At 33.5% G+C, this 71707-nt stretch overlaps 5 protein-coding genes and 1 non-coding gene across 13 annotated transcripts; 5 read left to right on the forward strand and 1 right to left on the reverse strand.

The window, feature by feature from the left end:
- The first annotated feature begins 10460 nt into the window (after nt 1-10460).
- LOC105123017 (F-box protein At1g67340-like) lies at nt 10461-12367 on the forward strand. Its single transcript, XM_011022454.1, has 3 exons — nt 10461-10888; nt 11069-11231; nt 11335-12367. The coding sequence occupies exons 1-3, from the start codon at nt 10605-10607 to the stop codon at nt 12097-12099; spliced, it is 1212 nt and encodes a 403-aa protein (XP_011020756.1). The 5' UTR covers nt 10461-10604; the 3' UTR covers nt 12100-12367.
- Nucleotides 12368-23781: 11414 nt separating this feature from the next.
- LOC105123018 (F-box only protein 6-like) lies at nt 23782-33587 on the forward strand. 3 transcript variants are annotated; one of them, XM_011022457.1, is made up of 3 exons: nt 23782-24056; nt 28869-28963; nt 32102-33587. In XM_011022457.1, the coding sequence occupies exons 1-3, from the start codon at nt 24012-24014 to the stop codon at nt 33345-33347; spliced, it is 1386 nt and encodes a 461-aa protein (XP_011020759.1). In that variant the 5' UTR covers nt 23782-24011; the 3' UTR covers nt 33348-33587. The 3 variants fall into 3 exon arrangements, with proteins under 3 accessions (XP_011020759.1, XP_011020757.1, XP_011020758.1); XM_011022455.1 differs by lacking the exons at nt 28869-28963; nt 32102-33587 and adding exons at nt 26727-26732; nt 27286-28775 and having other exon boundaries at nt 23782-24150; XM_011022456.1 differs by lacking the exons at nt 28869-28963; nt 32102-33587 and adding an exon at nt 27290-28775 and having other exon boundaries at nt 23783-24151.
- Nucleotides 33588-34423: 836 nt separating this feature from the next.
- On the reverse strand, nt 34424-43456 carry LOC105123019 (uncharacterized). 5 transcript variants are annotated; one of them, XM_011022460.1, is made up of 4 exons: nt 38655-38873; nt 36099-38466; nt 35458-35613; nt 34424-34860 (listed from the first exon to the last, which is right to left on the reverse strand). In XM_011022460.1, the coding sequence occupies exon 2, from the start codon at nt 38427-38429 to the stop codon at nt 36138-36140; it is 2292 nt and encodes a 763-aa protein (XP_011020762.1). In that variant the 5' UTR covers nt 38430-38466; nt 38655-38873; the 3' UTR covers nt 34424-34860; nt 35458-35613; nt 36099-36137. The 5 variants fall into 5 exon arrangements, 3 of the variants coding, with proteins under 3 accessions (XP_011020762.1, XP_011020761.1, XP_011020760.1); XM_011022459.1 differs by having other exon boundaries at nt 34424-34857; nt 36099-38532; nt 38655-38864; XM_011022458.1 differs by having other exon boundaries at nt 36099-38532; nt 38655-38864.
- Nucleotides 43457-59411: 15955 nt separating this feature from the next.
- LOC105123021 (histidine kinase 3-like) lies at nt 59412-66755 on the forward strand. Of its 2 annotated transcripts, XM_011022462.1 has the most exons (12): nt 59416-59834; nt 60536-60985; nt 61384-61665; nt 61925-62094; nt 62419-62631; nt 62954-63140; nt 63228-63279; nt 63369-63598; nt 63710-63808; nt 64279-65417; nt 65675-65963; nt 66071-66755. In XM_011022462.1, exons 2-11 carry the CDS (start codon nt 60554-60556, stop codon nt 65877-65879), a joined length of 3009 nt encoding a protein of 1002 aa, XP_011020764.1. In that variant the 5' UTR covers nt 59416-59834; nt 60536-60553; the 3' UTR covers nt 65880-65963; nt 66071-66755. The 2 variants fall into 2 exon arrangements, with proteins under 2 accessions (XP_011020763.1, XP_011020764.1); XM_011022461.1 differs by having other exon boundaries at nt 59412-60985.
- A 448-nt stretch (nt 66756-67203) lies between these two features.
- Nucleotides 67204-67285, forward strand: TRNAS-UGA (transfer RNA serine (anticodon UGA)). Its single transcript has one exon. It is a non-coding gene; the product is annotated as a tRNA-Ser (tRNA).
- Nucleotides 67286-69582: 2297 nt separating this feature from the next.
- On the forward strand, nt 69583-71481 carry LOC105123022 (nuclear transport factor 2-like). The gene is made up of 2 exons (XM_011022463.1): nt 69583-69985; nt 71087-71481. The coding sequence occupies exons 1-2, from the start codon at nt 69689-69691 to the stop codon at nt 71159-71161; spliced, it is 372 nt and encodes a 123-aa protein (XP_011020765.1). The 5' UTR covers nt 69583-69688; the 3' UTR covers nt 71162-71481.
- The last annotated feature ends 226 nt before the right edge of the window (nt 71482-71707 follow it).

Here is a 71707-nt window from a genome sequence, read left to right on the forward strand (position 1 = left end):
CTCCTGTGGTTTGAACTTTGAAGTTTAGTTTGGAGCCAACCTTATCTTTCGCCTCTCTCAAAAAGCATCTCAGCCGTCGGATTTGGATTCTTTTTATGTGTTTTTGTCCTTGTCTTGAGTTCTTGATTTTATAGCAAGTACTCTCATGATAAAAGACAATACACGAAAAAAAATAAACTAGCGAGGACGGTAATTCATTGCATTCCTGCTGTAAAAAAATTGCCGTCGGACCCCATCTCCACCATGAACAGCAGGTGGGGTTTTTTTCTCTTTATTTTTTCTCTAGTTTTTTTATTTAATTTTTTAAAAAATTTATTTTTTAGTATATATATTTAAATTCAATTTTATTCTCCAATACATATTTAATTTTATTTCTAAATTTATTAAAGTTCCAGCAAATATTGTAATATATTGTTTATTTTTAATTTTAGAACCGTTTATTTTTTTATAGTATAATTATCAAGTAAAAATTATATTTTTAAATAAAATTTTTAAATATAATAAAGTTTATCATCCAAATCATAAATTTAACAAATTAAATTTATAAAATATGAGTTGATCTAGCATTCGACATTTTAATATTAAAAAAATAAAATTTTAATTTTTTAAATTAAACTATATTTTTTATTGGTTATCTAAATTATCGCCATAAGTTGAATTAACTTTCATAATATTTAATTTTAAATTTAAGTTAAATAATAAATTAATTTAGGATATTTTTAAATCATATTTAATAATAATATTAAATAGTTTTTTATATATATCTTTTTTTACTTTCATTTTGTTATATTTAAATTGCCGGGTAGCACAACCATGTAGACTAGTTATTACTATATCAAGTGCATTTCCATGTAGCTCGTAGAATACAGCACGCGTTGAGTGAAATTGAAGCAATTTTATAAGAAAAAATGAAATTGTGTAAAACAGTAAAGTTCAGTGTTTATCCACCTTAGCGTGAGCTTTAACCGTGACAGTGACAAACGATACTTGGCACAGCTCATGGCGAGAATGTGATGTTCATTGTACTGAAAATCTGTGAAAAAGATGGTAAAACTATAGAAAAAATCATAAAGTCTGAAATCATGAATCACTGATAACCGGTGGCTGAACACTATAAAACGCGATAAATAATATGCTTTAGTTGATAAGAGATAACAAGAAATAAAAATCAACATAAACCTAGAAATAAATATAAAAGGTAAAAAATAAGGGATTTTTAGATATTTGAAAATGGTTTAATGATGAAAAAACCTTAAGAAGCAGGTATTTGATGTAGATTTTGATCTAAAAAAACACTAACCGTTAAAAATTAATATAAATTATATATTAAAATATTATCTAAAATTTTAAATTGTCGCATGAGATTATAAATATAATTTGTTAAATATATTATTTCAAGAAAAAGTTATTTAAATTTGATATTTTAAAAAAATCATATTATCTAGCACCATTAATTAATTTTAATTAAAAAATAATAAAAACGATGACATTAAAATTCATGATTGTTTGTTTATTAATTATAATATTTTTTTTAAAGAATCATATTGCAATTGAGTTCCAACTTAAATCCAATAATAATAATAATAAAACAAAATCAAGTTTTGTTCATTTTTTTAAAAAAATTCCCCTTCAAGTTCTAATATTTGAATCCATGTTCCCCTTTCAAGATATATATATTGATTTCATTTCAGATCCATGCTGTCCGGGTGCACAAGGACGCTTGTCCATTCATAGAGATCAGCACTGTTCGGTGAAATTAGAGCTTGCCAATGCTAAGCACCTGTAAAGTGGTTGATACATATAATGTGCCACGTGGGTGAACAATTGAAATGTACTCCAACAACCATGCAAGAGTGAAAATGAATTAACCACCAAAAACGCCATCAAGGGACTGACAAGAGTGAAAGGGCGAGTAAGGGTTTTGCGTGGCACGTGTAGCGTGCATTGAGAGTTTGTTTAGTTGTCTGGTTCTCTTTGTTTTTACATTCAGATAACGTTCTTGAAAATTTTTAAAATTTTAGTTTTGTTTTATATTATTTTTTAATTATTTTAATGATTGGACATTGAAAATAAATTTAAAAAAATAAAAATATTTTAATATATTTAAAAATAAGAAAACACTTTAAAAATTTACCATTGTTATAATGACAGACTTCCTCTGTCCTCCTCCCCATCTCCTAGTCATTTTATTTAAGAGACAGCTATCACATGTACCCGGCGTGGAGGCCTCTTATTTCCTTTGCCTTTTGCATGCGATCTTGTACCTCCTTAACGTATTAAAATAAACATTTAAAATTGTGGTGATATATGTTTTTTTAAATTTTTTTATTTAAAAAAATTTATTTTTAACATAACATATTAAAAAAATATAAAAAATTAAAATTAAAAAAAATTAATTAAAAAAAATTAAAATACAGAAATAAACTAGTTGATAATCTCTCTCTTCCTAGATTGTTTGTCAAACCTTCACAGCTCAAAAAAAGAAATTCTTGGCTTGATGTTTAGCAACGTTACGTTTTCCTTGATTCTTGGGATTCAAATTTAAAAATAATTTTTTAAAGTATTTTTTATTTAAAAATTATTAGAAAATATATTTTTTATTTTTTAAAAAATATTTCTAATATTAATATATCAAAATAATTTGAAAACACTAAAAATAAATAAAAATAAAAAATATAATTTTTTTTAAAAAAAATTAAAACATAAAAATAAATAGAAATCATTCGGATGCATTTATTAATGAATAATATATTCATTGTAACTCATTTCAAATTTTAAATTTTGAGTTTGGACAGTTATCTCATATAGTATTAAAATTATCACAAGTTTGAAAAGGACGGTGAATAATGTAAAATTATTAATTGAGTTACAACTAATAAATTAAACTTTCAAGTTCAGCAATGCCAGAAAAATATTTTTAAAAAAATATCAGTTACGATTGACCATTACTAGCAAAAATTAATATCAAGGCATCAAACAGAGAATAACAACTAGATATCTAAAGAGGAAAAAATATACAGAAAGTGTTTGAGGGTAAACAATAAATAAATTTAAAAAGAGAGGCAGCCTTCTGTAAATGTGCGAAAAGAGATGGCACATTCACTCTTCAATGTTATCCTGACCGGGCACCACCAGACATGCATAGCTCCCCGCCCATTCACATGCATATGTTTAGGGTAGTATAACATAACTTAACTTAAATTTATTTATAATACTGATGAACTAATGAAGATGTATATTACATATACGGAATATATATGGAAAACAGAAAAATTCAAAAATATTTTTTTTTTGTGTCCATAAACCTTTTTTTATATGTAATAGTTTTAGTTGTATTGAAGAAATTATTGAATTATATTTTATACAGAGAAGAGGTTGAAGAACCATTTTGTATATGTAATAGTTTTAGTTGTATTGAAATCAAAATAATAAATATTGTATCATTATAAAATATAAAAGAACTTACATAAAGATCCTAAAAAATTACAGAGAGAATATAGGCTAAATACAATGCTCGGGAGTTATAATTGTTGTATCTAAACAACACATAGACCTATTGTTTTTGGATCATCGTGGTTTTTAACCCTTTAAATTAGGGTTCATTAACTAATTTTTTTTTTATCTGTACTATCAATTAAAATTATAACATAATCCGAGATATCTCTTTCTTAGAGAATTAAAATTAACAGATAGAAGAAACGCGGCAGGATAGTTGTATCCCATCTTTAACTGGTTTTAGAAATTCTCATAATTTAAAGAGAGGCTCTCAATTCCCATCCTTTCAAGTTAAGGAACCAACAACCCTCTTGCTGCGCGAAAATCTACAAAAAAAAAAAAAAAAACTGTCACCGTCAACCTCGTAAAAATCATCAGCACAAATCAATGCATGGTTGAAATGTATAAAAGATGTCAAATCATTTTTTTATCGCCGGCCGAAATTGACTATGGACAGCTTATAATAAAAAAAAAAGACTCGTCGTTTGCTTTTTTATTTAATATTTGAAACAAAGGTTCTTTCAATTTTTAGGTATTCTGAATTATTAGCACGAATCATATGCATTTCGATTGAGCAAATTTCGTTGAAGGGGAGATGAACCACCAACAGATCATGCCTGTTAGCTAGTCGACGAGCTTCTACCTTCTTTCTATTTTGCTATTGCAAACATCCTATGATTAAACAGGCCATCAAATTCGCATCAAGGCCAGGGTGGCTGTGACGTGTAGCGTATAATAAAACTATTTATAAATTATACAGACAAGATCAAAGTATTCATGGAATATACAGATAGGATCAAAGTTGAAAATATATCAGCAAAGAAGTTAGACCCATTATATACATGAAGCCCGATGAAAACTATGATTAAAAAAATAAAAATTCAATTATTAGATTAGGTTAAAATTTGATTAGGTGATGCTAGAGTGCTGAGTTGAGACCCACTTGATTAGTCTTCGGACTTTTGAGCTTCTTGAAATTAGACATAAAAATTGCTATAGTTAAATCGGTTTCAAGACTTCTATATAAAACTGGTTTGAGTATTTATTATTATTATTATTTATACTAATATTCAGATATTTTATAAAACACGAGAAATCTTCTTTACAATGTTAAGGTTACAATCCTGGAACTCTTTGCTACACGCAGTGATTATTTAAAGACAGACTCGTGGATATTTATCTTGACAACCGCTAAAAAAACAGTAAAAAGAGCGTGTCATTCGAGGATCAAGGATTTTTCTAACACGAAACACAGAAAATGAAAACGGTCTTTTCACTCTGGTCATCAAGGAAAGCACATTCAGGCTTGCCACCTTCACAAGTAATCTTGGCATCAAGACCCTTACATCCCAAAAATCGGCTACGTTGATTGCGGGGGCCTGCCAATGCCCTCCGTGGCTTTTGGCAGATTGGCAACAAGAGCACGGTCCCGCGGCCCAGTCGCTGCTTTCGTAGGTGGAAAAAGAAAAAAAGTGTCCCATCTGCCTTCACATTAACCAAGCCGAAGGATCTAAGATTTTGTTGAGAAGGGGCTGTTTGGAGGGAGGGAGGGAGTGGTAGGTCCCTACTTTCTTGACATCACTCCTTGAGATCCACGTCATTCTCAACTTATCCACTCCCTGAGCTAGCTTTAGCTTTGCCCACCCTCGCTCCCAATCTATGAATACCTTCACCCCTCATCAAAGTCACCTCCAATTCTTTCAAATCAATCCTCGTGTCTCGTTGAAGAGTCGCCACATAGGAAAGTACTCACGCGCCACTCACGATCGTGTGGAAGAGTGAGAGACAACTATCGAACTGGAGCTAGCCTCTTACTTCTTCAATAATAAATAACTAAAAAGAGAGAAAAAGGAAATAGCATTGATTACTGGTGTTTTGGTAGAGTGATGTAAATGTTATTTTTAAATTTTATTATTATAAATATGTTATACTAATGTATTTTTTATTTTTAAAAATTATTTTTGATATCAATATATCAAAATAATCTGAAAAAATATATAAAAATTAAATTTTTAAAAAAATTCTTAAAATATAAAAAAACACATGACTTAATCCAGAGTGGAACCAAAAAAAAAAAAACTCTTGAGGAGTAACTTGAAAAAAAAAAAATCTCTTAAGGTGGAGACACCTTGGTTGAGACGTTGAGCCAGACTGCCAGTTATTTCCACAGTAGTATGTATCACAATACGAAACTCCTTGATACCGTGTTTTTAACACTGGACGCCTTTGACATTCAAGAAAAAGAAATGAGTTAATTTCAAAACAATTGGATACCCACTCCGGAAGAAATCCACCGTACTTTACGTGGTGGTTAATTTTTAATTAGTATTAATTAGGATACATACCAAACTCCTTCGCATTGTGTTTTTTTTATTTTTTCTAATTATTTTTTTATTTTATTTTTAGATATTACATTAATTAAAAATTTAGTTGTATAATTTATTTTATTTTATTTTTTATGACATTATCGTAATCTAGAAAAATTTATTTGTAATTTTATAATTATTTATTTTTATTTTTATATAATTAAAAATATATTATAATTTCATGAAAGTTCATAAATCAATTCATGTATTTTGATACTGGCACATTAAAACATTATTAAAAAATATTTTTTTAGCCTAAATTTTTTTTAAAATCACAAGTTATGTGAAACAGTAAACAATTATTCAATTGAAAATAAAAAAAATTTCAAAATCGGAGAAAAAATAAATATTTTTTTCTGGGATTGCAAGGACAGACGGAGGGAGGAGAAGTAACGGAACGGAAGAAAAATCTAACAAAATCCATTTAAAAATCTGAGTGAGGATATTTTTTTGGAGTGCTTGTGACATATTTCAAGTTCACAGGTGCGTTACTCGAGCGACATTTCTTTGCAAACATCGTCGAATTTCTTCATTTCCCCGGAGCAGGAAGGAATGGAAGAGGCCGGAAAAGCTGGGGTCACAGTACTGCTTATATCACCCACGTCAATGTTTTTTATGTGACTGAAATTTTACGGCGACGTGATACGAAGCCGCCGTTCTTGCGTTCCTAACGCGACAACAGGTCCACACAACTAGAAGCATAGCCTCTTTCCGATCTCTGGTTGGATTTTTATAGGATTATATATATACATAATTTCACTAAACACGTCTATAGAAGTTGTGGTCATCAAATTGTCAAGTTACATGTGTATTGATTTTATGTTTTTGAAAAAATATTTTTTTATATTTTTAAATTGTTTTGATAATATAATATTAACAATAAAAAAAATATTTTTTAATATATTTTAAATAAAAAATATTTTAAAAAATAACACAATCATTTACATTACCAAAACAGGTAATGAAGTGCAGCTCATGGAATGCAGGATATAAAAAGTGCTAGCTTGAGTTCTGAGTTGCCGAATGACCACTCCTGAATTGGATCCGTGCAGCTCTGGTTCATCTCGTGGTGGGATATTACTAGTAAATCACTAACGTGTAACAATTTTTTTTAAGAAAGCTGAGTCATTTTATGATGATGAGCTACATCTTCATTCACATTGCTATATTGAAATCTTTTCTATTAGCTTTCTTTAAAATTTGGTCGTAATATAATATGAATTTTTGTTTCTTTTTAATCATTAAGGAATTTTACGGTGACATGTTAAATTCATTTTATGATCTTCACATGTCATTTTTAGTTATTTTGTGATTCTTTAATATTACATGCGTTTAAATTACTGCTATATTTATTAAAATTATTTTTACTACTCCTTGTTTAAATTTAGATGTAAGGTGAAAATCCAAGGGGAAGATTAAATTATCGCCCAAGTTAGAGACTCCCTTCGCATAAACGAAAAAGCATAGATGGAGACTTGTTAGATAGAGACTAGTCCCAGGCATCCAAGAATTTTATTTTATTTTATTTTAAGCTTCATTTCCATGAAGTTTTACACTCATACTTCTCAATAATCAATACCATCCTGTTGCCACAGTAAAGTTGAAATTTTATTTTTTATTATATAGATGGAGTCTTCAAGTGATTTTTATTATTAAATTCACCAGCCATCCTCTAAAAAAAAATCAACAGATTATTATCAAGTTTTTGGCGTGATTCATTCATGGTAAGTTATTTTACATTGAAATGATATAAATTTATATATATAAAAAAAATCTAAAACAGTGAAAAAAACAAATAAAATAAATTTTATTGAAAAAAAATTTTAAAACAGAAAAACAAACTTTATATCAGGGTATCTAGTAATTAAGTAATGAACCCTTCTGACAGCAGCAATTTTGCAGGGAGACCGTCATCCATTGAACCTAAAAAATGGGTTAAATTATCACTTTCATCAAACCCTTGATGTGAATTCGCGTCTGCAATAGTTTCGTGACGCCAAGATTGTCGTTCAATTCGTATGTGATTACAAAAAAATGTTACGTCCTGCTTGAAAGAAAAGGTGTAAACATGTATTAACCATTGAAAACCTAATCAAATGATTGTAAGATGGTAAAGGTGTTAACATCCGGGCCCTGCTGTCCAGCAGAAGATTTTGCGAACAATTTGTTTTTTACAGCCACAACGGTACATTTAGATCCCAAGTTGATTACAATATGGTAAATCTGACGTCTATGAGACCCCGTCGTCATTCATCCTTTTTTCTTTTAATGTAAAGACACCATGCATTTTGGAATATGTTACAAGATCGGTTTCTTCTTAGTTGTTGTATAATCGAGGATATTTTGGATTATCATCAATTCATCAGCCTATGTATTTCATGTTCTGCGCTGTCACACCTAATAATTTTGATTTGAAAATTTTTATTTTTAATATATTTTAAAAAAATATTTTAAACTACCATCACTTTCATGATTTTAAATATACCCATTCAGTTCTTAGAGATATCACTAATTTACCTTTTATCACGAACTAAGTGTTTTTTTTGAAAAAATCGCATTGAAATTTTACCTGAGTTGATTTTCAAATTAAGTTTAATAATTTGTATATTTTATATACAGGCTGAGTAGTTCATCAGCCTGCCAGTAGCTAAGATTATGCCTTTCACTGTTATAACCAAAGAATATTACGTTCATCGACCTTTATTATGAAACATTGAATTAGAAGTAAATCTTTTAATGTCGATGGCTTAAAAAGGGAAAAAAAGCACCCGTAATGATTCGTACTTTTCCAGTGTGAGAATATACTAGATTAAAAATTGAATTAAAAAAATACATGGTATAATCATTTTCCTAAACCTAGTATTCATGTGTGCTATAATGTTCATATCCATGATGTTCTTGATCCCGTGCTCCCAGAATACATGGTCGAATACTACATAGGGATTTTCCGAGGAAAACATAAAAAATACAGAGGTGTCCTGTCAGATGCTTCGGTTCATTTCACTATTAAAAAAACAAAATGGCGTGGGGTTTGTATGCATTTCAATCTCACCATACCAAACCTGTCTTGAGGTGCCTGCGTTTCATCTTTATGCTGTCTCTCGTCCTTTCTCTTTTCCACACTGTATGTGTTTTTTTTAATTATTATTATTATTTTTAATGACGATGAAATATGAAAAAAACATGTGGTTTTTTTTTATTTGTTGGAAAGGGCTGTCTGTGACTAGATTGAAGAGGTTGGTTCAGGAGTTGTTTAATATTTTTTTAAAATATTAATATAAAATAAAAAAAATAAAAAAATTAATTTTTTTATAATATTTTTGAAAAGAAGAAATACAAGTGTGTTGGGAGTATAATTACTCTTAGTTTTTAAAAAACATTTATTAGAAAATATATTAAAATAATATTTTTTTTTATTTTTAAAAAATTGTTGTTGATATTAACACATTCAAATAATTTATAAATATTAAAAAAATATTAATTTCAAATAAAAAATATTTTTTAAAAAATATTTTTTAAAAACAAAAACAAACTGCTTGACATTTAAATCTAGTCTAAAGATAGCATACACGCACACATATATGAAATCTCATGTGTTTAGATTTGTTTTGCACATTTATTTTTTTCTAATTTTTAATGGGGTTTTGAAATTTTATTCTTAAATAAAGAATAATACATCAATTTTATTTTATTTTTCTTGATAAACCTTGTTTTTTTTTGTGGATGAATCAAAATAAACTAGAAAAACCCCTAGCAAATAAACCATCAATTGTTATGGTATGATTTGAAAAATTGATTTGAACACATTAATTACCAGTGTGCATGTTGCGTTTTGTTTTATTTCATAACTGGTGAAATATTTCCCTCGTCATTTTGTCTTCCCTTTTTTACTATTGCATACTATTTCTAAATTGTCAGTATTTTTTATTTTAGGGTTTAAGACGTTGTGGGGAGTTTCAATTACAATGACCAAACACACTTGATTAATGGTTTAGAATTAAAAAAAAATACAGAGCATATAAAAAAATATATGGTTCAATGAATAAAAATAAAAAGCAAAAATATTAGATGTAAATGCTCTTTATTTTAAACATCTCAGTTTCTCTTTTTGTCGAGAAAATAAAAACGACATCTAAAATACCAGTCAAGTGCATTTCTAAACTTAAAAAAAAAAGAAATGTCAATATAATCAAAACTACCCCGTCGTATATAGTACATTCCAGCGAAGAAGGGCACAGGGATGATCTTGCGGTGCCAAAATTTTGGTAAGTCTATTATTAGAGAGCACAAAGTCAAGTAAAACAATCTTCCAGATTCATGTTTAAAAAGTGGAACACAATTACCATCTTGTGCGGCCATCCAACCACACTCACAGTCGATACGATGGTAAATTTTGGAAATAGCACGAGTTTACTGTGGAACTCTTTTTCACTATCTTCCCACACATTTTGCCATCCTTCCAGATGCATGGACCGTGGTCAACGATGTTTGACCGAGAAAACGACAACAATAGGGATAATGTTGTAATTAACTCACAACCCTGCACAAACTCTCTGTTTAATTAAGTAAAATAATTAATCATTATTTATTCAAACCAAATCGGTTTCTGTCGTTATTGTTGTTGTTGTTGCTCCCTTTGCTTCTGGTTCGCTTCCTTCCCTCTTTTTATATATAAGCTCTCATTTGGCCTCTCATCCGCCTCTTTATCTCTCAGAACCACAGAGACAAGAAAACTGAAGAGAAATGAGAACACGGAGAGGGCTTTCTTATCCCAGAGGAGCAGCAGTAAACGCTTGTGATACAGCAGCAGGGAAGAGGACGGCAACAACAAGTTATAAGAGAGGAAAGCCTGATTTCGCCGCCGGAGATTACCTGGTTCGCAGGAAAAAGAATCGATTAATCTCAAATCAAAAAACCGGAGAGACCGACTTGTTTGATTCTTTACCCGATGATCTTGTCATTTCTATTCTCTGCAAGCTTAGCTCTTCTGCCTCTTGCCCCTCCGATTTCATCAACGTTTTACTTACGTGCGTCTCTTGTCTTCTCTCTTTCTCTATCAGTTTTCTTTTCCTATTTTTGGATATTTGTGTTTTTCTGGCTGTTACACTTGAGATTTGGCCGGGAACAATAACGGTATTGTTATTGAATTTTGCGGGAGCGAAGAAAGGCGTTATTGCTTAATCATGTTGGTTAATTTTAAACTGCAGGTGCAAGAGACTAAATGGGTTGGGCCTTCATTCTCAAGTACTATCCAAAGCTTCGCCGAAAACATTTGCAGTCAAGGCCAAAAATTGGTCTGATTCTGCTCACCGTTTCCTCAAACTCTTCGCCGACGCTGGAAATGTTGAAGCTTGTTACACTCTTGGCATGGTAACTAATTGCCATTAAATTGCTGACAATACGAGTCTCAAAACGCATATGCAGCTATTATTTATTATTTTAAAAGACAGTAAATGAAGTTTTTGCTTGGCAGATTCGGTTTTACTGTTTACAAAACCGAGGGAGTGGAGCTTCTCTGATGGCAAAGGCAGCGATTAGCTCATACGCGCCTGCACTGTATTCCCTTGCTGTTATACAATTCAATGGAAGCGGTGGCTCTAAAAGCGACAAAGACCTTCGTGCCGGCGTTGCGCTGTGTGCACGCGCTGCCTTTCTTGGCCACATCGACGCCCTACGCGAGCTCGGTCACTGCCTGCAAGACGGTTATGGTGTCCGTCAAAACGTAACAGAAGGACGGCGTTTCCTCGTCCAAGCAAACGCGCGTGAACTCGCCGCTGTTTTATCAAGACCTCGTTCTGGGCTCCCAACACGCACTTGGTTCTCGTGGAACCCACACGCGCATCCTAACCACCGTCACCCTACTGGGAATGGACACAGTGGGTGCCCTTTATTGAGTGACTTTGGGTGTAATGTTCCAGCTCCTGAGAGTCATCCGGCCAGTCGTTTTATGACGGAATGGTTTGCTATTCGGGGCGGGTCTTCGGGGTCGGGTCTCCGTTTGTGCTCTCATACGGGTTGCGGGCGTTCCGAGACGAGAAAGCATGAGTTTAGACGGTGTTCTGTTTGTGGAGCTGTTAACTATTGTTCACGCGCCTGTCAAGCACTTGACTGGAAGCTGAGGCATAAAGAGGAGTGCGCCCCTGTTGAGCGGTGGGTCGATGAGGATGGTGAGGGTGGTGCAGACGGGGATGACGGTGGCGTGGATGGTGACGGCGACGATGTCATGATTGAGAGCTAAAATTAAATCTAAAAATGGTTTAACAGTGGGGAATGGTTAGAGACTGACGGAAACGGCGGAAACTGTGCGTTGTAGCGGCCACAAAGAAAAGGAGGATAATGATTAATGAGGGTGCTTTAATCCTTACTCTATTTTAATTTTAAAGGCTAACCTAACTTTGGTTATGGCCGGTTGATAGCGCACAAGAATTTTGTTTCCTCCTTGGTTTCTTGTATATAGAGAGGGTATATCGGAGAAATCGAGGGCTACTTTTTCTTTTTTCTTTTTTGTACCAAGGAGGTCTTTTTTCCTTTTTTTTTCTCTGCTACTACCCCCGCGCCCCCTTTTTTTGTACTATACTTTAAATTCGGCGTCAGTAATTTAAAAATTCAAAATCCCGAAAGTTTTACCTGTCTGGATTATCGATGCCCAAACTTTAGCAATCGTTTAGAAGAATTGCAAATTATCGCTACAAATGTCACCCCATAGTGTTGGATAATTGTTTTAAAAGTACAAAAAAAGAGAAAAGAATGAGAATATATTTTAATGCGTTTCAATGAAAAATATCTTAAAAAAATCATGTAAAAAAATAAAAAAGCTGACGTGTTAACTCTGGTACATGTGTTTAGATGTGGCGTTTTGTCCACAGTATTATCCTCTGCTAAAATAGGCAACTCAGAAATAATTCCCGCAGCCTGAAAAGGCTGGCCAGTGCCAAGAACCGTACGCGTAACATGTAGGGGGTATGAAGGAGACATCCTTTTCCTTCTTGAAAGATCGATGAGAACAAAATTAGGTACAGGGATGGGATGAGTAACCACTCTACCATATGTTTGTATTAAATCTATGTGCCTGGGAGTTAGGAATTCTCAAATAGCTTCAATGTTAGAGAGAGTGAAATTTAAACTTCAGATTAACCATAGACGGAGGAGTATTTTGTTATAGCTGAGAGCATCACCAGCAAGTTGTGTGAGGTGGAGTGGATGATGGGCAAAGCCAATAGCATAGAGAAGGATTGGAGGTGATTGATTATTGCATTTTCTTTTTCTACTAACACTTTTTTTCCTAGTATTTTTGGGGGCCGAAAAGGTTAAGCAACATCAAGACATTGACCAGGAAAGAATTATTATTATTTTTTTTTTAAAAAAAAGAGGATAGAAAAGGAGAGGAATTGGAGTGGTGGGAGGTACGCATTTTGCAAGTGGAGGAAGTGGTTTGTATCCAAAGCGTTATATGCTCTAGTCACATACAAGAAAGAGAAATATAACAAATATATTCAAAGAGAGGGCATCTCGTTGTGGGGGAGCACTCTTTCTTTTCTTTTTTTATCACCCATTAACTGGATACTTGTTCAAGTGTGGTCCAGGCCCAGCCCATTTAATGCAATGAGGTGGGATCTCCAGCTGTGGCCGTAAAGCTGTTTCCTATTCATAAGCAGGTGCTGCGGTGCGATGAGACAGATCCTGAGCGCAAGCAGTGAAGATTTCATAGTGGGTTGACTCTCTCTCTCTCTATCTCTCTCTCTCTCTCTCTCTCTCTACACATACTGTGTAGTGTAGTATATTCTACTAGTTAATGTACTGGGCAATGGGTGTAGAGTGGGGCGGGTGGCCGATCCAAGCTCCGTACTGACCAGTAATGGGAGATGGAGGATTTAATTTTGGGATGTTTTTAATACTGTTATCACACAAATATAAATTGCAAGTCACCTAACCTCGTTTGCATTAGGTGATGTCAAGCGGTCAAAACCAAATGCCGAATTAGCCTTGTGATGCGATGGGATTTTCCCCAGCCCAAGTGCTTTCTTGAATCTTCTGGCATCTCACCATCACAGCTCCCAAGCCCTTCCTTGAATCCTCTGGCATTTCACCATCACAGCTCCCAAGCCCACCTGCAATTGCCTTGCGCACCAGTAAATGGCTGCCTTTTTCTTTATATATATATATACACGCACTTTATTTTTCTACTCCTAATTATAGCAGATGTATCGCTTGCATATGCACCACCTAATATCCTTGAGTTTTTGAGTCTTGTCGTTGTGAGATAAGAGTGGGGTATCAGAACCTCTTTCTTTACCTGTATTTGACTAAATTCTTATTATTAGGGGAATTCAATAATGTTTTGACTTTTGAAATTATAATACATGCTAATATCTTTTTTTTATTTTTTGCTATAAAATTTAATTACGGGAGTTCCCTCGTCTGAGGATTCGAATCATTAAAGAGAATACGAAGTATATGTTCTTATCATTCTCAAAAAAACAGAAAAGGTCTTTATCGTCAAGTCGAGAGGAACATGCAAGTTTTTATGTCTTTTTAACATGTCTGCTCATATAAAAGTTTATTGGTTTGATGTATGAAATAAAACGAGCCGTCCCTTTACTACACAGTGAAATTAATTAATTTGTGATGTCCAAATTAAATTTTTAACTCATTTGATACAGCTAAAGGAACTGTTCAATATCAAAGTTTAGGTCCTCACACCGGCGTGGCAGGATATGGAAATTAATTTAACTCGAAAATTGATGGATACCAACCTATCTAAATAAATAGGATTTTTTTGCTATTGATAGATAATGAATAAGGTACAGGTATTATCAAATCCTACTTAAAATCCGTCCAAACCTAACATGAAATATATATTTATATAATATGAATATATTTGTATAATATTTATTTTTTTAATATAATATGATATATACATATCTTATGAATAATAAGTACCATATAAATATCAAGAAATTTGACCCATAAATATTTATTATCATCCCTAAATATATTATTGGTAAATAATAGGTCATTATTATTATTTTTTATTAAAAAAATTGATTAATTTATTGTTATTGATGTTTTTATATATCATTAAATGAAATAATTTTATTGGAACTAGTAGGTTCGGAACTCAAATCAGGATTTTTTTTTATCTTATTCGAAACATGCGACTAGTGCTAGAACATTCTTTTTTTTAATCTAATAAAAAAGTCAGCTTGGGCCACGGCAAAAAAACGAGTCACCTGTCTAATTTAACTATTATCCGCTGTTTTCAATCATGTAGAATTTTCGATTATCAAGCGCAGGCCTCGGTAGGACGTTTAAATCATGCTTAAAAGCCCAAAGTCAAATCCATTTTACTTTGGTGGACTTTTAAGGGTTTCACCGTAAGTCAAGTTGGGCTCCAAATAGTTCAGCGGGTGGGAGCATCATTCAACATGAATCTCCGCTCAGCTATGCAATACACAGGCCTTCTTGATCTACCCATGTGGCCTCTGGGACTTCATCCCGGGCCTTGGTGTGTAATTTTTTTAGATTAACGTGGGTGTCCGAGCCAGCTTACGTGCACCACGACTAATTCCACGGGCTCTGAAGTTAACGACCATATAAGCCTCCAGTAGCTATTATATGAGTAATCAAGGATTCGAACCTGAGATCATAGAGGGAGCAAACCCCTTAATCCCAAATCCTTACCACTTGACCACCACCTAGATGGTTTCTTGATGTGTAATTTAATCACTAATGTAATGCAATTATGCAATGAAATTAAATTTTTTATTAATTTCTTTTTTTTGAGTTCTTAAAATTGAATCTGCTAAAATCAAATTCAAACTTGTTACTCGTATTACTAAACTTTTTTAAATAACTAATACACACACACACTCGGAATTGCTTTAGGAACTGGGTTTGATCTCTACGTTATATTTTCAGGCCCGTTGAAGAAGAATCCTTAATGTTTCCCGGAGCAGTCGTGGGAGCCGAAAGGCACTGTGCAAGTCATTTCATGGGCGTGGTGGCGATCTCTTTCTTTAATCAAACTCTCGGTTACAATGGCAGTAATGAAGCTTGCAAACAAACATGAATACCTAACAACAATGTCAAGCAATCAGAACATCATGGCCTATCCCACGCGGAGAACCCCTTTTAACAATCAGGCAAATGCCCCATTTCATATATAAAAGAAAAATCAAAGCAATTATAATGGTTTTTTGGGTTACTCTCAAGGATAGCAAATATGAAGCCTCTCTGAAGTCTGAGACTTCAAAAAAAAAAAAAAAGGATCAGACACGGCAAAAAGCGGATTGCACACGTAAAAGAAGGGAGTCCATGATGATGATCATGATGAGCCATGATGCATACACCCACCAATAAAAAATCAAAGAGCTTCTCTTCCCTGGTCGTTGAGAAGACTACCCGCGCATCCCTTCCTCTTGGTTTTGACAGAACCTCATTGCTGCAGATCAGAACCTTCCCCCGATGTAGGAAGTTTTTGTTTTTGCGTTTAAAAATTATTTTTAATTATTTTTATTTTTTTATTTTTTAAAAATAGTTTTTATATATAATTTTAAATTATTTTGATATTTATATGAGCTTGATTACTTTAGGGATTTCCTATCCCAGATTTATATGCCAATAAAAACAATATAGGAGAGCTGTCTTTATAGTTTGCAAATAAATAAAAATGAAAAAAATATTTACCACACATCCAAGAGAAATATTTCATCTTAAGTGTTTATAAATATATGTTCTTGTTATAGAGTAAATTAAGCAAAAGTCATAGTAAATAGGTTTTTCTATTGGACTTTCTAATACTATTATATGGATATTTATAATATCAAAATATGATATTTAATATGTTAGTGAGATTAATTCTATTTTTAAATTAATTTCTTTAATTTTTATAATTAATTTTAATATTTTTTACTTTTGAGATAAAATTAAATAATAACTATTCAATTTAATTTAAAATATAATAGTTTCATTAATAATCATATAATTTTATTAACAATTATAATATTAAAAGACATGATTTTTTATTATAATGTCTTGTAAAACTTGTTACTATATATTATAATGTCTTCAGGCCTTGTAAAACTTGTTACTATACTAAAAACAAATATACATAATGAAAAGAAATAATCACTATCATAATTCTAAACACTGTCATAGTAAATTGTTTTCTAACCTCTTTTTTTTTTTAAAAAAAAAAGCTTATTAATTCGTTACAAGATTGTCAAGGACACGCTGATTTTTTTCAAATTTTTAGTACAATAAAATCACATCTTCACTCTCAAGGTCAACAAATTTTAGAGTTGTTCACGGAGAGTACCTTTTTTTACTTTTCATAAACTTTTAAACAATAATAATATTTCCTTACCCCTATGATTAAAAAAAAAATTGGGTTATTAGCCAAAAAGCCAAGATTTTTTTTGGTTTTTCCCTTTTTTGTATAAAATTAAAATACACTATTGACCATAGAAGAGACTAAAACAATAAGGTTTGCTTTTATACTTCCACACGGGTTTTATTTTTTATATTTAGTAAAGTTATGGGAGGTGTTTTGGTATTTTTTGTGTTGATTTTTTTTATTCAAGAAAAATGTTATTACATGCTTATTACACACTGATAAGTAAGTGATGTCTATGATATTTGGATGACGCGTGCAACATAACATAATGTTCAAAAATAATTTTTTATTGTGCCTTTTAAAACTTCATTGTATCCTTCTTTTTATGATATGACACGTAATAATGTATGATGGTTAAATTATTATTAATAATTTTCTTTTTTTTTCTTTTCTGTCATATAAAGGGCACCATTATCTCTCAAGAATGATATTAAATATATAGGATAAAAGGACATTATCTCTCAAGAATGATATTAAATATATAGGATAAAAGGACCTTCATTAGAGCACTAAACACAATTTACCATTGATTGCTACAATAAAATTATACTTTTATCCTCTGGTGGAAAAAAAAAGCCTTGAAGATGGGGTGTTTTGATTTTTTTTTTACAGACTTATTAAATTGTTGGAAGATTATCAAGGATATATTGGTTTTTGTTAGATTTTTGTGACAAAAAAAATCATATCTTTATCCTCAATATCAACAAAATTTAGAGTTGTTGACGAAGGAGTTTTTTTTTATACCTTTTATAGAATTTTAAATAACAATAATATTGCCTTACTACTATAGTAAAAAAAAATATAAGGTTGTTGGCCAATAATTTTTTTTTCTCTTTTCATGTAAAATTAAAATACATTATTGACCTTATGACCTTATAAAAGACTAAAAATCCAAGGTTTGCTTTTAGAGGTACTTTTTGTTTGTCTTCCTGTTAAAGGTTATATTGTTTTATTTTTTACAATTTAACTTCTATTTTTTTAATTTGTTTTTCTTTTTTGACAATATTATTTTTCAATTCAATTTAACCTTTTGATAGGAAATTTTTGTTTGCCCTCTATTTTTCTTTTATTTTCATCCTTGTTTTTTAATTATATTTTTTTTAGATCATTTTGTATAATTGATTTTTTTTCATGGTTTTGTTTTTTAATATTTAATTTGTTAAATATTTGACTTTGTATTTTTTATATTTGTAGTACTTCCAATCCAATGACTCGATTTACAGATTTAAAAAGTTATTATTATCCAACATCTTCTTTTTTTTCTCATTTTTTTTACAATCTTATTGTTCTGTGTTATTTTTTTTTCTGTACTAGTTTTGTGATTATGTTTGACTTCTTTTCCACGAGTTTATTTCAATCTCACGACCTTATTTTTGCTAAAGAGTTTTGTACTTTTTTAGATAGAAGTTTTTTAAAAATTTGTTTTGTTTATGTTTGAGTTTTGAATATATTATTTTAATTTATCTATATATTTTTTTGTTTTATAAAAATGAACTTTAATTTTTAAAATAAAAATATTCATTTTTAAATAATGTTTTTTATATATTCTACTATCCATAATATTTTTTTTTAGGATGTGAGTTTATTCAAACAATTTCATTTATGTTTCTATATTTTATTGTCTTTTGTTGATTTAAATAAACAAATTCAATAAATATAATTAGATAAATATTTTATTTTGTATGATTAAATATTTTGACCAACATTCATTTTCAATCTCTCTAATTTTTTTCTTTTAGTTATTGTTAACATTTGTATTTATTTATTTAAATAAATGATTATCAATTTATTTAATTAAATACTCGAATATACCTCTTGATTTATATTTTGAATTTTTTTCATATAAAAAAATTGTTGGAGATAGATTTTATATTTGATACAATTTGTTAAAAAAAATTACAAGCCGTGATTGAACGAGGGGTTGAATGGCTAATGTGCATACGTTTGTGGGTGTGTGAACTATTTACATACACCATGACTAAATAATATTTATCCTCATTTTTCATTTGGATAAGAATACAAAATGTCTACAACAAAGTTAAAAGTCCATATCGCTGCCAAAAGGCAGCAGTATCTGAGTGTTGAGATGGAGACCAGTGATTCACCAACCGACCGGTCTTGCAAAAATTTCTTTTATTCAACGGTAATCTGGCCTTTTTTTTACCAAAACTCAGAAAAATCCATGCTTTTGATACATCTACGAAATTCTTTTTTTTCCCCCAATAAAATTGCAATATCTGACAGTCCACTTTACGAATAATTAATAGTTCTGACTAATTATCTTGATCATGGAAAACTTGCACCGAGAGGATTTTTCATGTGGTTATGTCTACATCAAAGCAAGACTTCATTTTAATCTTTAAAAATCAATTATGAATCCTTGAGTTGCTAAGGTACCCCCACCAAGTTTTTCATCCATGATGAGGTTCGCATGAATTCAGAATGCTTGAGTGCTAAGTTTTTAATTTTGCTGACCTGAACCGTTTTTTCTAGTCAAAGTCGCTCATGAATAATATTTGATATTTTATAAATTTAGAAATTTTTTAATTTTTAAATAATTATTATTTAAAAAACAATACAACCATACTAACAATAAATGTAAAATAAGAAGTGAATTTTTTTTTTTTACCTTTGAAGAGGTACCATAGTTCTTTTTTTATAGCCTATCAGGCTATATTTTTTTTTTTAAAAAAATACAAAATAAAAGTAATATATTTTTAATTCATCATAATAAAATATCTTTAACTAATTAAAGAATAAATTATTCTTGATTAATCATAATAAAAAATATTTAACTTATTAAAACTATCATGAAGCTAAAAAAATTTCAGAGTTAAAAAAATTATAAATTTAATGTTTAACTGAACTTGAAGATGATGAGATTGATAGTTTATTATATCCACATATATATTTGAGCTTAAAGCTTAGTTGAATTCGAAGATATTGAGTTATTATCTTATTGTATGATATTTTTTTAGAAGAAGAGAATTCAAGTGAAAAAATAAAATATCTCTAACTTATTAGAGTAATTATGAAGCTAAAGATTTCTTCAAAGTTTAAAAAATTATAAGTTTGGTGTTTGACTAAACCTAAAAATAATAAAATTAATAACTTATTAGACCCATATACCTTCAAATTTAATGGCTGATTAAAGCAGAAAATCATGAGTTATTATCTTATCTCATTGATATGTTTTTAGAAGAAGAAGATCCAGGTAAAGAACGAAAAAAAAAAACTTATCCGTCAATCCACGGCGCCATAAGTTGAAGAATCAACATGATTATTTAAATAATATCAAATAAAAGAAAATTAGGGAGGAAAATACAGATTGAGACCGAGCAATATAATTATCCTGATTCTTTTAATTGAATCACTTTCAAATGCATGTCCTGGGCACATTCTGATCCTGACTAGTCTATTTTCTTTCAATAACTTGAACCCAATTTCATCTATAATTCTTTCTTGCATCTTACTGAGTTTTCAATTCATAATCATGAGAGGAAAATTAGAGATGAAGAGATTAACCTAGCAGGAGAAAAGGGATGCATTGTTGGAGTTTTATACGTTGAAGCAACAATAATTTAATGCCGTCTGGGCTGTGACCATACGTTAGGCTGTCGATGCATCGTTTGCCACTTACATGACTTCGAAGTTGAGATTTATTCCCGATATCTGTGACATCTTACCTGTGAACGGCCACCATTAGGTCACAGGCTAGCACTTGGTTGGAAGTCTCAAACTTTAAAATAAAAAGAGAGTCATATAAAAAGATTTTGTGAAAATATAAAATAAACATGTTTTTTATTTTCATTATTTCTTTCTGTTTTATTTTAAAATAATAACCAAATAACATGACTCAAATACAATAAAGGAGTAATTAAATCTGAAATCTAGGATAAATTAATTTAAATATTTTAAAAAAATCATTGAAATATTCTAAATACCATGTGTTATCGTGATCTAAACTGTTTTTTAAAGGTATTTATATATATATATATTGATATTAATATATTAAAATCATAAAAAATATGAATTTAATATTTTTAAAAAACAAAAATTACTATATTTTCAAATAGTTATAGTAATTATTAAATAATAAGATATTCAATAGTGTGATAATAATTATTTTTAAAATATTTATTTTTAATATCAATATGTATTAGAATTCATTCAAATATTCCATAAAAAATGACGGGTGTTGACAAGAAATAAAAAGAGAGAGGAAATAATGGGTGGGAGAGAGTGGTGATGATTACTCACAGGATACATCATTATCTCGTGCGTATATATATATTTTTATTATCAAAGCAGGTACTTTCGTAATTCTAACAAAGTCATCATAAAACGGGAAAAAAGTGGAGGGACAATCATGCTGAGTGCGTGGACAGGAGAAAGGGAAGGAGAATTAAAGAAAATGCCTCGAGGAGACATGTGACCTCAGCCGTTGATTTTCTTTTTACCAATAATAAAAAAAAAGCTTCATAAAGGTTTTTGGGTTCGGTCTTCTTGTCGAATCACCATAATAGTCCCCGTGTTCACACTTGCCGCACGTGGAAGACTGGCGCAAGTGAGTATCCTATATGGATGCTCTTATATAAATTTGAGTTTTTTATTAAAAAATATTTTTTATTTTAATATGTTATTATTAAAAATAATTTTTTAAAAATCAAATATATTATTTAATAATTAAAAATAACCACTATTATAATCTCAAACTGAAGATATCATACAATAAAAAAACCAATGATTTATCCTTTCACAGTGATGCCCTTAATTGATTTGTTGAGGAATAAAGTGTTCGGTATTGTCCGGTGAGACTGGAAATACTTAAAACGTTCTTTCTATAGCATCATTCTCCCTCCCGGACCTGGCCAAATTTTGAGGAATATTGAGTGCATATGAAAATGGTGAAATAATAAAATTTACCAAAAAATAAAATAAAAAAATTATAAGTAGAAAGTCCAAATATTTTCATAAAATAAAAATAAAAATAAAAATAATAGATTATGTTCATGCACTTTGCGCATTAGTATTGTGGTTATGTGTTTGTTATGTAATGTATAATATTTTTTATTTTAAATATATTAAAATAATTTTTTTATTTTTTTATTTTCTACGTTAAAACTATCTAATAATATCTAAAAAATGTAAGTTGGATATTTTTTAAATAAAAATCAATTTAAAAAATACTTTAATGAGCAGCAGCCCAATGCAATGTCAAATTAAGTATACGTGTTCCTTTCTTAGCCGGATCATGTCCCACTGAATAAAATCTTCATCGATTTCAAATGTAGTAAATGACTTATTTTTGACTAGAGTCTTCAAGTAAGCTCTTATTTAGTTCAGGTCCTTTTAGTTTGAGAATCTATCACTTATTCCTCTATTTTATTTTATTTTTTTAACTCAATCCCTTTATAAGTTTCTCATGGTAATCTAATTGCTTGACCCCTAGGATTGTACCCCATTTCTTGACAAATTTTCAAATATCAACCATTCAACACAAGTCTTTAGACGTTTAAGAAATTAGCAGTCAATTCTAGTCACGTGACTAACCTTTGATTTTCAAAAATTGGCCTAACATGCAAAATGTTAAAAAAACATGGCGACTGAATTATATGTCGAGCTCATCACGTTTCACTTCTACCCTTTATAATCTACCGATGTTATCCTCTTCCCTTTCACAAATGTCCAATCTTACCCCTATAACCCCATCAATACTCCACTTCTATCCCTGTAGTTTGAGTCTACTAATTTTATCCCTAGTTTTCAAGAAGTACCAATTTTACCCCTAAAAGTTAAGTAATTTACTTTTGAATATGATGTTTTAGACCTTTCTACTTTCCAACATTTTTTGTGAGAAATTGTTGCATTAATGAGATCTAAGAGGAAGATGAGAGAGAAGTAAAATAAACTACGAACAAAATGAGCTTTTTGTGCGTTATTTTCTTGTAAAGGGGGTAGAATTGAAAGCTTTTAAAAAATACAGCACGAAGTTAGGAAATTTTAAAATAATAGGGTAGCATTATTAGAACATCAATCAATCTATAAAGATAAGAATATAGTTTACACAAATTATTATCGGCAAAGCCGATAAAAAACAAAGAAAACAATAATTTCAACAAAAAAAACAAAATCCCAAATCCGGAAGCACAAGCAACCAAACCCAGGTGCCAATTACCAAATAACCAAGAGATAAAGAGACGAGGGCTAAAAAGGAAAGTACGAAAAAAGAAGGTTAAAGATAATCCGTACAAAAGGAGACACAGAAAATTAGAGGTTGAAATTGTGGAAGAAATTATATTTTATTTAGAAATATATTAAAATAATATTTTTTATTTTAAAAAACTTATTTTAATATTATCATATTAAAATGTTTTAAAAAATAATTTAAACTAAAGAATATTTTTTAAAAAAATCACGGTCGAATAAAAAAAAAACTCTGCCAAAGAGCGTTGTGTTTCCTGCAAGCGACCGTTTTTGTTTTGATAATTGCGTGCGGGTTAGAAATAATTACTTTACAATAACCACAAGAGAGAGGAAAAAAAAACAACAATCGATTATAAAACGGGCCAGTTCTGTTTCTGACGCCTACTGGCCAACCCAGAGGAAGGAAAGAGCATTCGTAAACACTATAGAGAAGAGAGTGAGGAAAAGAGAGGAAGACAAAAGGGGGTGGTGCGTGTGCGGTGGTATTGGTGTGGGTAGGGGCGGTGTTGGTGGTGGCGGCCGTCGTGAGTGGCGGAATACGCCGTAGCATGGAAGAAGAGCTGGCCATGCTTAGGCAATTCATTGGTCAGCTTGTAGACCTTTTCAATCTCTACGGCTCTCCTCTCCCTCCCTTTGATTCTCTTCAACTCCTTCACTTTCACAACCAACAACAAAACAACAACAACAGGTCTCTCTGTAGATCTCTTTCATTTCTTGATTTTTATTTCTTCCTCTCTGTCTGCTCCACTACGACCTATCATTTCTTCCTTTTTCTTAAATTTCACTTCATTTGCTACTTAGGTATTCTGCTTTTTCCCCCCTTGGCTTTAAGGTTACTTTAATAATAATAATAATTTTACTCTTAACATTGTTTCGTCTTGGCTTTTAGAACTTGTTGTTATGTTTCCGTCAAATATCTCTCTTAGTCTGTCCAATTGTTTGGTTTTGGTACGGACAGTCTCAAGCTCTTAGCAGTTATGTTTCTTTTTTGGTTCATTTCACTGTTCAACGTCCTCCCCTGTTTCAGGAAAGCTTTTAAATCTGTTCTTTGAGAAAACAGAAATGATTCATTCTTATGTGATTTTTATAGTACTTGTTAAGTTGTGGTAAATTACGAACATAGGATTTCAGGTATTGGATCCTTCACTAGATTCTTAATGGGTCTTGAAATCATGCATAAATTCTGTGTTTTTTTTTTTTCCTGTTTTGTGGTGGCATCGGTTTAAGAATTTAAATTTAGCCTGATCACCCCTCATGTTCTCATGTTCATGGTTCTCCCGAGAATGATAAGAGTGAAAGAATAAATCACGGGGAATCGAATGAATTATAGAGAGTTGCATACTGTCCAATTTGCTTCTCGAGAATCAAATTATCGTGTATGAAAAATCACCAAGGGCGTTGTTGATTTTGTTTCCTGTGTTTTTTCTTTTCAAATATATTTGCGAACATGCTTGCAATCGAGGTCCTCTTATAGCTAAAAGTCACAAAAAACTGTAACACCTTTTGCTGCTAAGATTTTTCTTTTTATCTCTCAGTTTGCATGTGAAGAGATGCTTGGATTTTCCATATTTACTTTTGGGATTGGATTAAAAATGTCATTAAACTTACGTGTTTGGATTTGAGATATTGGCGCTTGCCCCAGGAGACTTGCATCCCCTGCATCAATTGATTTAAGAGTGCTTTTGTCATTCTGTCGCATCTTAAGATTTTCACTGAACATGCCCATATAGGTCACGTGGAAGTGATTCTTGGGAGTTGAGGCTCATTTCTTGCGATGAGCTCTGTTATTATTTATAAGTTAGGATTGGCGTTAGCAACTTTCCTGGTGCTATGGAAACAGTGTTGGACTTGCAACCACCTTGGGGAATCAGAGTCTAAAGAGCAGTCAATTCATACTAAAATTGTGATATAGGTGATTGTCACTAAATTTCCCTTACAAGATCCTAATCTGGCAGGAGTTAGAAACACAGTTGAGCGACCTCCTTTTCTTTTCCAGCCTGTTGTGAATGGCATGGAATTTTTGGACAGTGATGCTTTCCCCTAGGAATTCCTGATTAATTTGCGTTCTTCTGTGCGAAAAAATATAAAACTAACAATATTGCTTTGTACTATCATGTTAATAAATGTTAGCCATATCTCTGTCAATATTCTGACTGCCTGGGTTGATATTGTTATCGACAAGGGAAGCCTCTATGATGTTGTTTATATTCTTGCTGGGATATGCCACAACCATGGTTGAAGGCCAGGAGAGGAGCTGAATGTAAAATAGGGCTGAAGGTAGGGGAAATGATTTAATATAAACCTAGGATCTTGCAGATGATAGCTGGCATAGGTTACTAGTCTCAACTCATTTTAAGCTTCTTTGTACGCCTCAGGCTTGGAACTTTTGGGATGTCAGAGTAGGTACTGAAGAAATCTTCAAACAGGTTGTTTGGAAGATTTAGTTTCTAGTTTCTAGCACTAATTCGTTCTTGTATGCTTGAACCTGGTTTATTTTGGGACATTTTGTTGAGTAGGTCACCAGAACTACATAGAAGTCCATTTTGATAATTGTGATTTGTTTTTTTGTTTTATTTTTTGGAAATTTTGTGATCACTCCATTTTTTTCCCTTTAGCCAGTCAAGAATTTATCAAAATGAACTCACATTAGGATCTTACTAGTAAGAATCATGGGATATGCTAGATTTTCATGCAAGAATCTTGTATCTATTGGCTCTGCTAGTTGATCCTCACTCCATCTGTGTGATATTTCTCGTCTTTTATTGCTTATTATTTCTAATCATTGGTTCTCTAAAATTTCTTTTTTCTGTGTTTTCTCCCTTGTATGTTTCCTGCATAACTTTCAATTTGATTAGCATACTGCGCCTAAGAATTCCTCCTTAAAAATAACAGTGGCACGAATGTCCCTACCTTGCATTGTCACATGGAATGAACTTCCTGTCTCTCACAATAGCTTCCTTCTGTATATTTTTGGTTCCATCACCACCAATACTTGTACTCTTGAATCTTGCTATTTTATGCTGCTTGTGGATCTGCGGACAAAGACAGAAATATCTACAGCATGCATGCATATCTATAGGAGAGCCCACTTCTCATGTGAAATGACGAAGCACTGTGAAAAGATGGCGAGCTCAACCACAGACCAGAAAATGCCATACATTGTCTAGATGGAATATATTCATGCAATGCCATTCCTTGCTATTAAAAATTAAAAATTAAATGTGGCAAAGAAGTTCTTGAAAAAAATGAGAATATGTATATAAACAACAGGAAAAACTGAGTTCAAAGAATGTATATGTGTGCTTTGGATTCAGTTTTTCCTGTTAACGAGATCTTTATAGGTTTTTTCCCCTTTTTTACAGTTTTGATACTCTCTAACTATACTCCTCCGCTTTAACACGTGGTTAACATAAATAGTAGATTTCTTGGCAAAATGATAAAAAGAAAAAACATGCTTGCTGTTTAGTTTAGAATTCTCGAGTACAGGCATCAAGATCTCAATGCTGTATTATGTCTGCATCTGTTACCTCTATTATGTTTTTGGTTTTCCAAGCATAAACATTTGAACTAGACTCACAGGCATTAGATTGAATATGATTATGTGTAGGTCATTTGAAATTTACTTGACCGGATTTTCTGGCTGTGGCATATTTCAGCTTGTTGAAGCCCAATTTGTGATTTTGAGCATCTCTGTGTTTATATTTTTTTCACAACCTGATATCTGCTTATTTTTTAGTAATGATTTTTATGCTGAATTATTTTGGGTTTGTGTGTTAGTACCACCATGCACTCTGTTCACAGTGTGAATTTCTTAGCTCTTTTACAGGTGGTGCGTCCTCAATCTTGATGATGGCTCTGCAGATGATTACTGTAGCCTTGTGATGGCGGCTGGAAAATCTAGAAGGTTCAAGATGTTGGAACCTGGCAAGCCTCCAGCCTCCAAGAAACCTCGAAAGGAGCGGAATCGAGGAAAATCAGTTGGAACTACCAGTTCAAATGAGGTTATGCAACAAGAGATTTGGAAAGAATTCCCAGAAGACCTGTTTGAAGCTGTTATTGCTAGACTTCCAATTGCTACATTTTTCCGCTTTCGCTCGGTTTGTCAAAAATGGAACTCCTTGCTTGACTCTCGAAGTTTCTCTCAGCATTGTTCCCAAGTTCCACAAGCCAACCCCTGGTTTTACACCATCACTCATGAAAATGTGAATTCTGGAGCCATGTATGACCCTTCTTTGAAGAAGTGGCATCACCCAACTATAAGTTACCTGCCAACAAAGATGATTGTCTTACCAGTTGCTTCTGCAGGGGGTCTTGTGTGCTTTCTTGACATTGGTCACAGGAACTTCTATGTCTGCAACCCTCTGACTCAATCTTTTAAAGAGCTGCCACCAAGGTCAGTGAAGGTCTGGTCCCGTGTTGCTGTGGGGATGACTTTGAATGGCAGTGCAGCCAGTGGGGGCTACAAGATCTTGTGGGTGTGCTGTGATGGAGAGTATGAAGTTTACGACTCACTGAAAAATTCTTGGACCCGACCAGGAAGCATGCCCTCTTTTATAAAGCTACCCCTATCACTGAACTTCCGGTCACAAGCAGTTTCCCTTGGAGGTACGCTTTATTTCATGCGGTCAGATCCTGAAGGGATCGTGTCCTATGATATGGTTACTGGGGTTTGGAAGCAATTTGTTATGCCAGCCCCACTCCATCTGAGTGATCCCACACTTGCAGAATGTGGGGGGCGGATCATGCTCGTTGGCTTGCTAACAAAGAATGCAGCCACATGCGTGTGCATATGGGAGCTGCAGAAGATGACACTCTTGTGGAAGGAGGTAGACAGAATGCCAAATATATGGTGCTTAGATTTCTATGGAAAGCACGTTAGGATGACTTGCTTGGGCAACACAGGTTTGCTCATGCTGTCACTAAGATCAAGACAAATGAACCGACTAGTTAGTTACAATGTGGCGAGCAGGGAATGGCTCAAGGTTCCTGGTTGTTTGGTGCCACGTGGGAAAAAGCGGCAGTGGATTGCATGTGGCACTGCCTTCAATCCATGCTTGACTGCAACAACTTAGCCTCTACTTCTTGTGGCAATATTTGCACGTTGTTGCAGCGGATTTTACATATTTAGTGGTTGGCTGCAAGGTTTTGCTGCTGATTTGTTCCGGGACCAGCTTCCTTGGATGTTTTAATGAAGTAGACGATACCAGGGGTTTAATATAATGGTATCTATTCATGTACAAACATGTTGTCTAATAACTTTTGAATTGAAAATTCACGTTTGAAATGGAATTTCACTGGTTCAGATCTGTCCATTTTAAAGTGGAAGGAGCCCTTAAAATTTTTCCCAAATCCCAGGCTAATGATAGCTTCCGCTCAGAATTGCCACCTGATTAATTTCAATTGAGGTAGACCTTTTCAATCTCTACGGCTCTCCTCTCCCTCCCTTTGATTCTCTTCAACTCCTTCACTTTCACAACCAACAACAAAACAACAACAACAGGTCTCTCTGTAGATCTCTTTCATTTCTTGATTTTTATTTCTTCCTCTCTGTCTGCTCCACTACGACCTATCATTTCTTCCTTTTTCTTAAATTTCACTTCATTTGCTACTTAGGTATTCTGCTTTTTCCCCCCTTGGCTTTAAGGTTACTTTAATAATAATAATAATTTTACTCTTAACATTGTTTCGTCTTGGCTTTTAGAACTTGTTGTTATGTTTCCGTCAAATATCTCTCTTAGTCTGTCCAATTGTTTGGTTTTGGTACGGACAGTCTCAAGCTCTTAGCAGTTATGTTTCTTTTTTGGTTCATTTCACTGTTCAACGTCCTCCCCTGTTTCAGGAAAGCTTTTAAATCTGTTCTTTGAGAAAACAGAAATGATTCATTCTTATGTGATTTTTATAGTACTTGTTAAGTTGTGGTAAATTACGAACATAGGATTTCAGGTATTGGATCCTTCACTAGATTCTTAATGGGTCTTGAAATCATGCATAAATTCTGTGTTTTTTTTTTTTCCTGTTTTGTGGTGGCATCGGTTTAAGAATTTAAATTTAGCCTGATCACCCCTCATGTTCTCATGTTCATGGTTCTCCCGAGAATGATAAGAGTGAAAGAATAAATCACGGGGAATCGAATGAATTATAGAGAGTTGCATACTGTCCAATTTGCTTCTCGAGAATCAAATTATCGTGTATGAAAAATCACCAAGGGCGTTGTTGATTTTGTTTCCTGTGTTTTTTCTTTTCAAATATATTTGCGAACATGCTTGCAATCGAGGTCCTCTTATAGCTAAAAGTCACAAAAAACTGTAACACCTTTTGCTGCTAAGATTTTTCTTTTTATCTCTCAGTTTGCATGTGAAGAGATGCTTGGATTTTCCATATTTACTTTTGGGATTGGATTAAAAATGTCATTAAACTTACGTGTTTGGATTTGAGATATTGGCGCTTGCCCCAGGAGACTTGCATCCCCTGCATCAATTGATTTAAGAGTGCTTTTGTCATTCTGTCGCATCTTAAGATTTTCACTGAACATGCCCATATAGGTCACGTGGAAGTGATTCTTGGGAGTTGAGGCTCATTTCTTGCGATGAGCTCTGTTATTATTTATAAGTTAGGATTGGCGTTAGCAACTTTCCTGGTGCTATGGAAACAGTGTTGGACTTGCAACCACCTTGGGGAATCAGAGTCTAAAGAGCAGTCAATTCATACTAAAATTGTGATATAGGTGATTGTCACTAAATTTCCCTTACAAGATCCTAATCTGGCAGGAGTTAGAAACACAGTTGAGCGACCTCCTTTTCTTTTCCAGCCTGTTGTGAATGGCATGGAATTTTTGGACAGTGATGCTTTCCCCTAGGAATTCCTGATTAATTTGCGTTCTTCTGTGCGAAAAAATATAAAACTAACAATATTGCTTTGTACTATCATGTTAATAAATGTTAGCCATATCTCTGTCAATATTCTGACTGCCTGGGTTGATATTGTTATCGACAAGGGAAGCCTCTATGATGTTGTTTATATTCTTGCTGGGATATGCCACAACCATGGTTGAAGGCCAGGAGAGGAGCTGAATGTAAAATAGGGCTGAAGGTAGGGGAAATGATTTAATATAAACCTAGGATCTTGCAGATGATAGCTGGCATAGGTTACTAGTCTCAACTCATTTTAAGCTTCTTTGTACGCCTCAGGCTTGGAACTTTTGGGATGTCAGAGTAGGTACTGAAGAAATCTTCAAACAGGTTGTTTGGAAGATTTAGTTTCTAGTTTCTAGCACTAATTCGTTCTTGTATGCTTGAACCTGGTTTATTTTGGGACATTTTGTTGAGTAGGTCACCAGAACTACATAGAAGTCCATTTTGATAATTGTGATTTGTTTTTTTGTTTTATTTTTTGGAAATTTTGTGATCACTCCATTTTTTTCCCTTTAGCCAGTCAAGAATTTATCAAAATGAACTCACATTAGGATCTTACTAGTAAGAATCATGGGATATGCTAGATTTTCATGCAAGAATCTTGTATCTATTGGCTCTGCTAGTTGATCCTCACTCCATCTGTGTGATATTTCTCGTCTTTTATTGCTTATTATTTCTAATCATTGGTTCTCTAAAATTTCTTTTTTCTGTGTTTTCTCCCTTGTATGTTTCCTGCATAACTTTCAATTTGATTAGCATACTGCGCCTAAGAATTCCTCCTTAAAAATAACAGTGGCACGAATGTCCCTACCTTGCATTGTCACATGGAATGAACTTCCTGTCTCTCACAATAGCTTCCTTCTGTATATTTTTGGTTCCATCACCACCAATACTTGTACTCTTGAATCTTGCTATTTTATGCTGCTTGTGGATCTGCGGACAAAGACAGAAATATCTACAGCATGCATGCATATCTATAGGAGAGCCCACTTCTCATGTGAAATGACGAAGCACTGTGAAAAGATGGCGAGCTCAACCACAGACCAGAAAATGCCATACATTGTCTAGATGGAATATATTCATGCAATGCCATTCCTTGCTATTAAAAATTAAAAATTAAATGTGGCAAAGAAGTTCTTGAAAAAAATGAGAATATGTATATAAACAACAGGAAAAACTGAGTTCAAAGAATGTATATGTGTGCTTTGGATTCAGTTTTTCCTGTTAACGAGATCTTTATAGGTTTTTTCCCCTTTTTTACAGTTTTGATACTCTCTAACTATACTCCTCCGCTTTAACACGTGGTTAACATAAATAGTAGATTTCTTGGCAAAATGATAAAAAGAAAAAACATGCTTGCTGTTTAGTTTAGAATTCTCGAGTACAGGCATCAAGATCTCAATGCTGTATTATGTCTGCATCTGTTACCTCTATTATGTTTTTGGTTTTCCAAGCATAAACATTTGAACTAGACTCACAGGCATTAGATTGAATATGATTATGTGTAGGTCATTTGAAATTTACTTGACCGGATTTTCTGGCTGTGGCATATTTCAGCTTGTTGAAGCCCAATTTGTGATTTTGAGCATCTCTGTGTTTATATTTTTTTCACAACCTGATATCTGCTTATTTTTTAGTAATGATTTTTATGCTGAATTATTTTGGGTTTGTGTGTTAGTACCACCATGCACTCTGTTCACAGTGTGAATTTCTTAGCTCTTTTACAGGTGGTGCGTCCTCAATCTTGATGATGGCTCTGCAGATGATTACTGTAGCCTTGTGATGGCGGCTGGAAAATCTAGAAGGTTCAAGATGTTGGAACCTGGCAAGCCTCCAGCCTCCAAGAAACCTCGAAAGGAGCGGAATCGAGGAAAATCAGTTGGAACTACCAGTTCAAATGAGGTTATGCAACAAGAGATTTGGAAAGAATTCCCAGAAGACCTGTTTGAAGCTGTTATTGCTAGACTTCCAATTGCTACATTTTTCCGCTTTCGCTCGGTTTGTCAAAAATGGAACTCCTTGCTTGACTCTCGAAGTTTCTCTCAGCATTGTTCCCAAGTTCCACAAGCCAACCCCTGGTTTTACACCATCACTCATGAAAATGTGAATTCTGGAGCCATGTATGACCCTTCTTTGAAGAAGTGGCATCACCCAACTATAAGTTACCTGCCAACAAAGATGATTGTCTTACCAGTTGCTTCTGCAGGGGGTCTTGTGTGCTTTCTTGACATTGGTCACAGGAACTTCTATGTCTGCAACCCTCTGACTCAATCTTTTAAAGAGCTGCCACCAAGGTCAGTGAAGGTCTGGTCCCGTGTTGCTGTGGGGATGACTTTGAATGGCAGTGCAGCCAGTGGGGGCTACAAGATCTTGTGGGTGTGCTGTGATGGAGAGTATGAAGTTTACGACTCACTGAAAAATTCTTGGACCCGACCAGGAAGCATGCCCTCTTTTATAAAGCTACCCCTATCACTGAACTTCCGGTCACAAGCAGTTTCCCTTGGAGGTACGCTTTATTTCATGCGGTCAGATCCTGAAGGGATCGTGTCCTATGATATGGTTACTGGGGTTTGGAAGCAATTTGTTATGCCAGCCCCACTCCATCTGAGTGATCCCACACTTGCAGAATGTGGGGGGCGGATCATGCTCGTTGGCTTGCTAACAAAGAATGCAGCCACATGCGTGTGCATATGGGAGCTGCAGAAGATGACACTCTTGTGGAAGGAGGTAGACAGAATGCCAAATATATGGTGCTTAGATTTCTATGGAAAGCACGTTAGGATGACTTGCTTGGGCAACACAGGTTTGCTCATGCTGTCACTAAGATCAAGACAAATGAACCGACTAGTTAGTTACAATGTGGCGAGCAGGGAATGGCTCAAGGTTCCTGGTTGTTTGGTGCCACGTGGGAAAAAGCGGCAGTGGATTGCATGTGGCACTGCCTTCAATCCATGCTTGACTGCAACAACTTAGCCTCTACTTCTTGTGGCAATATTTGCACGTTGTTGCAGCGGATTTTACATATTTAGTGGTTGGCTGCAAGGTTTTGCTGCTGATTTGTTCCGGGACCAGCTTCCTTGGATGTTTTAATGAAGTAGACGATACCAGGGGTTTAATATAATGGTATCTATTCATGTACAAACATGTTGTCTAATAACTTTTGAATTGAAAATTCACGTTTGAAATGGAATTTCACTGGTTCAGATCTGTCCATTTTAAAGTGGAAGGAGCCCTTAAAATTTTTCCCAAATCCCAGGCTAATGATAGCTTCCGCTCAGAATTGCCACCTGATTAATTTCAATTGAGTAACATTTGCCTTGGCTAAATTTTGTCTGCAGCCCGCAGCAGGGTTAAGAGCAGGAATCGAAGTTTCACTACTAAGAAATGCCATCAAAACTCACTCTTTGCTTGCATGATGAGAGCTCAATTTCCTGCATTTGGCACAGCATCTAATGTGATGTGCATGGTCGATTATTTTAAAGCTAGAAGATGGGTTAGTTAATTTACATGAACTCTGCCGTTTTATCAGTTCACTCATGAAGAACTACATCAAAGGTGCTATAACGTTTGAAGATCCCTTAGGGGGTAAGAGAAAAGCTTACAGCACAAAGCAATTGCCCGAGGAAAGGGGTTTTAAAGTGAAGCGAGTAGAAAACAGCAACCCCATGGTTTTGCTTAGCAGTTAATAGATTGTGTACGCAAGATTCATGCTCCACGGATAAAAAATTTTAGATTTTCATAAATTTTCACGGGATTCACGATATGAGACCTGCTAATTATAATTCTGATATGTATAACTTCTCAAACATCATCGGTTCAAACATAGATTAGTATTATAAATTTTAAAATCACTGCAAATTTATACCATCATTAACTTTAACTTCAGAACTTCAGGATTTCAGAAAATTAATCAAAATATACATAAACTAGTTCAAACACTCGCATTACAAAAATAAAATAAAATAAAATAAGAACTTTATAATTATAGAGTCATCTCGTAACATAGTAACAGCACCGGAGAACTAGTACAAAATGCAATTGCTGGATGCTGACATAATAATTGTCATCAGTAATGTTAATTCAAGTAAGTTCACAGGAAAATCAAGGCCGGGGCCTATCCCTCTGTTTAAGTCAATCCAGCCTGATTGTAGTGGCTCGACTGCTAGAGGACCCAAGCTAAGGGATGTCAAACCGAAGCCAGTTCTCTGAAGCAGCTTCAATTTAAATAAGGAAATACGCACAACTAAAATGAACATTTTTAATTATCCAGTCATGGTGAGGAGCACGTTTTTCAATCGAACGTTGGAGTTCTTTCAGTAGAAGGACAAACATTGATCTAGTACACAAGTATTCTCCATCTATCCTACATGCTATCAGGAAAGGGAACCGAAACAACCAACCATCCACTGCTGCCATCTCCCAAAATCAGTGACAGTTTAAGCCATGCCTCCGCTGGTGGCTGTCCTGATTATCTTGAATAGAGCTGCTAGAAAGAAAAAAAAAAAAAACATGATCAACGACTAGGAAATTTTCGGTTCCTCACAACAGAAATATGCAGGCACACAACATCACTGTACTTGTTTATAGAAGTCGTGAGATACTCGTCCAGCCAACGTGATAATACGACTGATGAGAATGAAAATAATATGAATGGAAGGAGATAGCATCATAGTTATCAAGTTTTTGTTCCGCCACGAGCAAATGCAAGAATCCACACTGGAAAGGACATGAACCCTATTTTCAGGACTCATTAAATTGTAAAATGACAATTTCAATCCAAAAGTGGCAAATTCCCATGTTTATGATTTTCAAGGGCAATCTTCAGACTCCAAATTCAATTCTAGCACAACGCTGCTATGTTTGAAGACTACATTTAAATAATTCAAAAAAATATGAAATTAATAGCCAATTCACCTAGCAACAATCTTCAGGAAATCATAAATTGAGCAAGTTTAATTACATTACTTAAAAAATTAAAAATCAGGACATCAGGATTTGTTGAGAGAAAATTATAAACATGCCTAAGACAAATAAAAGAAAGCTTAGAGACAATGAAAAGAGGGTTAAATGAAATTTGGCTCACATGATCCAGTGAAAACAAACATGAAGAATCCAAGGAGAACAGGACCAACAGGACAGTCCTTTCCCTTTTTCTTGGTTGTTTCAGGCATGCTCATCTCTTGGTAATGTTCTTTTCAAATCTATCAACTTTCATATCCGCAAGATACCTTGATGTAGTCTGAGCGGACAACAATAATCACAATAACACAAATCAATCCTCAACATATATCATAATCTCGTAAAGCTAAAGTGCAATGTGCATAACATTATTACAGATGTAGAAGAAAACAATCAAATTCTAATTTACAAGGACATTATTTGCCACACAAAATTTTAGTTCATAATCTGCAGAAAAAAAATATTGATTTCTAACCTTCTTAAAATAAATTAAAAAAAAAATGCATTATTCAGCTATCACTAATCCAGATATTATTAATAGCAAAATAATTGGCCAGTTATTCTATCATACAACACACAAAAAAATTAGAGCAAAATATAACATAGAAAATAAATTTTGCCGATCAGATCAGTTTGATCACTCGTCATTTTCCTGTTCCAAATCCAACTGAACAAGGTAACAGAACAAAATACAAACAGATTAAAAACCCAGAACTCTCAAAATATAAAGGAATAAGAAGCAATTATTATAGAACTACAAATTACCATGGTTAACAGTGAGGGACATCCCGTAGCTGGAAATGGTCACGAAGTTACAGGTGACTGGCTCTTTCCTTCATTACTTTCTTCGCTCTCCGTTTTATTTCCCCCATTCTCCACAATCTCTTCTTCCTTGACATCTTCCACAACCTGAAGAAGTTCTGATGGAGTAGCTGCTGGGTCCAGCTCTCTGCAACCTTTCGGAGCATTGGGACCTTCTTGACCCATAAGCAAGTATGAGGGAACATGGTGTGAAAATCGAAACATCTCTTCCCTTGGGATCCTTCTGACTTCCTTGGGGTCCAAATGCTGGTGAAACACAGTCTTGAAACCAGCAACTTTTACCAAGGGAGTAACAGTTACACCTAGTTCTTCACTATAGTCTTCAAGTACTTCCACCATGTCATACTTGTGTATCAGCTCATCTGCTGTCAGCTCGTTCCATTCAGGGGACCAATTCCTATAGAGAGCCCAAACATCCCCTTTCCTCGGATATACACGAATTACCCCGCCTGTTCTTTTTATCCACCTAACCTTGTGTGAAAAGGAATTGAGTGAGTTATATATCTCATATCTGCCCACTCTGAAATCGCCACAAGTTTTTGAGAAGCCAGAACCAACCCAACTTAGTAGGCCCAGTTCACTATTAGTTTTAGAATTAAGCCAACTGATCCGCATTTTGAACGGATTCAAAGAAATTACACTGTGGATCATAGCATAATATCGGGGCATCCCATCATCATCATCATATGCAGCCCATACCTGGTTTTCCCCAAAACATCTTTCAGTTCGATCTTTGTCAAAATCGTGAAAATCAGGATCTGGGACATTTATTGACATCGTTTCCAAAGTTTCAGCATCTGTCTTCATGCCAGAAGTGATGGGAGAAATTTTGATGTCATTGACTCCATTTTCCATATCCACGGACTTGTTCTGTTCAGTTATGTCGTCAGGGTTTGACAAAGAATTTTTCCCCTGATCAATTGCTTTCTCATTCTCCACCCCCTTTCCGGGGGCAGATTTAACTACTGTAGCGGACTTCCATTCATTTATAATCTTGCGAATGTCTGTCTTTGCCCTCTCCATTAGTACGGTTTGAGTTTCAAACTTGGAGACATCCCTCATGCCGTAGGGCTTAGTGATTCCATTCACCATATTTTCAGAACTTTCCTGCCTAAATCCAGATATATTAGCTGTGCCAGCTCGTCCAAATCCCGTTGTAAATGGACTTCCGTTGTTTCCATGGCCAACATCTTCCATTCCTCTTCTTCTCTTAGCAGCATTAGAATGTACATTAGAAGATGCACTAGACATCTTTTTTGAAGCAGCACGATTCTTTCTCTTCATGGCCTCCTCTCTTTTTGTAGCTGCCTGTGCTTCCTCGCGCTCTCTCTTCACTTTTTCATATGCCCGCTGGACCACACTTACAGCTTGAGCAGCAGTTGTAGAGCCACCAGCTCTAGAGAAAGCGCCCCACTGAAAGTTACCCTGGTTATATGAATCAGGATCACGGGATCCCCCTGCTCCCAAATTTGATGAGGCAACATCACTCCTTCCAGAATGAGATGTGTTTCTGCTAGTAGCAGCTTGATGGTTTGAGTTCTGCTGCTGCTTAAAAGAACTCGATGGTGCAGAAGACCTAGAAGCATGCAAAGGAGGGGGTGGCATTTCAACGGCTAAAAATGGCTCATGGCAATTAGGACATAGTAGCTTATGATTAAGATAGACTCTGAGATACTCGTATTGCATCTTGCATCCATGACAGACAGTCCAAAAGGTATTGGGTTTCGTCTTATAAGATGAAGCAGGAGTTGAAGAATGGCCGGTTCGAGATGTACTTTTGTTCGTCTTCACACTCGATTTGGTGAAATTGAAAAACCCATTGGACCCTGGTTTTGCTGATGAACTCCCAAAAGAAGATGAACTCTTTTGAAATACTTTCCCATTTCTTCTCTGGTCATATGCCATCCTCTTGGTTTTATCGGACAATAAACTCCATGCCTCGGAAATAAACTTAAATGCACCATCTGCTCCAATAGACTTGTTTTTATCAGGATGAAGCATAAGAGCCAGCTTCCTATAATGTTTCCGCACCACTTCATCATCTGCTTGCGGATCTGCACCAAGTATCCCATACCAATCTGCTTCCCCATTTATTTTGTTCCCGGCAGCAACATACACATCAAGTGTAGCCATCATCTGAGGAATCCCTTCAAGTCCAGGATACAAGTTCTGGGCCTTCAGAGCAAATTTCTTTGCCCCCGCAATGTCTTTCGCCGAGAACTTCTTCTCAGCAATCTCTTTGGCTCTGGTGGCCTCATCTTTGTTGCATTCCATTTTTATGCTCTCTCACTCTCCTTTTTTAAGGAAAACACTAGCACACACCAAGGCAGATTTCAGATTCAACAAAGTTCAGCTACCCTGTTCCTTTGTGCAAATTCTGAATAAATGAAATATTAATATCAACTATCTGTCGGGTTTCTGGTTCAAAATCCGATCGCATAGATTTTTTAAACAGACTAAAAAACACACATGTCTCAAAGAATGAAAATTACTAATTACCATGGTTACAGCAGCGACGGAGGGAGATGCGGTGGCCGGAAACGGCCACGAAGTTACAGCGATTCCCACTCTTTCCCTCTCCGGCGAGATGGTCTCTTGTCTCTGCCCTTTAGTTTCCTCCTCCTCTCTCGGTCGTTTGGTTATTGTTATTATTTATTTATTGGGGTTATAAGAAAAAAGATTGGACGAGACTCGTCTGTGACATAGAGTGTTGTTTTTTTTGACAGGGCATCGACACGACCATTCGAAAGGATCTAACGGTTTATAACTGATGCGTAAACATGTAAAACATCAACATAAACCATGTGTCCGATAACATCTTACCCCTTCAAAAATATATCGAAATGTGATCTCAGCTATCCACGAAATTTATTTATTCTTGTATTTTTAAATGACAAGAATTTAAGAAAATATAAGAAAAATCTTTGCAAGAAATAAAGGTTATTTTCTGCTGTTACTTGAAGGGATTGCAATTACCGTGTTTAATTCCTTCCAGTTACGAACTATTAAATATATTTATTTATTATATTTTAAGATTTAGTCTTGAGTTAAACTTGGTATTTCGATGCAAGTTAAATAAATTATTTTTTACATAAAAATAATATTATGCTGTTGCAAGTATGTTTTGAGATATTATTTGAAAGTGTGGTTTAACATATTTTTTAAAAGAATGATTTTTTTAATAAATCTTTAAATTAATATTTTTTAGTATTTTTTTTATTGTTTTGATGTCAAAATAGATAAACATTTGAAAAAAAATATTATTTTGATATATTTTTAAATAAAATATATTTTAAAAAACACACTACACTGTAATCTAAAACAAAAAAAAATACATAATTCAAATCATAGACTTCAATAAGTTGAATAAGTTAGCTTTAATTTAAATAGAAAAAAAAAACATGAAACAACAAGAACGCTAAATCAAGTTTTTAAAAAAAAGTGATTAGGTTAACTCTAGAAAAAAATATTTTTTTTCAAAATAAAACAAATAATGTATCTTAATTCACAACTCATTAAATACAAAATAACAAAATAGTATAGAAAAATAACATAAAAACCAGTATTGCTTAACACGATTTAGCATGACAAATATGTAATCTAAAAAATACGGGTGAGCCAACTTGAAATATTATGCTAAACTCATGACTCGGATTTTGAGATTGAAATAATCTAATAAAAAAATAATAAGAATTATCAAAAAATTTAAAAAATATGTTAGTTTTTTAAATTCATGACCCAGAGCATTAGTCTTGAAGTATCTTATTTTAAAAAATTATAAAGTCTAATTTTCAATCAATTAAATTGAACAATGAAATTGAAAAAAAATCAATTATAGAAAATAGTTTTAAAAAATAACAATCAACTAAATGAAGATCAAAATTCAAATACAAACTAAATTTTTTATTTGATTGAAGAGTAAAATTGAAAAGAAAAATCAGTTCAGCAAAAGGACAAAAAATAAAAAAATAATGATCAAAATTAATAAAAAAAATTATGATTGAAAGGTTAGATTTAAAAGAATAATAACATTTCCGAAAAGGCCTAGAAAAAAATAGAAATCAAAACAATGGGTCAAATTATAAAACATAATACCATCAATTTAGATTAAAAGATGAAATTAAAAACAAATAAAACTTTTAAAACAAGGATAAAAATAAAAAATAAAAGGAATGAGGACGAAATTAGAAAATATAATATGTGTAAATTATGATGGAAAAATAAAATTAAAAATAAATAAAACTTTTATAAAAGAGTTAAGAGTAAAAATAAATAAAAAAATAAAAAATAAGAATTTAAGTTTAAATATCAATAACAAACAAGTCAAATTGTAATTTTTAGAGAAAAGAGAGAAAATAAAATAAAAAAACTTCTACCAATAAACCAAACTACCAATACTAACATGTTTTGCTCCAAATGAAAGATAACATGATGATGCTTTCAATTATAAAATGAAAGGATATGTTTGGATGCAGAGAGACACCGTATATGTCGTTTAAAGTACACAGGCTCCAACTGATATCGTAAACTCTCACATTTTTATTTTTTAATTTGGCTAGATATAAAATTGCTTTTAAGTTGGCTAAATAACTAAAAATAAACTATTGTGACAATTTTTTTTTCTTGATTCTAGATTTAATATTTTTGTTTTTATATGTATTTTGATCGTTTTACTATATAATTAATATGAAAAAAATATTTATTTATTTATTTATTCCTATTTAATCTGGTAATGACAAATGGGTCATGTAAAAATATTTAAATACCCTTAATTGCTGCCTTAATTGCTAGTGTTAAGTTTTTGAATGAATGGACAAAATTATTATTATACTGTTCAATGAACATTTTTTTTTTTGGTGTCCAGCTACAATGTTTTTCAATAAGTTTTAGCTTCTTATGATATAATAATCCATGTATCTTAAAACGGTACATTAAATATTGTAAAAACTTTCATAGACAATTTAGAATGGCTAATTCACTTTTATAAATATATCTGTATATAATTAAAAAAAAAAGTTGTGTTGTATTTACTAAATACTAAAAAGAAGTTATAAGGTGAATCATTAATGAAAAATTCGTATAATATTCAAAGATTTATCAACAAAACTACGTAAACAAATGATCAGTGTAGTATTCTTCACAACTTAAAAAATCATGTTTCTTAACATTTTTATTTTATGTTTTTTGATGGTTTTGATTTGTTAATGTTAAAAATATATTTTAAAAAAATTTAAAAATATTATTTTAATATATATTAAAAAAAAAAACTATTATCACATTAACTACAGGAATGGTTGAGCTCATAGTGGATTTACTTATGAATGGACCTGATAATTGTCATGTTTGAAAGCAGATTTTCGCATTTCTGACTTGTAATTCTTTTTGAGTTTTGGGTTTAAAGAGAAGAAATGAGTTCGTTTCTTCTCCTGTTTTGTTGTTGCGAGGAAGATGAGAGACGGGCTTTTATCGGGAGGTTAGGATTCTGGAAGGATTGGTTAGGGTTTTTTTCAGATGTAGAATTAGGCGTGCCATTTTGAGGTTGGAGAGATTTATTTTTTTTTTGTGGGGGGGTGCATTTTTTGTTGGCAGGGCATATGCGGCAGAAATGGAACGCTTCGTGGCTTTAAGGGTAGTAAAAAAATTGCTGGGTTTTTGAAGTTTGCGTGTAGTAGATTTGGAAGTAGTTCTGATGTATTATTTCTTCATTCGTGATCCGAGCTTGTCCCATCTCAGGTTTTGAGACTAGGTTTCTGACCACGAGCACTGCCCTGCACGCACTTAACAAACAATCGATGAAAAAGAAAGGGCCGGCCTTGCAGCATCCGAGTATTCCATATCTGCGAAAGGGCTACCGTCCGAGGAACACTCTTTACATTCATCGGATCAAATTTCAACCCTTCATGAGATTTCCTGGTACGAGACCAGTTAAAGGATGGCCGACTTTTAGACATTCTGTCAAAGTCATCCAAATTCACAGAAACATGGCATTGGGTTTGGATGAAGACCACCCTTCAGCCTGATCACAGAGGCTAAGCGTCCTGAGATGTCAAGCCTAAGCCAGTTATCTAAAGCAGCTTCAATGGAAATATGGAAACATGCAAAACTAAAATGAACAATTTAATTAAGCAGCACGGGAAAGGCAACAGTTTCACATCAAACATTCGAGTTCTTGAGTAAAGGTTAACAATAGATATAGTAAAAGTGTTTTTGTCTCTCCTACATGCATGCTAATAACAAATGAGATGAAAACAACCATATGCGGCTGCCATCCCCAAACAATTTAGGCCATGCCTCCGTCTGTAGCTGTCCTGATTATCTGGAATAGAGCTGTTGCAAACAACAATGAAAATCTGATTAATGACTAAAATTTTAGGTTACTCAGCAGCATAACTGAATAGAACCGAATTACATGATTCTACTTTTTTGAAGGACTCGCAAAATCTTGATCCAAACACCAGAGATGAGCAACGAAATCATTTAAATGGATAATTTTCTAATCAAGAACAATGTTCCCTGTTTCAGCTAGATTGAATGGTAAAATGACCATTATTTCATTCTAAAAAGTGGCAGATGTGAGGCCATCTTAAAGATCCCAGACACAATCCTAGCACATGGCAGCTGCTACATTTGACAACTATATCCATTTAGATAATAAGAAACAAGCAAACATGGAATAATCATGTATGCAACGAGCTTCAGCAAACTACAACTTCCCGCAAATCAGATTAATTCCCAAATAATTAAAGGTTAAATAAAGGAAACGGGGCTTACATGATCCAATGACAACAAAGATGAAGAATCCAAGGAGAAGAGGACCTACGGGATAGTCCTTTCCCTTTTTCGTGGTTGTTTCGGGCACAGCTCCTCTCCTAGAAATGTTCTTGTCAAATCTATTGACTTTCCTATCAGCAAGACGCCTTGATGTAGTCTAAACACACATAAAAGTAATGAACACAAATCAATCATCAATTCTCAAATTGAAACGCAACATCATCTTAATATGCCAAAAAAATAACTTTTGCGGATCAGGTAGGTTCAATACGATCGCATTAGATAATTAAACAGATCAAAAACAAACACTTCTCAAACTATTGATCAACAAAGGAGAAGTAATTATAAAATTACTAATTACCATAGTTACAACAGGGAGATCTGGTGGCCGGAAACGGTTAGAGCGAAAAAGCGCGGCACGAGGTTACGGGCGTGTCCGAGTCTTCACCTCTCCGGCGAGATCTTTCCCTGGGGTCTCGCTTTTAGGATTTTATTTCTCTCCTATCTCTCGATCTGTTTTCGATATTTCTTTTCGCTTATATATACATGTATATAGCGAAACAAAACAACTTGATGATAGGTTCCCCGGCCGATGCGTCACTGACTTTGCTGTGATTGGCTATATCCACGCGAAGAGAACACTTGTCCTGTTTTTATTGCATATTAATAGGTGTACGTGGACAAGAGGTCGACGTGGAATTTACATGAGAAGCGGTGTCGAAATGGTTTTACCTGTATTTTGACTCCCTCTCTCTCTCCCGGCTAAATTATAAATTAGTCAATGTAATTTTATACAATGAATTAAATAGTTTTTTATTTTGAAATTATTAATTAGTGTATTTTTAAAATTCATTTATAATTCATTTTTTGCAGCTCATTTTATGTTTTTCTTTATTTTAAAAAATAGAAAACGGAAAAAATGATATGGAAAGATTGATGGAAAAACAAAGTATCTTTTGGAAATAAAAATATTAAATTAAACATGATCGACATTGGTACAATGACTGATTAATTATTTTTAAAATTAAAGATATTTTTAATTTATTTTACAAAATTAAAGGAATTAATTTACAATTTACTTTTTTAAAGTAATTCAAAGTGCAAACCAATTAAAAAAAGTCTTTGAATTGGTTTAATGACGATAAAAATAGTTTTATGACTCGTCAATTAAAAAACAATAAGAAAAATTAAAAAAAAATAGTCAATATTGTTTGTTGTTATTGGATGGTTCTACAATAAATAATAAAATTCTTTATGAATTTCTTATAACCACGCGTTTGAGTTTATATTTTGCATGTAATAGGACGATTAAAACAGAATGAAAAATTCTTATATCCCCACTTATATTTTTTTTTTGTTTTGTTACAGTATAATGATCTTTTTGTCATTTCTAAAAAAATTATTTTTAAATTAGTTATTATAAATTTGTTTAGAGGTATTGTTAACTTTTCCATGTGTTAATGAATAGTTAAATAACCAAAAAGCCCAGACAAAAAAACAACAAATATTGTCAGGATTGTTTTTGTCTTCCTTTGTTTTTACAACAAAATTAAGCAATATCCTTTGATCTAAAAATTAACACGTGGAATTAGAGGTAAAAGGGTATTTTTGCCTCGTATATTTTGTAATTGTTAGTATGATCCATAATAATATCATTTAGCATTTGTTTAATATTTTTTAATTAAAAAGGTTGTTAATGTGCAGAAAACTCTGTATAATTTTTGTGATGCATGTGATATCTCTCAATTATTGGAAATGTACTTCCACGATCTCATTTTATTACTCGTTATCTTCTTTTTTTCGAGTGAAGTGTGTAATACATGGTGGTTGGTTTATCATCAAGTGACTTTTCTTCTTCTTTTTTTCTTTCATTTATTTCTTGTCAAGAATAATTTATGGACCTTATTGTTATTGGACTTTTAGATCCAATTCTTTTGATTTTTGATTTTTGATTTTTTTTGATTTTTTTATATTCAATTCATTCAATTATAAATTGTACTAATAATGTTTTTTATAATAGTTATTATAATAATGATATTGGTAATGGTAATAATTGTGATTGTGATAATAATAATAATCTATTATAATAGTAATATTAATAATTATAATAATAGTAATAATAATTGTTGTGGTGATAATGATGTGATGACAATAATAATAACAATAGTAATGATACTATTAGAAGTAATGATAACTGTTATAATAATCATAATAATAGTAATGATAATAACAATAACAGTAATAATTTTTAATTTTATCCTTCAAGTCGTGTTTATATATATTTTTAACAACACAATAAAAATACTATTAATATTGTTAATAATGAGAATAATTATAATAATAATAACATTGACAGTAGCAACAACAACAACAAAAGTATTAACACTATTAATAATAGTAATAGTAATAATAGCAACAATAATAGTAATAATAACAAATGCTAACAATAACAATAGTATTATTAATAATAATATTATTAATAATAATATTGATGGTAATAATAATTTATTATAACGGTGATAGTAATAATTACGTTGATAATATAAATAATAGCAACAATTATGACAACAACAACAATAATGATGATAATGATAATAATAAATGATGATGATGATGATATTATTACTACTACTACTATTAATGATAATAATAATAATAATGGTGACACTAATAATAACAATGACAATAATGATATTGTTTTTAGCAGTAATAATAATAATAATAATTTATGATTTTTAATTTTATCATTCAAATCATATTTATGTTTTTATTCCTTTAATGGTGATAATAAACAAAAAAATTAATAGTAGCAATGATAATAATAGTAACAATAGTAATAACAACAATAATAATTATGATATTAGTAATACTATTAACAATAGTAATAGTGAGAATAATGGTAAGAATAGTATTAATAATAACCATGGTGACAACAATTATATTAGCAATAATAATGTTAATAATAACAACAATAAAAAAAAATAGTGAAAACAACAACAACATTAAAAGAATGTTTAAGTAATAATGACCTGTCTTTTGAAAAAAATAATATATTTTAACAATGAATTGAATAATATCTCTGTCCAATATTGAGATGAAAAAACATCTCATCTACTTAAATTAACAAGGGCTGACCAATGAAATTCACGAGGATATTCTTGAAAAAAATAAATTAAAAAGATTATTTTTGAATTAACTCACTATTAAAAAACAAAACTAATAAAAATTAACATTTAATTTATAAAAAAATCAAGTGAACTCAAATTAATTAAGAAAATTCATAATGCAAGTCACGCATAACATCAAATTCAACAAAGTTTTTAGTCTAGAGATTATTTATCATTTAACTACATGACAATAAAACAAATGCCAATCTTTTTTGTATGAAAAGTTTTTCTAGTAAAAAAATCGTGATAGACATATGGTGGCAAGATAGTAAAATTACATCATTAATAACAAGGGGTGATATTACATTTTTTTTTTATGTTCTAGGTAAATAAAAAAATAATTATTCCTAACAAAGGATAATTTTCACAAAAAAGAAAATTATGGGGCAAAGGAACAAAAAACAATAGCCTATATACTACAAATTAACTCATTATCAATTTTTTCAATCTAAATATAAAAATAACAAAAAAAAACTCAAAAAGCCCGAGAGATGGGTCGGTGGTCCAACATGCCTAGGCATAAAAAATAAGTCAAGCCCACACACCTATGTATGTTTGTATTTTTTTTAATTTCTTAAAGGGACAAGGTGTGTGTCCCATTTTTTTAAAGACATGAGATGATGTGCCATATATTTTTTGTAGAATTTGGTGACTTCTAGTAGCTAGAAAAACAAAGCTCTAGTTTTTTCAACTTTAAAACTTTTTTAACTTATTTTAATTTAAAATATTTAAAAAACACCACAAACATATTAATAAATTTGTTCATGATATCAAAAAAAACTTAAAAAACCAAAACAAACCCTAACTAAAAAAATTTCCACAATCAGATTTGTCTTTCCACACGAGAAGAGGAAAACAAACAGCTAGCTATGTAAAACTTTATTATGAAATAGAATCCATTAACATGTATTTTAATCTATTTGATAATTAGAATTAGGGGTGTTAAAAAAAACCGAAGAAAAATTAACCGAAAAAACCAAACTGAGATAAAAAACCGATTAAATTGATTTTCAAAACCATAAATTCTAATAGGTTTAGTTCAATTTCGGTTTTAAAATAGAAACTGACAAACCAAACCGAACCAACAAAAAAACCAGAGCTATACAAATTAAGAGGGGTATAAATAATTAAATATTAAAACCTAATCCTAAAAGCCGCCACTTGATCCTAAGAATATTTATCTCAATCTTCCTTTCCCTTTCAAATCTCAATTGCTCTGCCTCTATGTTTATCTAAAAAATGAGCATCATTTCTTCATCTATGTTTATCTCCATCTCAAAAATAAGCCAAACACAAACTCATTTCTTCATCTCCTTAACTTCTATTTTCTTTACTTTTGCACAAACCTTCTTTATTTCTACACAAGTTGTTCTAGTTGCAATAAAAGGAGATGACTTCTATAAAGAAAAGATAGCAAGGTAATTTTTGACCTAGTACTTGGTGTTTGCCCAGGAATCCAAGGTATATCAACATGAAACAATGAGTAATGACTGAAGATGAATTTGTAACTTTTGTAACTTTTGTTGTTTACTGCAACAAAGATGGATCTATTAAGGATCTATTACAAAATCCTCTGAATGTTTAGCTAAATTGTATTGTTCCTCGCTTATGAGCTCAAGATTGTAATAGCAAGAAATATAAAATTTCAAACAAGGAAAAATTAGTGTTTGATCTGTGAAGGGATTCGGTTTCTCGGTTTTTTGCCAAAAAAACCAAATTTAACTGAACCAAACCAGTTTAGTTTGAATCGGATTTCAGTCTGGTTTGATTAATATTTTATAAAATTAATGTAACTCAGTTCGGTTGATTTTTAAATTTAAACCGAACCAAACTATGAACAACCCTAGTTAAAATTGTCTTCAACAATCACTTTTATACTCTATACTGTAATTCAATATCCTTTCTCTATCATCTCATAAAAAAAATAAAAAATAAACTTCATTATCGAAATTAATTTTCTTACAATTAATTACCAGTTTACTCCCGCTTCAAACTCCACGTACGAATGCCCAATTTTAATACGTGCAGATTATTCATGCTGCCTCTTTTCTTTTTAAAACTATGATTAAATAAAGATCATTGCCAGCACAATGAAATGCTTCGCAACGTTGTGACTATAAATCCTTCCAAGCAAAATGATTTTATCGATAGCCATTGGTATCTCCTTGGACATTGAATTTCTTGATGGCTATGGGCTCTCAACGATTTGCAAGACATTACAGCTCCTTTGCTGAGAATACAAGAACACGTGCCATTTTAGGGATGAAATTGTACTGTTGCAGACATATAAATCCCTTCCATTATGATTTCCGCATCAATGATTTAATTTGCCTTTGATTGAAGGATGGAAATGAATGATAAAGTTTCGTAAAATTGGACAGCTTGCTAAGCAATTAAGATGCTACCCGTTAAAATCTTAACGCAACGATGTATATTAAATAGATCAAATCTAGTTTAGATTATTAACTTATTATGTACAATATTTACGTAATTTCAAGATTTTTTATATTTGTAAAAGCCCTTATCATGAGTTATTCTAATCTTTTTTCTTCTAATAACAATGATAATAACACATTTGGCCTTGAAGTTAGGAGGTAAATTACCAGATATTTAGTGCCAAGAACTTTCCGTAGAAGACAAGGGAAAGAAAAAGAAGAAATGTGTTAGAAAAGGTTACAACAGTAGCATTGAGCTCGCACATCAATGGTGCATTGTAAATTCAAACAACCATCAGAGCCAAATCATGTTAAGCCTTGCCTTAACAAAGAAGAAAAGAAAGAGAAGTATGCTGCCATTTTCCTTTGCCTAGAAAACAGCTTCAGATCATAAAATCATGAAGAAAAATAATAAATAAGAAAAAAACAAGAATTTAATATTCCAATGATATCTTTACTTAAAAGAACAATTTAGAAAGAAAACTCACTCACTTTATGGGATTTGGAGAAAGAAATAGAAGGTTGCTCTTCATTAGAAGTTACTGGTTGGATTATGACGATCGTCATGACCATCAATTGTGGCTGCGGGATGCTCTTCAAGACAAGGTTGAAGGATAACGAGGCCAACTTAGCATGAAGTCCATATGCCTTGTGGTTCAAAGAATCAGACCCAGTAAAATCAATACAGCCCAGAACCAGGTGCAGGGCCGAGTATGGGTAGGCAAAATCACATTTTAAACTCTTCAACCATGAGAAATTTGATACACTAAGGGCACTGGATTCAAATAAAATATTGCGGCCTTAGCAACTTAGAAAGCTTGCCAGTGGGGGTGTTTGACATTGATTGCAATCTGCATTGGAGAGTTTTGCTAGTTCAAAATTATCGGGGAAGTGTTGAACTCGGAAAAGATATCTGAATTTATAATAAAAAATAAGTTCAGATACATTACCTGAATTTAAATATGATAAGTTTGAGCAAGATAGCTTGAGTACACGTGAGTAAGGTGCATAGCCAACATCCACCATGACAGCACGCCCAACAAGCTGGGCATGTCACGCCCATGCCAGTTCGTGCTCATACATCTTAATAGTAATTGGGCCTAAGCTTACAAGCCCGAGTTCATGAGAATTTTTTTTTTGTCCTTTTAAAAAGTTTTATATGCTCATTAAATTTGAGATTATCTTTTTGTCATATGTAGTAGGTTGTCTTAAATGAGCTTGGTATTCGTACTCTGCAAGTGCCCAAATGAGTATTCTATTGAATCACTGTTTCAGACGAAACTGAAACTCGGCCATTATTCAGTTGACTGGGAAAGGTCAGTGGTCGGCAAAACTAATGTGTGAAGCAACTGAATTGCCGTGCCAGGACAAAGCTTCAAACTCAACCATCCTTTGGATATATATGTTGGGTTAATTCGAAAGTACACATAACTAATTCGATATAACCATGAATTGAAACGAGATCCACTAAATCAATTAGCGTGCCATGAGAATGAGAATAGAAGAATGAGAATGGTTATTCTGTACCTTTTTTCACTTGCACACAAAACTCTTTACTAAAAAGAAAAAAGAGGCGAGGAGAAAGTTCGTGATTCTCTAATTTTCAACCTAGCATCTGGATCCGGCTTGTAGCATATATATTCCCTCGATAATTTTCAATTGTCAAGTTCACTTTTCATTTTTCATGAAGCAAACATTTACATTTTTCAAAGGCATGTTGGCCCTTTCAGTTGTTGAGGACTTTCAGTAGAGACATATGATAGCAAGGTCAATTGATAAGACTGTTTTCTGTTGATCGATGGGAGTTTCCCTTGTTGTTTTGCCAAGGTGCAGTGAGAACTGTCTAGCGACACCAATCAAGCAGGCACACCTCCACTACGGATTATCCCTGTAAATGAACCTGACCCCTTGGTTCACGCATTAACGTTGGTTTGTTAACATTTTGGTTTGGTAGGTCCGGGTCCGAAGTGCTTGATGCATGCCATGATCCTGATGTGGGATGGTGATGTTTTTTCTTCCCTTTGCTTGGTGTTATTCACTTTTTACTCTCTCCTTTTCCCTTGTATATATATTGAACCCGACAATGATTGAAACAACCATTTGCCTGGCTCGCAGATTGTGACCAGCTTGGAGGACCCATCTTCATTCGGAAGCAAAATATTTCAAAAAGGTCAAATTTTATGGATGCTTTTATCGTCCAGAGGATAGGAGACTCACAAATTGCTGGAAGTGCGTTGTGCGCTAGCCATGTCCATTGTCAACCGTGATACATGTTACTTGAAAAAAGAAGAAGCTCTTTCTTCCTTCTTTGCACTGCTTGCAGATACCACGTAGGGCAGCTTCCTGTCTTCTGATTATTTAAATCCATCTCTTTCTTAGGAGTTTCTTATTTTTTAAATAATTTTTTATGTAAGCTAAAATATATGTTAATTATATTTTTTTATTTTTAAAAAATTAATTTTAATATTAATACATCAAAATAATTTAAAAATATTAAAAACATATTAATTTAAAATAAATAAATAAAATAATTTTTTTAAATTTTTTAAAAATATTTTTAAAATATAAAAACAAATATAGATAGCTAGCAGCAGTGCGGCTAAAGTGGATCAGGTATACACCAGGCCGGAAGTATCTAGACCAGGGATGCTGTCTTGAATTACTTTCTATACATTTGTGATGGATTGCTGAAAAAAGGGTATATGCATGATTCATAAAATACAATAATTTTGTTAAGAAATAGATTTAATTTACTAGTTGAGAATACATGAAAATACCCTTTATTGTTAAACAAAATAAAGAAAAAAAATAGAATTACTAATGGATTGCAAGTGTAAATACGTGATATATTCCCAATCAAAAGACTTAAATCCTCACCTTCTGTTTTTTTTTTTTCTGGTTTATATTTGGTCTTGAAAGCCCTTAAAAGGATATTTTCCTATTTAATAACACCAATATTTTCTCGCATTCTCCCTCAAACTATGGATCTTGAACCAAAAAAAAAAAAAAACAAAGGAATTGATCAAGATTTCAAGTTCCTCGTAAAATATTTTTCAGGGGACAAAAACCTCTTCACCATTTGAAGATTTCGGGGCATGCCTCTGTTGTATGCTCACCGTTGAAGAAACACTTCTCCAATTTTATACTTTCCACAGCATTTAAATTTATCGAAGGGAAAGAAAAGAAAGAAAAACAAATTCCACCGCTTTAGAAATTGAAAATAAGGAAGAAAAGGGAGTTAAAAAAAGGAATAATTTTCTGCAGCTAGGCACGGCTCAATTTCAGCCAGAATAATTTTTTTAACAGATCAAATTGGCAAAATAAAATGTACTCTTGATCTACGTACAGCATCAGAGTGTTAGCTGTTTCTGGTTTGTGATGAACTGGCTGTCTGAAAAAAGAGTGGCTGATGGGTCTGTTAGCACAGTGGTGTAGTCCTTGTCTGGGGTTGAAAACACAGGTACAGAAAAATTATTGCTATACATTTAAACCACCATTTTATATATATATATAAACTCTTCAATCATGTAGTTATATAATTTACTGTTATTTCTTAAAATATTTTTTTGTTTTGAAATATTTTACAATAATATTTTTTATTTTTAAATTTTATTTTCAATATGAGCATAAAAAATATAAAAATTAATTTAAAATTTTTAAAAAACATTTTTTTAACCACAAATAGAAACAGACTCCAGGGACAGCTGCACTTGCAAGAACATTAATCGAAGAGACAGGGAGAGCACCCCTGCACCAACATTGGATTTTAAATCACATAATACTCATCCTGCTTTCCTCCCAGATGGTTCCTGGGTACTTCACACATGTCAGACGTCTAAGCTCATGGCTTATGATTGGCAGTGTTATTGCGGTATGACTCACCAAAAAAAGCAAGGGATGATCAAACTAATACCACTAATGAATTTGATGGTGCTTGCGGCGCTTAGCGAGGCAGGTTCATTATATAATCGCATATTCATTGTTTAATTAAAGTTAATAGCCTTCTTCTTTCTTTTTTTTGTCTTTATTAAGTAGGGTATAATTAATAATTACTCGGTGGTTAGCTGCTAGGTTAAAGAAGGAGAATAAGGTTGGCAAATTCCCACCATTGATCACGTGGACATATCGCTATCGCATAAAAAATTAATGGACATGTTGGTCCACGATAGAAAACGTTCGGTAACAAATTAACAATTGCTAATAAATTAAAAACCAACCCCTCGTGAATTGTTTAACATTTCAACCCTCTAATTCCCAATCCGATTGGATCTTTCCATTTCCAGAGCCATCCATCGCCCGATGGCGTGCCACACAGAGGATCGTGGTGGGACCCTGACAGAAGCAGGCAACCTGACAAGGGTTTGCAAGAATTAGAGACAGCGGAGGAGCACAATGGGAGGAAAGGGATTAAAAAACAAGGGTTAGATTAAAAGAGAATAGTCCTAATTAGGAGTGCCGGTGAGATGCTTCTGAGGGAACTTTAAACCTTTATTTATTCTAGTTTGTTGACGAAAGCATCAGATCAGCCCTTCTGATGGGTTGCCGCAATCTATGACTCTTTGGTTCCGTTTAATTAATGAGCCAGACTTTACGAGGGTGACCTAAGTATGTTTATGTACTTTGGTTTGGTGTGATATGTCCCTCCGCCCTCATTGTTTTGCTTCGAAAAACTTCTATCTAATTATTTTGTCAGCTCGGACAAGCCTATTCAATATTTGTTATAGTAATAAATCTTCCTTTCTGTTGGCGTGTCGAGGTTTAGATGCAACCTCCCCCAAGTTTAATATTTTGAAAGTTTACAGGGTTATTTAGTCGTGCGGTAATAATTGTTTTTGAATTTCTTTTTAAAAAATTATATTTAAAATTATTTCTATAATTTTATTTTTGATATAAATATTTGAAAACAATTTACAAATATAAATAAAATTAATTTAAAATAAATTTTTTAAATACTTTTAAAATATAAAAACAAAATAGCTTTTAGTATATGTTTAGAAACATGATTAAAAAGGTGTTTTCTAAGATTTTAATATTTTTTAATTATATTAAAATATTTTTAAAAATATTTTTAAATTAAAATAATTATTACCGTCTCTTACCTTTACTCCCTTATTATTTTTAATTGTGGTATATGGTTTTAAGGGTGCTAAGCTTTGATTTAGCAAGGCACCTTCGATAGGGTCAAATTTTTGCTGGGAACCATATCTGTCTTTTCTTTTGTCATCTGCTAAAATCCAATGGTGCCCATCTTTTCATGTCCTGTACTCTTAGCTATGGGGTATAGTTGTACTGATGGAGGAATATTTATCATCGTCTGTAAATACAGTCTTTTAACCTTGAAGATTTCGGTTCATGCTCTTATACTTTGTTTTTGCCATCTCCTCCACCTGATAACTAGTGGGAAAGAGATGTTTAGATTAAATTTGCTTATGGAGTTGATCACACGACATGAACGGACATCCTTGCCTCCTTTTCTTTCCATATGAAGCCCATGTCATAACAGCTCTTGCATAAATTGCCCTGGATGCTAACATTGTAGTTAACTTTGATCCTGCGGCGGCTAAAGAAAGAACTCTGTAACACCAAACTTGTCGGAAGAAATTTATGTTTTAGAACTTTTTCTAAGATTTGAACCCCAGTATGATTCAAATTAGAAGCAAATTCACGGACAGAAAATTACTACACAATAATTTATCACAGATTAAGGGACATTCCTTATTTATTGTACAACGAGCAGACAGTGGGCAGCTCGGAATAAGCAACAAGAAAGCATTCATCCAAGTTCTGAAATGGCAGGGGTGACACGATAAACTGTTTGGAGGTACCAATTACAGCGAAGAACGATCTGTCTTCAAATTTCATTTCTATCTTTTCCAGTGGGAAACTTCTAACAACGAATCCAAGAATAATTAAACAAGAAACAGCACAATAAAAGAAATCAATTCATAAGCCGAGGGTGGGTTAGCCAACATTTATGTCCATACTTTGATCGAAAACAGTATCATAAAGCACAAATATCCAAGTCTTGAGTCATATATTTGGGTTCAAAAGTATTCGAATTATTAGTCTAACAGGACTTTTCTACCGACCACAAGCAAAATGAAACAAATTGATGGACTGCCACCATTATTTTCGGGAGGGGGGATGCATCTTGTAGTAGATGATGAAATAAGAATTTTTCTTCATGCTACTAAGCCATACGTATTTTTCTTCAATATCTATTGTTTTCTCTAATGGCTTCTTAGGGTTCAAGGGACAATGTCAATGGCCTACAACAGCAAGAACGTATTCCAAAGACGGGTGGCATTGATTTCTCTAGTCCTTGTGTTTTTATTTGTCTTTCTTTATGCTTGCGTTTCAACTGATATATAAGCGGGCATGTATTTAATTAATTGTATGACAATATTATTGTCAAAACCTGTCATTGTAATTTTATCTCGCTTGAACTTAGTTTCAACTAATGACTTTTGACACTTAATTATAATCTTATTGACAACTAAGCCTCTACAAATAAGTGTATCGTATAGGTTGCACAATTCATTTTCTAAAGAAATCTTCGAGGGTCGAAATTAAGAATGTTTGCTGAGCACTATGCCGGCCTCACAGCCTCACGTTAGAGAAATTCCCTCCGCGGGAACAAGTTGCCGCACGGCAACCCTAGTTTATCTATTGAGAAGAAAACAAATTTTGAAATGGAGGAACTAGCTAGTCCAACCTATTAATTGTTTATCATTTATGATAAATTAAGTACATATAATTGAAATAAGAACCTTCAGGCTTACAAAATATTTTAAAAAATCTCCTTTATAGTTTTACTCAAAACCCTTCTTCATCTTAATCAAGGAGAGTGTGTGTGTGTATATATATATATATTACAAGTATTCATTCATGCTTACTATATCTTTGATTATTTTAAGAGAGTTTTAATTTGGACTTTATTTTAAGTGTTTTTGAAAGTTGAAACTCGCAAACTGTCAGCTTCCTTACAAAAACTATTATACATGTTTGAGAAAAACCATCTCGATCGAAAGAGGAACATTACACCTTACACCTAACGCTTATCTGTCAGTACGTACCGACCGACGAGAACTATCATGATAATAATATTAACACTCTTTATCGAGGCGTAAAACATGTATCTCGAGCTAAGTATTTCCATCAACAATGGTATTTTACAAACTAAGATAACAAAAGACAACCATTTAAGCTGTTTTTAAACCCTTTTTTTATATTATTGGGCGCCTATAATTGAGTGATAACTCATGTGTTAAAAAAAGAATGCGTGTACCTTTATTTATTTGTCATGCATTACTAAATCAGGACCGCACCGTAAGCCCTTTAACTGGGTCTCTCTCAGCACAAACGTTATTGGAGGAGTTTCCTGCACCCACGTTTATTGATTTGGCGAGGAGAGAGTGGTGGGTTTTGTTTAGAGAAAAAGGGTGTGTCTGTATATATAAAAAATCTCGATTTGTTATTTTTTTTAAATAAATAAAGAATGGATATTAAAACTAGATACACACGTTAAATTTAAAAAAGTAAAAAATTGTTAATAAAGTTGTGACGGCAACGTTGTCAGGCATTTATATAAAAAGTTGGTTTACTATTGTAAGTTTAAAATATGAATAAAATATAAAAAATACTGAATTTGTAAACAATAAAAAATACTGCCTTTACAACACAGATATATATCATATCATGATACATGATATATAAGATATATTTTACAAGTATATGATATATAAAAGATTTTTTATCTTGATAATACAGAGATATTGCTAATCTTTTACTTTGAAATGGAGGGACCAGGAGCTATAAAAAAGAAGAAGATAACTTTCAGTCATGTTCGATTTTTTATCAATAGTAAATATATTCTAAAAAGTTTTTTTTTTCAAAAGTATAACTAATTTCTCTCTGAACTGACTAATTTAATTATAAAAAAATCTTTAAATATATAAAAAGATTTTTTTTATAGATATATAATAAACATTATTTATCAGCCACTCCATCTAAAAATTTAAATCAGATTATCAAAACAAAGAAATTTAACAATTTTATCTCAAATCTCAGCTTGAGTTTCAAACTCATGAGATAGAAACAGACCTTATCACCTTCAAACCAACCATTTTAACAGATTGATCTTGCAAATTGCATGCAAGCAGGAAAGATTGACTGGTCTTGCAGTATATATATTGAGAATATAGTAGCTGGTGAGAACCCAGATGACATTCTGATAAAAGAACAGTAAAAAAAAATCAACCCAAAAATGAAAGAAGTAGGCAAGTTTAAGAACTGAAAATCAAATTGTAAATATACCCTCAGAACCAAAAATTTAGATAGTCATATTGAATTGTGTAGTTATTAAAATTGATTTTGTTCGAACTTCGAGTTACAAGTTAGGATTAACCTTTATCAAACTAATAATTAATTATTTTTTTAAAATTGTTTGAAATAATTGTTTATATTAAAAGAATAAATAATTTTTTAACTGACCTAATTAGGATCAGATCAATTTGATAACAGCGAGTTCGAAAAAAATTACTGGGTCATAAGGGTTTCGCAACAAAGTGACAAACCAGAAAGAGAGCACTACCAAAAGGAAATGTCGCTTTTAGCCTTGTGGTCTATCACTTGAATGAAAGGCGATCAAAACATGTTAACTTTTAGGTAACTCCAATGAGACAATGACGGACAATTCACAAGCTGGCAGGAGTAGATACTAGAGAGAGACTCCACGGGCATGACGCGTGTCAAAGAGATGGTATAATTTTATCCCATCCCCAGTGGCGACAGGTAGCAAAGCAAAAGCCATTATGGGCATAACACGTTGGAAAAGATGATTAGCTGTTGCCAGAAAGAACCGGTGCTGCTGACGTGGGACGTCGCTGTCGTAAGGAGCTTAACCATGCCCCAGGTAGTGATGGCCTAATCACCCCCAGGTGAGTGACAAAGCCTTGATTAAAGTGCCCCTTATACACTTGCCACTACCTTACCTTTAAATCACACATTTTGCCACTGTTGTCCTCGAGCTACTAATTCATAATCTATCCACTTCGATGACAACATTGCCCTTTTGAATTTCCATTCCATTCTTTTTCACGCGTGCAGAAATGCCCTAGTTTTACTTGGCAAAATGTAAATTATGAGGGTGTAACTCTATATTATGTTATAGATTTATTTTATAGCGTTTTTCTTTTTAAGTTTTATAAATTTTATATTTATTAAAAATTTATATAATTATTAATTTTAAAATTTATAAAATTAATTAAAATATACGCAAATTTATAATAATTAAAAAAAAAAGTAATTGCGTCTTCCGATGTTGCTTCTTATTGCATGAACAAATTACAAATGCTAAGAGAAAGATTCCTGCCCACTGACTTGTATAGGCTAGAGGAGATGGCTACAACCACAACTATGTACTCTCACTAGCTGGGTTATGCTACTTTTAACTTGTATATATATAGGCTAGAGATTAGGTCTCGTTCTTTCAAAGAAAAAGCAACAACGCTCCTCTGTTTTTATTTAAACCTAGCCTCTTAACTTTTCTTTCAATGTTTTTATTTCGGTGGAACTAAATTTGATTCCTTTTAAATCATTCAAGAGAATGTTTGGCCTGTTTTTGCATGGATTATTCAATTTTCTTTGCTTAAAGTTAATACACATATTAGTCTGATGGAAAATTTTATGGTGTTTACTGAGAAATTAATAGCTAGTATCTTATTAGTTATGTTTTAAATTACCTTAAAGATAAAAATAGATAAAATCCTAAAGGCAAATATTCTTATTATTTTTTGTTGGAAATAAAGATAAAAGAAAGGAAAGGAAAGAAATAAAACTTATTATCCATAAATAATAATAATAATAATATCTGTTATTAATTATCCTCTTAGCACCATGAAATCTTTCCAAGCTCGATTTAGTGCAAGCTAATTATAATAAGAAACTGGCACGTGTAGAAAGAGATCAAAGACAAGTTGCATATAACTTATTTAATGCTTCCTTGAGGATAAGATTTAAACAGCCTTTTAAATCTTAGACGCTATAAACGGGAGTGCTGATATAGTTTTGATTCTTAAAATTTTTAATCTTATAAAATCTAAATAGACACGAGTATCGTTAATCAAATAATTTCTCGATCGCTTTTAAAAAATCGCTGTTCTAAAGACATATTATCACGATAATCATTAACTTCGGTGCAAACACAAGTCGTAAACTTTTCAAATTAAAGCAAACGACGTCAACAATACAATGCATAGCTTCTCAAGAACTGAAATGTGAGTTGGATGTGATGAAAAAGTGAAAGCTAACTAGCTAGCACCCATTATGTGTTTTGTCATGTAATGGATTTGAAACAAAATGTGGCTTTGGGAGGACGGAATTCTAGATCTGCAAGTAAACTCTCTAACCAAACATTGGCTATCGGATTCCAGAACAGTATAGATCAATATAATAGACATTTATAATAACGCCTCGAGAGGCTCCTGTCATGCTGGGGTCCTATTTTTATATTTCATTACCTACTCTTCTTTTGACCCCGCCATGTCCTTCCATGGTAATTTTGAAGAAGCACAGGGCATCTAATGATAAATTCGAACAAAAAGATCACTTTTTCATTGTCTGAACAATTTCGGTTCCATGCAGGGGCACTTTTGTCAACAGAAATAAAGTACAAGCCATACAAACACAAACACAAAGAGTTAACAAGCGTGTAGAAGCCGTCCACTCGAAGGGATGGACTAATGAATGGATAGGGATGTGAAATCCCGAGGGAAAGAAAGATGTGAAAAAGCAGTAATTTCTGTTCGGCAACCAAAAAAAAAAAAAAAACAGAAGAAAAAACAGTGATTTCTGCTCAAGAGGGCTATACCTTTTATGCCCTTAATTTGCTGTCCATGCATCCCTGTTTAACGTAAACAGAATAAAATATTGGAAGTCATCGAAAATGAAAATGAATATCCTTGTCGATTTATGGTAGTATTTTGTGTGTTTGAAATAATTTTTATGGCATGGATATAGATAATGGGGCTGGAAGGCTAGCAGACATTTTCTATAACCTTATTCTCTCATCTTTATTTCATAGATTCTTCATTTGTTAGTGTGTCCATGAGTAACTCGCTCTTGTTACCTTCTTTTTCCACTAGCAGTACTCGAGCCGTTTCTTCTTGTTGTACTTTTGTTGTCTCTACTTCTTCTCGTTGTGTAATTTCTTGTGTGCATAAACTTGGTGGAAACACTTGAGAGAGTCAAACCTTCAATGGTGGTTCTTGATTTTCTTCTACTATTTGTTCTGAGTTGAGAAATTTGTAAGGACTCTCTTGTCAAACTTGATTTTCTGGCTAGAATCTTTGTTGGATGTTGGAGTTTGTGTTTTAATACAAGCTGAATTTCGAATCTTTGTATGTTCTGGTCCGTTTGTTTTTCCAGGTGTTGTTTTTGGTTGGTAGTTAACTGGATAAAAACCATTTAAGCTCTGTTTTAGATTAGAAACTCAAGAATCTTGAGGATTCTTTGATTCTTTCTTGAGGGTGTATGTGTGAATTACTTTTCTTGTTTAATATCTGGTCCTCTTGTAGCATTCAAAATCTGAACTTCGTAGCTGTTTTGACGGATAAGATCGCATCTTTTCCTGAAACACACATCTCCTTTCCGAGTTCCACTTCTCTGTAATTGAATTTGGAGTTTGGTGAAGTTCTCTAAATATTCTTCTTCGTTTAACCGTGCCTCTTCTTGGCCTCATAGGTGAAGTTCGCTAACTATTCTTCTTCGTTTAACCGTGCCTCTTCTTGGTCTTTTAAGTTTGGATTTCTTTTGATGTTGGGTTCTACTAGACAGTCTCTGTAGACTTGACAGTAGCTTCCTTTCTTTCTCTCTCCCTTTATTTTTTTCTACACCTAGGGCTAGGCAATAAGTAAGACCCACTTAAACCTTGGTACTGTTTTTAGATATCCCGTGTTTGTTACTGCTTTGGATGAGTTTGCTTCATGTATTTGGGTTTGGTTTAAAGGTGGGTCATCTACTTTGGATGCTATGTTGCTGGATTGTATCAGTAATTTCCATGAACTGGTTCATTAATGGTGGAATTTTGGAGACCAAGGCCGGTTTGCTTGGTGATGGTGGCAAGATGTGGCTCAAATGCTTGGAGAAAGTTTCAGGGAATAGTTGCAAGATCCATCATCTCTACTACCAGTATATTGGTTCCAAGAGAATTAGAAAAACATGGTGGCGAAAGCTTTTGGTCGCGTGGATAGTTGGCTGGATCATTGTCTCTGTTTGGATCTTCTGGTACATGAGCTCACAAGCTTTTGAGAAGAGGAAAGAGACACTTGCAAGTATGTGTGATGAGAGGGCTAGAATGCTACAGGATCAGTTTAATGTGAGCATGAACCATGTGCAGGCCATGTCCATTTTAATCGCAACCTTTCATCATGGCAAAAACCCTTCCGCTATTGATCAGGTTAACTAGATCTCCTTTAACTCTTAGCAACTCTGATTACTCTGGTAGAAATTGCTAATTGTCTTAGAAGTGCTTAAATGCCTTGCTTCTTCTTTTGTTCAATAATGTCAAATTATTTACAAACCAGAGTCGATCATTGCTCCCGCTACCTCGATTTGATTAATCTAGTTTCTTATTCACGCAACTGCTTTTACTATGTTAAATAATCTCGGTGTGCAGTTTTGTTATTCTTAGTTTTTCCATGTTTGGAAATTAGTTCACGGTGTTAATTTCAGTGAATTTTTTGAGGTTTCCATTTCATGCTGTTAATGGCTCAGTTCCAGAACTAGATCTTGGGTACTTCTCGTCTATCATTGATATTATCCAGTTGAAGTATAAACTGATTTTCTAAATTTCAGAGGACTTTCGCGAGGTATACGGAGAGAACCGCTTTTGAGAGGCCCCTGACTAGTGGAGTAGCATACGCTGTAAGGGTGATCCACTCTGAGAGGGAACAATTTGAGAAGCAACAAGGCTGGACTATTAAGAGGATGGATACCTTTGAACAAAGTCCAGTTCAAAAGGATGACAATGTCGCCAAAGCATTGGAGCCATCCCCAGTTCAGGAAGAATATGCTCCTGTCATCTTTGCACAGGATACTGTCGCACATGTGGTTTCCCTTGATATGCTGTCAGGAACAGTAAGCCCGATTCTTTTTTTTATTTAAAAATTTCAGAAATGTTTTTTATCATCCAATTCCCTGGCTGCTCATTGATTTCGCTAAAATTATGCTAATGGGACACAATAAATTACCAAGAAAAAAAGACCTGGTGATAGCTTCCATTCATGTTTTTCCACTGGTCTCACAATTTTCGTTAGGCTATTCTTTTAATTCCTTGCCTGCTGCATTGCTGATTTAAATGTACTTATTGGTGAAGTTTTGTTTACATCCACATCAGGAAGACCGTGAAAACGTGTTGCGTGCTAGAGCATCTGGAAAGGGGGTTCTAACTGCTCCTTTCAGGTTACTCAAAACTAACCGTCTTGGAGTTATTTTGACATTTGCTGTCTACAAGACAGACCTCCCTTCTAATGCAATGTCAAATGAGAGGATTCAAGCAACTGACGGGTATGATTTAATTTATCTATATGTGAGAGGAAACATTTCTTAATTCATATTGTCCCGTTCTGTTGATGCTTGATCAAATAAAGGTGCATAATTGATGCGGAAACTAATTTTAATCCAGAAGCAAGGGCGAAGCTTGAAAATCTCAACTGTTTCCCTACATTGAGTCATTTGTATGGAAAGAAAAAATAATATTTGCAAATTTTCTGGTGTCAGGATTTTCCCAAAGTGATGCTTGAATATAAAGCATGAATATATAGAGTTGGCACTCTGATGAAAATTATAATTAATCAACAGCTCTTCTGATCTTCTCTTGACTCCAATCAGGTACCTTGGAGGAATCTTTGACATTGAGTCGCTTGTGGAAAAGCTACTTCAACAGCTTGCAAGCAAGCAAACTATCTTAGTGAATGTATATGATATTACTAATCAGTCTCACCCTATCAGCATGTATGGTTCCAATGTATCAGATGATGGGCTGGAACATGTCAGTGCCCTTAATTTTGGGGATCCTTTCAGAAAGCATGAGATGCGCTGCAGGTAATCAATAAACATCCATCTTTTGTTGAATGGCATGGGGTTCAACTTGTGTATGAAATAGCCATCTCTATTTGATTTACTATTCAATAGCATACCACAAGATATCACAAGTTCTTTTAATTCAATAAAAAAGATAGCCTTACAGTATATTGATATAGTGATATGGTTGGTCCAAATTTCCTTGTTTTGATGTGGTTATGCCATTATTAATCAAAAGAACGGAGAACAAAAATCACCAGTTGTCTCTAAATCAATGTTGTAATGCTTTTAAGTGTATATTAGTTGAGACAGTTGCATCAACTAGTTGTCTCTCTTAATGCAGATTCAAACAAAAACCACCATGGCCATGGTTAGCAATAACAACATCAATTGGCATCCTTGTGATTGCATTGCTTATTGGTTACATATTCCATGCAACTATGAATCGAATAGCCAAAGTTGAAGATGATTTCCATGAGATGATGGAGCTTAAAAAACGAGCTGAGGCAGCTGATGTTGCAAAATCTCAGGTATTTGGTATTTCTATTCTGCTCCTCTTTTCTTTAGGCTTGCAAGTTTATGTCATACAATGCTAAATAAATTTTAACTTTTTGTAGTTTCTTGCTACGGTTTCCCACGAGATCAGAACCCCAATGAATGGTGTCCTAGGTGAGTTTTGAAATTGTCCATTACTTGTCCCATATAAGGAACAGTGCAAAGTTCATGCAGCCATGACACAGCCTTTGTCCGTATTTCAGGAATGCTACATATGCTTATGGACACAGAACTAGACGCAACTCAGCAAGATTATGTTAGAACTGCACAAGACAGTGGAAAAGCACTAGTCTCACTTATAAATGAGGTCTTGGATCAAGCAAAGATTGAATCTGGTAAGATTGAGCTTGAGGCAATGCAGTTTGACCTGCGAGCAATTATGGATGAAGTATTGGCACTCTTTTCTGGCAAGGCTCATGAGAAAGGTGTTGAGGTAATGTGTGTTTCTCGAAATTTGTTGTTTGGTTTCCTTTGGACCTCACTTCTTGTCCTTGATCGTTCTTTACATGTTTCATTTTCATGATATAATTGGCGGGAAGAGCAGCTGGCAGTTTACGTGTCTGATGGTGTTCCTGAAATGCTAATCGGTGATCCAGGGAGGTTTCGGCAAATTATTACCAATCTCATGGGGAATTCAATCAAAGTAAGTGCCCAGTTATTTCTTCCTTCAAAATCTTTGGTTACAATTAAGGTTGAATCTCTGAATTGATAAGCAGCTACCAAAAACTGATTCAACTGAAAACTTGAGAACTTGCACAGAGATATAGGAGAAAACACAAGCCATGGTCTGTTGCCATGCAAAGCAATTTTTTTTGTGTTAAGGCTTGGACATATGTCTTCATGTTTTCAAGTTCTGGCAGCTGGATTAGCTAATGTTTTCTTGCTCAGTGATCCTGAAGAGATCTCTCTGTGCTTGCCGTGTGTTGGTTGAAATTAGGCCCCGTTGTGACATAAAAATTGTACCTTCCTTTTGAGGAAGAGTGGAATGAGGAATGTTGTGCCTTGTCTTTAGGCTTAATGGCCTCTCCTAAATCATGATTTTTCCCCTATCAACGAGAAGGATAAAGGAGTTGTTGACTGATGTTTTTTTTTCCTCTTTTTTTTTTGTTCTAGTTTACAAAGAGAGGGCACATCTTTCTCACTGTTCATCTTGTAGCGGAGGTAATGGACTCGATAGATGTTGAGACAGAATCATCATCACGAAACACCTTGAGTGGTTTGCCAGTTGCAGATAGATGCCGGAGTTGGGTAGGATTTAAGACTTTCAATCCAGAGGGATCAAGTCATACTCTCTTGCCATCCTCTTCTGACCTCATCAATCTAATAGTTTCAGTTGAGGATACAGGAGAAGGGATCCCTCTAGAAGCCCAACCTCGTGTTTTTACTCCTTTTATGCAGGTTGATCCCTCCATTTCCAGGAAATATGGAGGCACAGGCATTGGCCTAAGCATAAGCAAGTGTTTGGTTGGCCTCATGAATGGGGATATTGGCTTTGTTAGCATACCGGATATTGGGTCCACCTTCACGTTCACTGCTGTCTTTAGCAACGGTTGCTCCAATTCAAATGACTCCAAACTCCAGAAGCAGAGACTAAAAACCCAAACTAACACAATGTCTTCCAAATTTCAGGGCATGACTGCATTGGTTGTGGACCCCAAGCCTGTTAGGGCCAAGGTCTCAAGATATCAGATCCAACGACTAGGAATACGTGTTGAATTAGTTTTGGATTTAAATCAAGGTTTATCTAGCATAAGCAATGAAAATAAAGTTGTCAATATGGTCTTTATTGAACAGGAAGTTTGGGATAAGGATTCGAGCATTTCAGCTCTCTTCGTCAACAAGTTACAAAAAATTGACTTGGGGGTTTCTCCAAAACTGTTCCTCTTGGGAAATTCTCTTAGTTCTTCAAGAACAAACACTGCAACTTCTGGTGTTTATACCCCAAGTGTCATAACCAAGCCCCTCAAGGCAAGTATGCTGGCTGATTCTTTACAACGAGCAATGGGTGGGAATAAGGGGAATCCTTGCAATGGAGAGCACCCTAGTTTGTCTCTTCGCAAACTCCTTGTTGGAAGAAAAATGCTTATTGTAGATGACAATAATGTGAACCTCATGGTAGCTGCTGGTGCTTTGAAGAAGTATGGAGCTGATGTTGTCTGTGCAGATAGTGGCCAAAAGGCGATCAAATTGCTTAAGCCACCTCACAAATTTGATGCATGCTTCATGGATATCCAAATGCCTGAAATGGACGGGTATGTGATGCTTCACACCTTTAAGATTTTAATGTTGGATTTTTTCAAGTTCGTGGTTAACTTTTGAAACCCACAGCAATAGGAAAACTACTAATTTTGAAATATATATTTATAGGCTGCCTAGTTTGTGATGGCAGCTGTTTGTGCTGGATGTGCTAATCCAGATGCATTCTTTTCTGTCCATTGATTTTATTTGGATTTATTAATTCATAGATAGATTTTTTGCTAATTTTAAAAACAATGTCTTTTTCCCCCAGGTTTGAAGCTACAAGGAGAATTCGGGATATGGAGTCAAATTGGCATATACCGATACTGGCAATGACTGCAGATGTGATCCAGGCTACATACGAGGAATGCCAGAGATGTGGGATGGATGGATATGTTTCCAAGCCGTTTGAAGCTGAACAACTCTATCAGGAAGTTTCACGATTTTTGCAGCCAACTTCCAGTGCGAATTTGTAGAGTGCTTATTTTGAAGGCTACTCATGACATGAGCTCAAGCACCTATTCTCCAGGGCTTGAAGGGGTTGAGAGTTTTCTCGAACAGTGAGTTCTCCGTTCCCCTAAAATGATTGTTGATTTTCATAGTCTCTGCGATGAAGGTTTTTCTTACAAAATTCCTGCTCGTTATTTTTTTTTTTCAAAACCTGCAGCACACCTTTCTCAATTGTTCCTCAGATGTTCGACTCTAAACGTCAAATTACTTTGCTACCTCACAAGCTTGTGGACTTCCTGATCCGCTTGATGTTTCTCCGAAAAAAAAAATCGTTTTGTTGCGGAGAGTGTAAATAGAAGCCATGATTGATTGGTTGGGCTCTAGTTCATTGATTGTTTTACGGGCTGCATAATGAAAGCTGATTCCCTTTTCCTTGTAAAGTTGATCTCATTTCCTAGCTGTCATAAGTGGTTAGGGACGGGGGTTTATTGGTAGAGACACAACTCTTAGAATAGGACGTTGGATTCAATTCTTACTTTCCAGTGGATGGAGAAATCCAGATTCCCGAGTGTATCATAGAAAATACGGAATTGCATTCTCCTTCATGTGAAGTAATAAATCAGTGAGAAGCCGAAGAGATCTCTCTTTCTTTGAGGGTGGCCGCCCGTGCCTCGGATACAAGATTCTCTCGGAAGAAGGAAAGATAGCTTCTTGGTAGCAAAGGAGAGGATGCTTCATGTATATTATCTCTTTAATGACGATGTTGATGTGTACCATACTAGGTTACTTTGTTAGATGTTTCTAACAGTACCAGAAGGTTGTACTGCTAAGAATTGATGTAACTTATACAGTGACTGTGTAAAAAATTTGAGTAATCGCAAGATTCTTGTCTGTTCATCACATTTGACTCGCGGCATTATTGTTTCAGAGAACGTTCATTACGCCCCATGACTGTGTTCTTTGCGGGTGAAGCGCTTTTTATCAGTACTCGAAACGGCCCTTCGCAGTTCAGTTGTCAAAAGTGATAGATGCTGTTGTCCTAAAGCTTTATTCCTTCTGCTTCTGACAAATCAAGTTAGACATCAAGTCAGAAAACAGCATATATTATCTACTCTCTTTTTTTCCTGCATACAAAAAAGATGTACAGGGAAGGGTATGGAATAGATGGAGAAAGCCCATGTAGATATGTAGCTTACAGTAAATTTTCAAACCGTAGAAAGTGGAAAAACGAGGTGTGGCCTTCAACCTCCAGAGCTTGGAGGTTGAGTTTTCTACTAAACGTATTAAGCGTGAGCTTTGTGCGCAAAACAATTATTCATAAATGAGAGAGAGCTTTCGCTCATCACGACCGTCGATATGTCCGAGTGGTTAAGGAGACAGACTTGAAATCTGTTGGGCTTCGCCCGCGCAGGTTCGAACCCTGCTGTCGACGGCTTATAATCCTTTTCAACTGCTTTCACTGCCAGATAGCATTATTACATGCAGAATATACAAATTTATGGCATGCAATACCATTCAAACTAGAAATAATAATAATAATTAAATGACAATAATATGAGGTTGAATTCAATAAAGCATGACTCATGAAATAACCTGCAAAACAAAAAAAATTAAAATTAAAACAACTTATGAAAAAAAAAAAGTACAGAGTTTAAAATTTAATTAAAAAAAATTGAGTAATGCAAACAAATAAATTTAATAAAGAAACTTTTAAAAAACTGGTGTAGCTTTACCAACCACCTATCATAATAACTAAAAATAAAAGTTTAAAAGCAAATTATTCCATGTAAAATAATAAAATTATAAAAAATTAAGGATAAAAATCAGATTTTCAAAGGAAACACTTGATAAAAAATACAAAGTTAAAAAAAAAATTAGTGAAAAAATATAAGTTAACTTGGATTAATTTTTTCATTTAATATTTGAGATGACTCATCACGCGTTGACGCGTATAATTATTTTGAAATAATATTTAATAAAACATGTTTAACAATTAATAATTTAATGGTAAATTATAAAATAAAAAAATTAATTTAAAAAAATCAACTCAAGTTATTCAACTAACTTGTAATTTGAGATATGAGGTAGAGATAATCTAACAAAAAAAATAAAACGAATCATGAAGCTCAATGCCTAATAAATTTACTGTCAAATTGTGAAAAAAAAAATTAGAAAGGACTTTAAAAAATATCAAACTCAAATTGGGTTTGTCGCCGAAACTAATGGGCCGAATCATGAGACTAAGATTATCTTGTAAAAGAAAAACATGAAAAAATTACAAAGAAAATTTTCAAATCATAGAAAAAATAAAATTAAAACAATAAGGACTAGACCATTAAACCATGCATAACAATAATTGAAAGAAACTAATTTAAGATTAAATTGAAAAAAAAATGATAAAAAAAAGAGCAATTAAAAAAATAAGTATCAAAATTGAAAACCAAATAAAATTAAATTAAACTTACAGGAATTAAAAAAAAACCCAGATTTAATAAAAGAATTATAATAAGATTAAATAATAAGAAATAAAAATAAAAATAAAATAAACTTAAAGATGTGTAAAATCTAAAATAATAAAAAAAATAACGATCAAACCAAAAACAAATATAAACTAGAATATACAATTGAATTTTTTAAAGCTTTACACAAATATCAAAGTTTAGAAAAGAGTAAATAAATAGAGGAGAAAAAAGACTAATCGTTATCGAACCGCCGCTTAAATAACAGAATATGCTATTTTAACATTTACGTTGCCACCTTCCTCATTGGATGGGTAGGCGATTGATTTTTTTTTGCCATTGTAACGCCTTTATGTATTACCAAGATAACACTAGGGCGCAAACCAGGGCTTGGCCTAGCGGTGGAAGGGGTTTGTGTCCTTCCATGGCACCTGGGCTCGAGTCCTGGCGTGCACGCCTGTCATCCCCGCGGTGTCTTACATGCCTACTGGGTTTGCAGGGTATTCAGTGGGCCGTGAAGATTAGTCGTAGTGCGCGCAAGCTGACCCGGACACCCCACGTAAAAAAAAAAAAAAAAAGATAACGCTAGGGCAATGCCATATCTATGCGTGTGTGGCACACGTAGCCTATCATATTAATCTATTAATATTGCAATAAATGAAAATTACTAAAAAAAGTTATAAGCGCAAGTGGATATTACGAAAAAACAATGATGGAAATATGAAAATATTCTCCCAGGACAGCCTTTGATTTCCAAAGTTAAAGGATAAATATAAAATTTTACTATATATAAAATATGCAAAGAAAAAAAACTCATGCTATAAAGGCCAATTTTTATCAGACTTGGAGGGTACAGACATTATTTAACTATATAAATCAATTTGTAAAGACATAAAAATCCCTTGACCAAAGATCCTTTGTTAAGTGCAACAAAGGGTAAAATGATCAATATACCGTCTGAATCCACAGTGTTTTCCCTCTCAACATTAAATAACTGAATTTAGTTTTTTCTTTTGTAATTTTCCAGAAAGTGGGCTAGGCTTAACCCTCCATGTAAGGCTTTTGGAGGCCCAACCCAGCTACAATTGGGCTTTAAAGTCTTCCTACAACGTTCGCCCAAAACAATATAATAATAAAAAAAGTAATTGAAAAAAAAAGCCGTGTTAAAGAGATGAGAATAAAATAAATTTCTACGGTCGTAAAAATCCCCTGGATTTTCTCACTCTCCAACCCCAAATCCTAACCGTTGGATGATGAAATAAAAGCAAAACTAAGCCTTCTCTTCCTTCCTGTCCCTCTCTGTCTCTCTCTCCGTGAAACGAAGCTGAAGAAATAAAAAAAAGGAGGAAACAAGATTAAATTAAAAAGGGGTTGAGATGGATCCAGACACAGTAGCGAAGGCATTTGTTGAGCACTACTACAACATGTTCGATTCGAATAGAGCTGGGTTGGCGAATCTGTATCAAGACGCTTCCATGCTGACTTTTGAAGGTCAAAAGACTCAGGGATCCCAGAACATTGTAGCTAAACTAACTGCTCTTCCTTTTCATCAGTGCAAACATCACATCACTACCGTTGATTGCCAGCCTTCTGGTCCTGCTGGTGGTATGCTTGTTTTTGTCTCCGGTAATCTCCAGCTCGCCGGCGAACAGCACGCTCTCAAGTTCAGCCAGGTATTTCCGTTTTTTCTTTACGTTTTGTCTTGTGGTGTATGTGGACTGATCTGTGGTTAATTGATTGATGTTTGCGGATTCGATTCTCGATCTGATTGAACTAGTTGTTACTGATAGGTATTTTATTCTTTTTTTATGATTTCGTTATGTTTTGGATTTTTTTTGGAAATAAAGAATGTCTGTGTTTTGTATTGCTAGATCTAGGGTTTATTTGTGCGTGCCTCGTTGAGATTTCCAGTTATATTATTATCTGATTTGTAGCTAATTTATGCACGTCTAGAGCTTTATGGCATTACAAGTGCATGAAATAGCAGTGACATGAAGCAATTTTCTGGTTCAGGTGATTTTTCAATGTTTATGCGGATTTGAATTGTTTTTTTCCTCTGTTTTCAGTGGCTGCGCAAGGGTTTTTTCTATATGAGATGCTTAGAAACTTATATTGAAAACTTGGTTGGTGCTCGACCTCCTAGAACATTATAGGTGATTACTTGTTTCATTTCCATGGTGGTTTGCTTGTTGTAAATTAAGCATGCGCTGCCAAAGTGGAGTGAGAAAGAAGTGATTCAGTAATGCTGAAAAAGTATGCCCTGAGCATTGGATGATGCTTTAGATGATCAAATCTCTTAGATAAGGAAACTTTAACGTCGGAGCTGGGGCTTAAAAATGAAACCCCAACTCTGTGTTCTGTCGAGTTTCTTCATTATGATTCCTGTTGAAATCAATTTGATGAATGTTTGGCTAGCTCAATACACATGCATATGCTTAACCGGTAGAGGATGAGTTCTCTTGTTAGTTGTCTGGGTCATCTAATCATGTGTATGTTGGCACGTATCAAATTGGTCCTCTGAATTCTTCAAGCAGGTACTCTTGAAGTCTAGCGTTCTGCCAGCCATGACAATGTGGCACTGATTTGTTTTTTGTTTGGTCCTTTTTCTAGTACCATCTAAGCACTTGGTGTATAATGTATTGTTCTATGTGATCTTTGGTTCGTTTATTGTGGTGTCTTCATTTATTTCTTTACCGTGCTGTTCTGAGACTGAAAGGTTAATATTGTCCGTTTAGTCTCTAACTGAAATTTCCCCTCGTGCTTTCTGCTCTCAGATGTTCCATTTGATGCCAACGCCACAGGGAAGCTATTATGTGTACAATGACATATTCAGGTTGAACTATGCTTGAAGACAAGAACGGCCAAGCAAAATCTTATATGGTTATAATGTTCAGGGATTGGACCTCTTTCGTTATATCCGTTCAGTTCAAAACATTTTAAATGAAGACGGGGATTTTTTGTTTGGGTTATGTTTAATGTTTCATTCCAGCACGTCTTCTTGGTGTTCCCGAAGTTCATAGATTGCTATGTTGTGGTTGGCTGAGTTGGTAAAGATTTGGTGGTTTAATGTTTAAAGATTTTGGTTTTGGAGTTTTCAAAACATTTTGCTTGAGTCGAATTCCATGTCATGCGTTCAATGTTTCAGGTCTTGCTTTGAAGTTGAACTGCAGATGCTTGCTATTAAACCATCCATCATCACTCAATTATGCGCGTTGTATCTGCATTAAATGACTTGTGTAATGCCACTGTTTTTATGTTTAATTGTTACGGTGGCTGGCTAGGCACCACACGATGGTAGTCGTCGTGCAGATGATTTTCTCACTAATTAGTCATCTATGAGGAGTTCACTGCGCTGTTGAAGTTTGTGGCTGGCATGAGGCATTGTTCTTTTAATC

The sequence above is a fragment of the Populus euphratica genome, unplaced genomic scaffold (assembly GCF_000495115.2).
Source record: "Populus euphratica unplaced genomic scaffold, PopEup_1.0 scaffold8.1, whole genome shotgun sequence".
Lineage (NCBI taxonomy): Eukaryota > Viridiplantae > Streptophyta > Magnoliopsida > Malpighiales > Salicaceae > Populus > Populus euphratica.

Bases quoted from the DNA above. Each gene is read 5' to 3' on its own strand.
- LOC105123017 (XM_011022454.1), top strand. From the start codon at position 10,605: ATGAGAACACGGAGAGGGCTTTCTTATCCCAGAGGAGCAGCAGTAAAC. The intron at 10,889-11,068 runs GTGCGTCTCTTG...TTTAAACTGCAG, and splicing joins TTCATCAACGTTTTACTTAC to GTGCAAGAGACTAAATGGGT. The intron at 11,232-11,334 runs GTAACTAATTGC...TTTGCTTGGCAG, and splicing joins CTTGTTACACTCTTGGCATG to ATTCGGTTTTACTGTTTACA.
- LOC105123021 (XM_011022461.1), top strand. From the start codon at position 60,500: ATGAGTTTGCTTCATGTATTTGGGTTTGGTTTAAAGGTGGGTCATCTA. The intron at 60,986-61,383 runs GTTAACTAGATC...TCTAAATTTCAG, and splicing joins ACCCTTCCGCTATTGATCAG to AGGACTTTCGCGAGGTATAC. The intron at 63,809-64,278 runs GTAAGTGCCCAG...TTTTTGTTCTAG, and splicing joins TCATGGGGAATTCAATCAAA to TTTACAAAGAGAGGGCACAT.
- LOC105123022 (XM_011022463.1), top strand. From the start codon at position 69,689: ATGGATCCAGACACAGTAGCGAAGGCATTTGTTGAGCACTACTACAAC. The intron at 69,986-71,086 runs GTATTTCCGTTT...TTCTGCTCTCAG, and splicing joins ACGCTCTCAAGTTCAGCCAG to ATGTTCCATTTGATGCCAAC.
- LOC105123018 (XM_011022455.1), top strand. From the start codon at position 24,012: ATGGAAGAAGAGCTGGCCATGCTTAGGCAATTCATTGGTCAGCTTGTA.
- LOC105123019 (XM_011022460.1), bottom strand. From the start codon at position 38,429: ATGGAATGCAACAAAGATGAGGCCACCAGAGCCAAAGAGATTGCTGAG.